Genomic DNA, 72,089 nt, shown 5'->3' with positions numbered 1-72,089 from the left:
GTGTTTGATTCATTAATTGGAGTTAAACAATAGTTGTTCTGGCAAGCTTTCAATGTCAGACTGCCACTTTTGCCTTTTGCTGTGTTCCAGAAAGGTTCTTTCATTACTTTTATAATAGTTGTCTCACATACTCTGATCAGAACTCTGTATCATTAAAATAGATGTTTAGGTTTAGGTCCTTGATATTAAATCCTCTTATCCTTTGTTCTATCCTGTCCACATCACAATATTTCTATTATATTATTTTCCTTTTATCATTACTGCATCGGTTACTACATTGCTACATAGAGTAAAATCAAAGCAAAAGTATTATAAAAAAAGTTTGTTAGTGAATCAATACTTTCGATTAAAAATGATGCTCTAATATGTACTGTTATGCTTCTATTGGAAATTATTCTATGGTAATCCACATTCTAAAAGCATCCTTAATAACATACTGTTAGTTATATATTCTATGTCTAAATATTTGCCCAATATTTGCTAAGCTTAAAGGAAAATTTTAATGTTCATATGCAGATGTGCATATAGATTAACTCCTGAAAACTATTCTCAACTTTACTTTTGCAGAGCAGAGAACTAAAGAAAGCTTATGTCAGATTCTCTTCTTAAATTTCCTGTCTTCACCAGCACAAAAATTAAGGTCTAGGAAATTGCACCAGGCTAAATGACAGAAGAATACAGTCTTTACTTTTTATGCTGAGGAATTTAATGAAGTTTTAAGCAAAGTTCAGAATGCATATAGTGTCATGAATGTAAGACAAATCATAGCTTACTAGTGAGTTGAGAGGATACACTGCCTGATGTGGTACCATCAGCAAACTGGCAAGAATATGAAGGCAAAAGGAAAGGGGAGGGAGTCAGATGGAAAGAAAGAACAGAAGGCAGGAGTAAGGCTTAATCAGTATAGAATATTTGTTAAATGAAATGAATCAGCAGTATCATTTCACAGAATAGCGTAGCAATACTTCTATCACAGCAGTGGTATTACATTCATACTGTTCTAGTTCCTGGTCTTGCCTTCTAAATCTGTCCTCTTAGAGCTTGACTTTCTGTGGCTTTGGGAGCTAAGGAAACAGAGTTGCTCCATCATATCAGTGTGTTTTACCAAATGAATGCTACAGTTAAAGTCTGGGAGTGAAATCCTGGGATTTTTGCCAATGACTTCAGCAGGGACAGGTTTTCATACCTGAAGCTATGCTGAGTCCTAACCATTGAGACCAGCACAGCCAGACTTCAAAGTGCAGAGAGCTTAGGGAGCCATCCCTTCACCTTGTGTCACTGGGCACCACTGAAAAGAACCTGGCTCCATCCTCTGTGCACCTTCCCTTTAGGTGTTTATATACACTGATGAGGTCCCCCCCTGAGCCTACTCCAGGCTGAGCAGTCCCACGTGCCTCAGCCTTTCCTCATATGTGAAGTGCTCCAGTCCTTTCATCATCCTTGTGGCCCTTTGTTGAACTCTCTCCAGTATGTCCATGTCTCCCTTGTACTGAGGAGCCCAGAACTGGACACAGTGCTCCAGGTGTGGCCTCACCAGTGCTGAGCAGAGGGGAAGGATCATCTCCCTTAACCTGCTGGCCATACTCCTCCTAATGCAACCCAGGACACCATTAGCCTCCTTTGCAGCAAGGGCACATTTTTGACCCATGTTAAACCTCGTGTCGACCAGGACCCCAGGTCCTTTTCTGTCAAGATGCTTTCCAGCTGGGTTGTCCCCAGCATGTATTGGTGCATGGGGTTGTTCCTCCCCAGCTGCAGGACTTCACACTTCCCCTTGTTGAACTTCATGAGTTTCCTGTCAGACCATTTCTCTAGTCTGTTAAGATCCCACTGGATGGCAGCTTGACCCTCTGGCGTATCCATCTCTGTGTGGATGATGACATTTCCAAGATCCTGAAACTTCAACAGTAAATAGAAATGTGTATCAATACATTAAAGTGGAAAAATATCAACATCAGATGTTATATAGATAAAATATTTTTTAAATTATCTGACATACATAATACATACTTGGTCAACTCCACATCAAAGTAATCAAAATTACGCAAAATCTCTCTCTGGTGTCCAAAGAAAAGCTGTATGTTCTTCAAAGTTGTTTTGTTCTCTGTGTGTAACCCTTCAGACATTATTCACTTGCTTCTTCATGACTGAGAGAAGAAGTTGACGTTAATGAAGTCCTTTATTTTATAGCAAGGTGGCTTTCCTTGATATTACTGTTCACATATGCTCAAAAATTTCAGTAACAGAAACCAGCAAAGTCAACATTCACTGTTTGCTGTTTTTTGTCTGCCCAGATGTGTTGGCTTCTTTCTTACTTGACTTTGAAAGTTGCAGCACATTTATTTTTATCTTTGTTCAGTTACTAAAGAAGAAATCAGTTGTGGTTTTTTTTTTTTTTTTTTCATTATGAATGAAAATTTAACTACATGTTCTTAGACACCACCACAACATAAATTGCTTAACAAGTGTCTGGGCATCCCAAAATTACTTCTGCTAAAGTTAACAGGACTTTTAAAAACAGTATTCATAAGGAGGTTGCAGTATAGGATTGCAGAGACTCATTTGGTTGTAAACTCTAGCTAGCTCTCCAGCATCACAGTGGGGGAGGGTATTACAGTATGTAATCAAGGTTAATTCCAGAAGAATCCATGAAAAACTGTAGTTTATCTACCCTTCCTTGCACATCCACTGGAGGACATTACAGAGAGTTTCTGACATTTGTTATAAAAAGTTTAGATTTTTAGTGAAAAGCTATGTTTTGGGGCATGTTCTCTCTACCTGGAGAAAGAAAAGATGTTGCTTTGGCCTCTAATACAAGAAAGATTCAGAGCATGAAATATTAAATGATCTGATCCAAAGAAATAAAATACCAGGTATTGTAAAAAAAGATGCAAAAATAAAGGAGGAATTTCAAAAAAGGGCTTATGACGCTGGGATCTGAGGGAAAATTACTTTTTCATCCTAAGTGTAATGGTTGATGATATATTATCCCTGACTGTTGCTAGTCTTTGATACCTTCCAAACTTTGAAGTAAGGGAATAAAAATACTCCTGGAGTCTGAGCTGTGTATCAGAACTTGTAAAAATTCCTTCCTGTCTCATGTACAAATTAAGTGATTCCATGATCCATGAGATAAACTGAATTCAATAAAAGACACTGCACCTAATATTGCCAGCATATTAAAAGCAAGTATGAGTCTGTAAAACACTTCATAAACTTCACGAGCATCATATTTAAACAATGACGGTTTCTTGCCTATCTTACTTCATTTGAATAGCACCTATAGAGTTTCACTCTTTTAATAGTTACAGGCCTTACATACCCGATGCCATTTGTAAGATTATTATGCCTAAAAGTGTCTCCAGCTCTGATGATTATCCAGATGAATTTTAAAGAATAATTGTGTCTTCTCTAAAACTTCCACTTTGATACTTTAAACAGATTTGTTAACTTTCTAAAATACCTTCTTCTATTATTATACTAGCCTTTCTCTATCTCTGTTCAAATTTGTTTTATTTTATAAGCATGGATGATAAAAACTTGAAGTGACATTTTAAAGAACATCTTGCTAATACTATATGCACTGTAACAATAGAATTCCTCAGTCTTTACTGAAAATTATTTTTGTGATCTTAAAATGACTCCCTGCCATTCTAGACAGAATAGTCCTCCTGTGATCTGCCAGTAAATCCAGTTCCCTCTTTTGAAGTGTCAACTCCAGTTGATAAACCTTCAATTTAGAGTAAAAATTATGGATTTAGTCCCTGTGTGCATTGTTTTCTACTATGCTATTTTATCCTACTTCTTTAATTCCAGTTCACAATGTGTGACCCACCTGTTCCTATCAACACTGACAGGATTTTTCAAGTGTTGCATTATCCATACCATGGATTATTAGCACAAATATTAATCAAAATTTTTTAAAGCAGTATCACGATATTAAGCAGAACTTGTTCCGAGACTGGTTCTTGGAAGATATAATTTCTAGCCTCTCTCTATCTGGACAACTCTCTTATCAATGTATGTCATTGTAATTTTCCCTTCAGCTATCATGTTTATCATTCCTTAGTCCTTGTTTTAATTCCCACTTTCATTTCATTTCATTTCATTTCATTTCATTTCATTTCATTTCATTTCCTCTGATATTCACGTTAATTCCTTTGAATCAATGTTTTACTTAAATCTATATTATTAAACTGACTGCACTGATCCCTTCTAAAGGATATCAAAGATATATGGTAACATGACACAATCTACTTTAGCCAAAATCACATCGAATTTATCTTATTGAAACTCCACAGTCTTGGTTACTCTTCCTTTCAAAATCTGCTATAGCACACTGTATTAAGGCTAAATGAAGATTTCTTTTGGTTATCCCACTTTTCCTTTTCAGATACATCTATCACACTTTCTACTCTCTAGTGGGCAGAGCTAAAGTACTATTCATAAAAGTACAGGTTCTTCTAAAATCAGTTACTGGTCATTATCCAGGCTGTTCAGATTTCACTAAATACATGCTTATTTTTGTATCCACCATGTATGTGATCATTTCCATTTCCCATCCTTGTTGCATAATCTTACCTGAATTGCATACATAATTTCTTCCATTAAAACTGAGGCAAAGCATTAAGATCTGTGACATTAAGATCTGTATCCTCAGGATACAGCCCTACTTGTCCCCTTCATATTATCTCTGTAGTACTGTGGTTAGAAACCTTCTTATAATTTCCTTTAGTTTCTTTGAAGAATCTATCTCAGATAGATATTTTGCCATTCTCACTGTATTTTTGTACTTTCCGACCTATAGATCTATAACCTTCTAATTTCAGTAAATTCCCTGATTGCTTACCGTGTCCTCTGTTATGTGTTTAGTGGTCCAGGCACCTCCATAGTTCTTCCTTATCTACATACTTCTGCTTGAAACTCAAGCCCAGACAACTGAAATTTTATCTTCATGTGATTCCATGTCTCTTTCACATTTCAGTCCATGGGTGCCTCTTAGTTGCTTTACAGCCTCAAATGGGGTCTCCTGAAATCTGACACTTTTGTCTGTTTGTCTACCCTGCACTTGAACCTACTGTGGAAGTTTTGAATCTATCTGTGCTCGCTTATTCCAAGATTACATTCTCAAACAACTTTCCTCACTGCTCAGCCCCTGCTCTTAAATCAAGATTCACGACTTTTAAAATAAATGTAACATGGCAGTTACATTCTTTTACTTAGTAAAGAAATCTGTCTAGTATTGTTTCTAAGAATGCTCAAGCTCCTATCACGATATGACTGATTACTGCTGTAAACTTTTAGTATTTTTTTGTCAAAACTGTGCCTAGGAAATCTAAAATATCCCATAACTCAGACTACTATGTGTTTTTCTCATAGTTTCAAAGAGTTTTCTAACACATATCCAACTCTGTTTTGCAGATTATAAAAACTCTCCAATGTGTTCGGGGAGTGCTTTTGTTCTTTTTAAAATAACCTCTTATTCGAGTGATTTCTACCTAATTGTTCTCTTACATGCAAGGAATATGGATATAGAAAGTTTCAGTTTTGATACCTGATGTGAGTAAAAACGAGTCATAGGATTAGTAAAGATAGTACATGACAAAAATGTTTGATGAATAATACTCAAGCAACTCCCATATCAGCCCCTCCTATGCAATTTTATTATGCATTTTTGATGTAAGACAAAATAAAGCTGTGCAGAACAAATACTTCCTGTTTAAAAATGTGCTAAAATAATTTTCTTAATATGTAACTAGGAAAATAAAGAAAGCATGATACAGAACTAAATCCAGACTTCAAATGTGCTCTATGAGCTTTTCAAAAGACAAGAAATCACATTTGTCTCTTATCAGTTAACACCCACACCTCTGCTAGATCTCTAGGAAAATTAAACAGACAGACTTTATGAGAGGAGAAGGTCCATTAAATTCATGCTATCTCTCACAGCAGGTAGCAACTGATGTTTAGGGGGAAAGTATAAGAAGCAAAGCATGTGTGGCATGGTCTTTTCCCTGTACACTCTCCAACTCTGCCAATCGGTATTTAGGGACTTCCAAAGTCAAGCGTTCAGGCCTTCGTCGAGCATACCCTGTGTTATTTCTTCCTTACCCTTTTTCTGACATGTTTATCTTTCTGTCCTCCATAATATGACAGCACTTGAGTGGCACCATTTAATTATTTACTGTACAAATAAAAGTGTCTGCTTTTATTTGTTTTATCTCTATTGCTTGATTGTTTCCTTTGATACCTTCTAAATTCTCAGCTTGGAAGAAACAGTGACTAAACATTCTCTATTTTTCTCTATATGTCACTTGTTGCATTGCAAATCTCTGTCATAGCCCTTTTACTCACACATCTGACCTTCCACCCACTGTCTTCCATTGCTGATACTCCATTTAGTTTCCTTATATGAAACCCACTCATTTTTCTTTCCATTCTTGATAGCTTCTCTGTCTCCTGTAGGTGTTTTCTGAGATAACTGGAGCAGCATGCAGTATTCAAAATGTAAATCCATGGATTTACACAGTGGCATGATTGTGTTTTCTATTTTGCATCCTCTCTTCATTTCCAAATAATTTTTAAGATTTCACTTGCTTTTCAAATGACGATGAGTAATGACTTAAGATTTTCTGAGAAACAGTAACTGTTACTGTGAGTGGTTACTGCACTGAAAGCTGTGTATGCTTTTTCCTGTAAATCATGACAGAGTGTATACACTTCTAGAAAACAAATAGGTATACTTCGGTAATAGTGAAAATTAGTTGGTTATAAATGCCATTAGTTCTTATCATAGCTACCACTTGACTGTCTAGATCATATCACCTATGACAGAACTTCCTCATTTCTCATATCAAAAGAAAAGAGAAAGAAGCAACATTTAGCAGAACTTGTTAAACACAAAAAAGCTGCGCTGAATTTCTTATTTACAAGATATATTTTGTCTCCTACCACTAAATTTTCTGCATTAGATTAGTTTATGACACTTCATCACCAACCACCTCCTTTTAAACTCTTTTGTTTTGGACCAAGTTTTTGATCTAATTTTAAAGAAGCTACTTTTAATGTGAGGTCTTTGCTTCCTTTTGTTCTTGGTTTTGGCCTGAACATGACAAGAAAAACTTTAATATTTCCTTCATTGTCACTTAGAGGTAGAATATTCTGGTTCCTCACTTCCAAATAAACTGACAGGGAGCCACTATTTTCCTGGAATTTCATGTGAAGAGACTTTTTTTTATCCAAGTGTAAAATATGCCCATGCAATATTAAATAATTTTTTTCAATTTAATTTAAACATTCATTATCTGTATTTAAACTGATTTTATTAAAACAAAAACTATTTGATAAAATGTATCACTTTCTAAAAAGACCTTTTTATATAAATATCTGGAAGTATACAAATTTAAATGGCAAAGAAAGAAATTATCTAACATTTGTTTGGAATAGCACAATGAAATATCTGATTATTTTCCAGTTCCAAAAAAGCAGATGAAAATCAAGATCTGCTGTGACAACAGGTACACTCAGATCATGAAAAGTGTACCTTTTGCTAGGCAAATAGTGGTTTTCATATGAGAATAATATGAGAATTACTAAGCGCAAACAAGAAAAGCTAGCTTAAGTACAGATGGTGCATTTTATTATTCTGTGAAGTAAAACCGATATAACTTAAAATTTAGAAAATCATTTAAATGAAAGCAATTTCAAAATCAGAGATTTCATCTTAAATTTCAGAGTATGCTTGCATTTTACTATGAGAAAAAGATAAGTGCAAAAGCATGAGGCTATAGGCTCCAGAGTCTTATTCAATCCAACCCTTGTGTGGGAATGAGTAATGTGTAAAGCTTCAGACCACTGATAATAATTACTCTCTAAATTAAAGATGAGCTTCATCCCATCTTCTTTGATGATTAAGAAAGCCAAATTTTCAAAGCTAATTAGTTTCTCAGTTAGGGTCATTGTTGTTTATTGTTCAGGCACCCTTAAGGTAATTAGTATGCCTGACCTAAATTAAGAATATTTAGCACATTTTATTAACAATGCACAGTAACAGAAACCCCTGACCAAAACATATGCTGGGCCTCTGTCCTCTGAGGTGGCCTACCAAGGAAGCAAATTTCACATCCAAGGATGTTTCCAACATAAACATCTGGCTGCAGGTTCTTGGTTACTCGACAAGCAAATGTTGCACCATTCTGCTGCACAGGGAAAAGTGGCCTCCATGTTTTCCCAATCCTTTGCTGGTGTTATATTGCTCCATGTGTTGTAAGGAGTTGAGCACAGCCAGCCAGGAAAGTACTATGAACTACCTAAGGAAGCAGTAAGAACTGGTTTGCTCTTCTAGCTCAATAGTCTGCTGCCCTCACCAGTAGAAAGTAGCTGATATTTTAGAGAAAAAGAGTAGAAATCAGAAAATATTCACTGTTCCTTTCTGTCCTACACCCTGCCACCTTCCAACAATAAGCATTTTACAACTTTCTGAACAAAAGTGGCAACTGCTTTTAATATCCATGGTCTTAATTATTCTGGTACTTGGACTATAAGAATCAGTAAGCAGTCCTTCCCAGCTCATCTTTTCTGTATCATTACCAATTGTATAGACCTCTACTATACTACTTCTTTTTTCTGAGCTCAAGAATCCTGCTCCACTTGTCTTCATAACCACAATCTTTTCTTGTTGCTTTTTTGTACCACTTTTACTTCTACTACTCCTTTTATGAAATGGCTTAATAGAATTGCAAACTGTTTTTAATATATAAAGGTACCTGTGGTTACAGGAATATATAAAATTAAACATAAAGAGGTTTATGTTGCTTTTTCCCAAATAATTACCTCTGCTTTATTTCCCTTTGATTGACATTGGTCACTGAGCTCATGATATTCCCAGAGAACTATCCCAAATCTATTCTCAGCAAGCTAATGTCAAGGCTAGAGCCTGTCATTCCATTCTTATCACTTTAGCTAATCTTTCCATTATTATATTAATGCAAAATTTCAGTTATCAATTTATCACCTGTTCATTCAATATGGTAATATTCTTGTGTAACTTTGGGTAACCAGCCTTGGATTTGGCTATCATGAATATGTCTAATTCTCCACTGTTATTGTGTTACTATTAATCTCCTTTCACACATCTTTTATGAATATATGGACAGATTCCAGCTGTCAACATCACCTACAACAGAACTTCTATAATTCCATAATTCTTCTTTTCCCCATTTTAAACCACCTATGATCACAATAAAACCTCTCCTTCTATTGTAATTTTCACTAGGATTTTTTGGACTCTCCTGAACTGATTAGGTGAAATTTAGCAATACACTTATGGAATCCAGCATTACACCGCAGTTGATTTGTGAGATATAACCTCCATCTGCAAAAGTCAAGATAATTCTTCTCCAGTATTTCATATGTATTCATGTGCTCACTGAGCCTACACTTCAATAATCCCATATACTAAGTGGGCTCCAAGCTAACCAAATTACAAGTAACTGGGGTTTTTTAAGTTTTTTTTTCCCAAGTCCATGATGCATAATGTTGTCAAAGTTTGACTTAATACTGTTGAAGGATTTGTTTTGCAACAATGTGACTCAGCTGTGGACATTTGTAGGGTCTCTGTGCCCAAAGTAGCATGAAACAAAGGATTGCTTTTCTTCTCGCATTCTTGTTCTTTGACTCTAGCCCTAAGAATGTATTTATGCGAACTTTAAGTATAAGCATATCCATGCACACCCATGGTCAAAAGCACTGCAAAAGAAGAAAGTTAATTCAGAGCTCTAGCATTGAGAGAATCATCCGGTTGAAACAAAATGTGTCCGTCAGCTCATGGATGCACTGCAAACAGGGCAGGGATTTACTGCAGTTACACAATGTAACTCTTCCTATGGGCAGGCCAGCCCATTTTCAAATACCTCTCTGCTGCACAAATGCTTCCTGGTGATGAAGAAGGTGTGAATGACTCTTAAAAGTGCTGGGACAAAAAGGCATTTACTCACTCAGGTGGAATTTCCAACTGGACTTTTGAACAGCAGAGCAATTTTGACACTACTGACACTAAGGAAGGCTCCAGATTTTCTGGGAGAAGCTCACAGCAGCACAGGAGCACATGAGCGACCAACCATGTTGTGTCAGACCCAATGGCCTATCCAGCCCAGTGTGCTTTCTCCAGCTGTGGCCAGAAGCTGATGCCCAGGAAAAGTAAGAACAAGGCTTCCAGCTATGACCCTTCCAATGGCCTTGGGCTGAGGGTACCATGACCCCATCCAGGTGCTATTTCTACCTATATCTCTCCTGCCATTATTTGCCCAGTCTCCCCTTGAACTCCTGCAGACTTCTCGTAACCACAGAAAGAGCTTCACGTGTAGGAGGAGGAAAACGAGTGGTACAAAGCCAGGCCAGAGTTTTAAGATTGTTAATTAGGCTTTTGGAATAGTCTGGGTCAACTGACTCTAGGCACCTATTCTGACAGATGTGGGTTTGTCCCACACTGACACTAAACAAAGAATTAAAAAGCTCAAAAAATGAAGTTCTGACCACAAGGTTAGTATTCTGGGTTATTATGTTTGGAAATTATTGCAGGTCCAGACAAATCCATTCCCTTTCTATGTCCACAATTACTTGAAGGGAGCATAATGAATTAAAATAATTAGAAATTAGGCCCCGTGCTTCCCACCTACCTGCAAAACCCACTATGGCAAAGAGAAGGTTTGGGTACCACTGTGGAGGTCTGCGGGGGGCGGCGGGCTCTCGCCGTCTCCTCACATGAACACCGGAGGTGGGACATGCCAGGTGAAGCTAACTGAAGGCCAAGTATATGAAGCCCCTCCTTAAGAAAAATCAGGCTTTACCAGTTCAAACAAAAAAATGAAACATTGCAGCTATTTTTCTTCTGCTCCCACTGAGTCTGTATGATGGAGTCTGGTGCAACACTGCACATTTATGGTGCAACCATCAGCAGAGCCAGCCTGTAAGACCAACATGCCATGGGGTACTGCAGCACACAGCTGTGAATGTTATCACAGGTTATCACAGGTTATCACAGGTTAACACAGTGCCTTGTGCCCAAGGAACTCCCAATCTACCTCTTGCTTTCCCAGCACACCGGGCCCAGGGTGCACTTGTTTGTAACCAATCCATAGGGAACACACCTCGACGGATTGCCCACATGACTAGAGCGGGGCACAGCTGTGGTTTCAGCCATTCCAGCTTTTCTTATGTCCACACGAATGTTCAAGTGTCTCACTGCAACTGCCTGATGGTTACGCCTTGCCACCTACAATATGGGTGATCTCAAGAGTGAATGTCATGTACTTTCAGACGCAACAAGGTCACTGATCCCCCTTATTAGTTTGAAATAGTGAGAAACTGAAAGGGTTTTTTTAGAATTTTTGGTTCTCAGTTGTACACTTGAATGTAAACAAATACTGAAATGTATCTACCAATCCACTTGATCTCCTCTTTGATGTGCTTTATGATTGGCAGATAAAAAAAGTTACAAACCAGTAGTAATTGTTTCTGAAGAGAAGCGTAAAATAAAAATCCTTGTGTCTACAAGCTTGCAATAGAAATGCCATTCCCTGATCAGGCTCAAAGGTCTTAAATTGCAGGGCGTTTCCTTGGAAAGGCCACCTCCGTTGTGTGCGACCACATTTCTGCTTTTATTATTATTTCTGCTTTTATCCATCTGAAGCCACTCTGAAACCGAGGAGACACCGGTGAGCACATGCGGCCTGAAACAACACACAACCACCCTCCCAAGAAAAGAAATCCGGCCGAAAAGCCCAAGTTTTCGCGTCCGGTAGCCACCCGCCCTCCTCCATCCGGAGGGCGGCCGGGGGCTGACACCGCCCCGCCGGGACGGGACCGCTGTGCGCGGGCCCTGCGCGCTTTGCGGTGCCTTGCGCACCGCAGAGCGGGGGACGGCGGGGCGGGGAGGGGAGGGGGACCTGCACGTCGGGCGCGGAGCGGGGGGCGCGGGGAAGGGCTGAGCCTCGCCGGGCGCAGCTCCGCGCCGCTCCGCCCCGCTCCGCGGACAGTCGGCGCCGGGGCGGGGCGGGGCGGGGCCAGCCAGCGCATCACCGCGGAGGTGGGCGGGCGGGGCGGGGTGTCCCAGCGTCGTGCCCGGGACGGGTATTACCCAAAAGGAGGGGGGGGAGCAAAAAAAAAAAAAAGGAATTAAAGTCGCCGCTCCTGCGCGTGGTCCCACCCTCCCCACCGGCCGGCTCCTCGGGCAGACGGGAGGGGACAGAGGGAGACGGGCTAGCGCGCAGGGAGACGCGGCACCTCCGCAGGCACCGCCACCGCGCACTCGCTCGCTCGCCACGGCCGCACCGACGGCGGCGGCTCCCCGCGCACCCCAGCGCACCCCGCGCACCATGGCCCCCGCAGCCCCCCGCCTCGTCCTCGGCCTCCTGGTGAGTGAGTGAGTGGGGGAAAGGGGGGGGCTGGTGGGCGCCGGGGGGAGCGGAGCGGGCCGTCGGCGGTGCGCGGCCGCGCAGCCCTCTGGCGCAGCTGACCGTGTCGCTGCGCTTTTTCCCCGCGCTGTTACTCGCTTTCCGAGGAGAAACTTTTGAGGGGTTGATCTGTGGTTCTTTATTTCCAGTAAATTTTCCTTCGGCGAGGTCCTTGCGAGGGGCGCGCCCCGGTGAGGGCGCAGGAGCGGCCGGTAGCCCGCGCCCCACGCAGGGGAGCGCGGTGGCTGCGCGGCCCCGGGGCGCATCCTTGGGCGCAGCTCGGGGTGCCGCAGCCCGGTGTGGGGGGAGTTGTTCGTCGAAAGGAGAGAACCAGTGGGTTGTTGGATTTGCTTTCGGGCTGGTGATCGGTGACTTTTGGAGTGTGCCCTGAGGTTACGCGGTGGTCACATGCGCCGGTCGTTAATGCTCTTTCTGGTAATTCATAGGAAAAATTGAACCGCAGTTCATTTCATTTAAATCTCCCCCTTCTGCCCCCTCCCCTCCCCCGACGGTTGTCCCTTTTCCACGGGAAGGGTTGTGCGTGTGGTGTGGAGCGGGTTAAGCTGCTCTGGAAGAGTTATCCGTGCGTTGAACAATTTCAGGGATTTCCTTTAGCTTCAATTTACTGTATTTGTACATAATTACTTCTACAGAAAGGCTGTTGTCGGGGAGTGAGGGGGAGTTCCCCCCCCCCCCCCTTTTTTTTTTTTTTTTTTTTTTTGTGGATGGGTGAAAGTGATTTGGTTTTTGTTTCTTACCCCGTTTCTTCCCTATTATCATTGCGCTCACAAAAAGAGGGTAGATGATCATTTGAGCCTGAAAGAAAAATACTGGGCAGTGTTGAAGCACTGAATTTATTATTTTTATATTAATTATATATGTACATTTTAATGAAGGTGTTACTATTCCAGACACTATGCATGCCTGCTTTTGCTAGGATATTAATAAGAAAACCCAAATAAACCCAAGCGAGTTTACTCATACATCTAATTAAAAAAAAAAGTAAAAGGAATTTCCCTCTCAAGTAGAAAAATACCAACAGTCAAGCCCAAAAAACTCCTGAAGTGTCTTCTTTCTATAAAGTGAAAGGACATCACAGCTTATTTTTACCTGGTGTTTCCTTATATCTTGATATCCACGAATAACTACCGTTTGCATTTGTCTTAACTCCTCAATAGTTCTTCGTGCTGACATCAGACTAGCTTAGCATTACTATTTCAAAATTAGATGTCATTGATTCTTAAAATATCTTAGAATAATGTAATAAGATGGTGTGATTTTAATAACTTAAAAATTAATATATCTATCAGGAGAGAGAGTTTTATTAAGTATCTGTTAATAAGGAAAGTGCCTACTAATACTTAAGCAAGCATGTTTAAATTGTTTTCTATATACATATTTTTGTATGTGTGTGTATATTTAAGGACCAGTATGAAGAACTTTTATGATGCAGACACAGCATTTAAATAGCTTTAATGCAATGATTGCGTTCCACATTTCAACTTTAGTTTTTTTAGCTGATCATAGGTTTTCTCAGGGTTCCTAATGTCGTAAAGATTTTAAAGTATTTTTATTTAAATATTTTCTTAATAAGAATCACAAATAATTTTCAGAATTTCCATTAACTATTTGATTCCTTATACCTTTAATTCTAAAGGTATGTGCAAAGTAAAAATTACTTTCCTTTTTAATAGACTTTCATCCTGAAAGAGTGAATGTACTTAAAAGGGTGAATACATTTATTTACATTTCTCTATTTCTTTGTTTAATTTGCTGTGTGATTTTTGGATTACGATTTTAAACATAGAAACTAGGCAAAATATATAATCTGAGGTTGGGAGTAAATTGTTCTGTGCTGAGGAAAATCTTTGTACCTCCATATGATTCTTTTTATAAAAATGTCTGATTATCATTTGAATTTTGAGGAGGACCTCATTTTGTAACTGGTTATATGGGAGTGGACTGCTGTGATACACAACGTTTTATTTATGTCATATCTAATTGCTGAAGCTAGATTTAATTTGTTTGTTGAGAATGTGCTTTGAAGATGCAAAGTGATATGTAAGTGCAAGTGTCGTCATGTGGTTTTAATAAGACACTTGTCCCTTTAATGTTAAGCATTACTGCAGTTCTACTGAACTGAGTGTTCATGGATTGAACCTTAATATTTGGAGACTTTGGATCTAAATTGGCCAAGAATGCTATTGGAGGGAGTGCATGGCGAAGCTGTATTTTATCTTTCCACTACTAAAGTAATGGTGTAGGTGAAATCTTCTAGTCAAAGGGAACTCTTGCTGTTAATGTCAGTGCTGCTGTGCTTTTAGAAGAAAACCCACAAGCCATGGACAGAGCCAGAAGCAGTAGTCAGATCCTGTTTCCAGTTTGAAACTTCACATGCGTAGTACCTGAATTTTTAGCTTGAGTGCTTTCTGTGCTGTTTCACTGGCTTGTCTTTAAAAACAAACAAACCAAAGGCAGCTTTAGTGTCTGTAGTTACTATTCAAAATACCATGTAATTATTTTTTTTCCCCCTGATTTCTTAATTTGTTTTCTAGGTACTGAGTTTGTGCTGTGAAGCTTGCAAGAAAGTAATTTTTCATGTTCCTTCTGAACTAGAGGCTGACACCTTAGTTGGCAGAGGTGAGAAACTGCGAGATGCCTGTCTTAACAATACAATACTGCACCTTTGCTGGAGATGCTGTTAACAGTGACGGAGACTTTTTTTTTTTTTTTAATGGCATGAATGGATGACTGGACAGCCAGTTAAACAGCTGTATCAGCCTTTTTATGAAGGATACGCCCTATGTTTGTAACAGATTTGAACACTGGCTCTGTGCATCCATTTGACTTTTGCGTAAACAGTTTTTGTCAGGTTACAGTATTTATTTTAAAACTAGAATGGCAGAGTTTAATATTTTCAAAATTTGGAGTCTAGGCCCTAGTATTTAAATAAGTGGCTTGATATTCCAAAGTGCATCTGTAACTCCCAGAGTCATATGAAGACAGGAAAACATTTGGATAATAGAAGAGAAAAAAAAGGTGATAAAACACAAGTGAGCACTGAAGCTGCTACTCTATGAAACACGGATGTAACTGCTCAGCAGTGCCAGGGCATTCAGTGCACGCAAGGGGATGCGTTGCAAAGGTGTCCTGCACGCACATTCGGAGGGTGCTCCTGTCTGACCCGATGGTCTGTATTGGTTTATGACAGTGTGCAGGTGACTGAGAGGAGTAGGGGAGACCAGAAAACACCCCATGCCTTTTTTTTCAGACCAGTCTTTGAAAGTCAGCTTTTAAAGGTGTGGCATAGGAGCTGCTACGGGGTTCTGTGCTGCCTGAGACTGAATTTTGAGGATTCAGAGGTTCCCTGTGTGAGTCCTAGGATAACAGAGGAATATGCTTCAAATCAGCAATCCTAATCCATGTTCCTACAGAAGGAACAAATAAAGTGGATTGGTAGTTAATCACAATACAAGTGCTCAGAAAACCAGCTTTAAAAATGGAAGTTCATTGTCCTTACTCTTAAATTTTAAAATGAAAAGTTGCTACAGCTCTGAGTATTTAGCATGTTCTCAGAGACTTCAGCATTTCTCTGTGTCAATAAAGTTGGTTTATGTAAAAGCAAAACTTCATGTTATTACAGTGCAATGAAAGAAGTTGCATGACATTGAATTTAAACTTTTTTTCCAAACATTTAACAAAACCTTTATAGCTTGAATGGCATTACTTAAACATTTATTGAGAAAGCATAATATATTTTGCATTGAGAAAGCATAATATATTTTGCATTGATACAAGGACCATACCTGGACAATAAAATGAGTCACGATTTTCCTGGTCATTGTAAGGTTTTTTTGTATTTCTGATTTATGCAACATGTACGAGAGGCTGTAAAGAAAAAGATCCCACAAAGCTATGGCAAACTGAGCATAACGTTGACTTACATAACCATCAAAACCACAATCTCCAGTCTGATATTTTTGGAAATGCAGTGCTGAAATATGTGGCAGTATGAGACACCTTTAAGTGAGGCAGTGATACTCTCTTCAATACTAAATTTTCATTGTACAGATTGACAAGGGAGAGGAGTCAGTGCTGCAGTGCTATACAAAATCTAGGAAATCTTTAATAAGCAGTTAAAAGAAGGACTTAAAAGGGGAAGGAAGAAAGCACTCATATTTAGAATTGTGCTTCCCATCTGTTCTTGCATTGTTGCAAGAAAAATGAAATTTGGTTTATCATCTGCAGATATGATATGTATATAAAATTCCGAATCTACTCTGCTCTGGGAGTTTTGCAATCAGCTTTCATAGAGCAAGGCCCCATCCAGTATTGAAAAGTTTTGATTTTGAGAACATGACACTGATACTTCTTGTATTCTGCAAGGGTCATTTGTCTAGAGTTTAGAGCTCTGTCCTTTGTCTTGTTCAGGGTGCCAAATTGTACTTCCGTAGTGCTGTGGTCCTATTGCAGTTCATTATGGGTATCCTGATTTTTGCTTTTTCTCCAGCTGTAGTGCTGAGTTACTTGCTGATGAACCAAGTTTAGTGAAGTGCATTACAGTTATTTTATCCACAGGTTGTAAATGCAGTAAAAAATACCTGAGAAGTATGCTGAACTTACCTGGTACTTCCTATAAACTGCATGGGATTCTATCATGTACATATTAAAAAATTTCCAATCGTTTGTTCTAGAGCTAGTCTTTATCTCTCCTATCTGTCTGCCTCATAATTTAAAGGCCTTTGTCCTCCCAGGACTATTAAATGACATAGTACTAGTCAGTGCTTTCCTCCTGAGGGCAAAACTTCCAAGATGTAACATCTCTATTGGGCATTTGCATTAATTAATCATTTTCACTGATTTTGTGAGGCATGGACCATAAGGCAAATGTAATAGCTACTGATCTAATAATGAGTGTGTCTGCAATGTTTTTTGCATTTAAAGGTGTTTGTTCATCTCTGATGCTTCAATAATTTTACCAGTGCAACAGTGTCTTGTTGAAAAAAAATCCGTGAAGCACCAGTGTCCTTTAGGAAACGCTTATGAACACAAGAGTGAAAATTCATGTAAACTTGGTCAAATCTGACTGCATAAATAGGTTCTAGAATCTGTATTTATGATCGCTAAATACTGAATGACCAAATTTTTGAAGACTCCACATGTCCATAAATAATATTCATACTTAGGCAATGTTGGGGTTTTTTTGTTTTTGTTTTGTTTTGTTTTTTTTTGTGAGGGATGTTATTGTTTCACTGTTTGAGTTATTGTCTGAATATTTTTTCCTACAGTTGATTTGAAAGAATGCCTTCAGTCCGCAGAGTTTATCAGTTCCAGTGATGGGAACTTCAAAATTCTAGAGGATGGTTCTGTGTACACAACGTCTGCTGTTTCTTTGTCTTCTGAGAAAAAGACTTTTACTATATTACTTAAAGACATTCAAGAAGAAGTACAAAAGAAAATACATGTTAGCTTGGTGGAAAATGAAAAGAAGGTGAGCTTCTAAATTCAAGATACCTCACTTATTGAAAATACTGTTTCATGGAGTACAGTTCAGCTGGGTAACTGTAGTTGAATCTGGAATTCAAATAATCAGGCAAAGCACTCTGGTGTAGAGGGTATTTTTATTTAGCAGTTGTTGACTACTGTGTTGCTTAAATCAGCAGACTTAGTTTCTGAAATGAGAGTTGCTAGCAAGGAGCTTAATCAGAACTACAAAGAACCTTAAAAGCCATGTTTGAAGAATTAAAGCAGATTTTATTTGTGCAAAGTATTACAATGAATCAAAAACTCTTGGAATACTATGACAGGTATAATCAGAAATGAAGACCTTGGAAAAACAAATAGTTGGTAGGAAAACTGGAGCAGAAGGAAAAAAGATGGAAATGCAGGACAGTAGTTAAGCAAAAATATACACTGTTAGGAATATATGGATATAGTCTTACCTGTCTTTTTATCTTCTAGACCCAGACACAGAAGACCAGGCATGCTAGAGATACAGTTCTTAAGCGAACCAAAAGAAGATGGGGCCCTATTCCATCTGTAATGTTAGAGAACTCACTGGGACCATTTCCACTACAAATACAGCAGGTATATTTTAGACGAATCCTAATTTTATGACCCAAGCTATTTTTTTATGTGACTTTTATGATAAGAGACGAACAAAAGTGAGATTTCTTATATTGCCTCCTGATGCCGTTCCTGCTATTATTTCTCTGTCTTGTTCTGTCCTGTTCATTGTGTAACTTGTGAAATAACTGGTGATCATAATTATTGGAATGAACTGGAAACATGCAAAAGTTTTGAAAAAGAGACAGGCATGTTATCGGGAGAGAGCTCTTCGGCCTGGAAGACAGTGGAGTGTGTAATTAAAAAATAACAAACTGACCCCCACAAAACATTGCCTAGAAAAAGGATTTGTTGACACAAAGTGGGGGAAACCTTACCTGTTTGTCTACATCCTTTCCAGAGCTTGAGGTGTATACCTGTAGCATTGAAGACTGAGTAGGGCCTATATTATTAGGAAAAGTACTTACTGTAAGAAAACAAGTAGGCGTGAAAGAGAAATGCAAGAACTAAAGTTATCATAGATCCATCTAGCCTTTGTTAGATTACAGAGTGGCTGGTAGCAGATGTGTAGAGACAAGTGTAATAACAGAGTCTGTGCAGAGCAATCATTCTTCTACTAATCTTACCTTCCTAACTTCTGGCGTTCAGTAGGTAAGGAAAGTATTTGAGGAGGAGCGTGTTTATAAATAGATAACTGCTAATGTTACCTTCTTGGTGCTTGTGATGAGATGAAAGAGGCTATGTGAATTGGCATATCTGTGGACTATACTCTAGGTGGTCCTCTTTCTCTCCTCTCTTTCTCTCCCTCTCCCCGCTCCTCTCTTTCTCTCCCTTTCCTCCCTCCTCTCTTTCTCGGCCTCTCCCCCCCCACTTTGCTTTTTCTCCTCTAGTTTCAAACCACATTCTTAATGAGAGCACTAAACCAAAAATCTCTTGAACAGGGACAGAAATAATAAACCATCTGTATCTGAATGTGCCTTGTATTCAGTATTCTAGAGAGATTAGATCTCAAAATAAATGACAGTGTGCATACAAAACATTTTTTTTGTTCAATAGTTGTAAACACTTCTGAGGTTGAATTAACTACCCCTTCTCATGTACACACATTATAAAGGCAGTTACATGGCAAGCTGTTCTCCTATGAAGTTTAAGCTGCTGAAGAAGTAGAAGTAAATCAAGGTTTTTTTCTTTTTTTGAAGAGTTCCTGCTTGTGCTAAATATGATCATGAAAAGGGGGAAAATGTATTAGAATGATGCTGCTGTTTTTCCTTGGGCTTAAAACTGTGTTCTTTATAGGTCCAGTCAGACACAGCTCAGAACTACACTATTTATTATTCTGCAAGTGGACCAGGAATTGATCAAGATCCAAAGGGTTTGTTTTACATAGAAAGAGAAACTGGAAATATCTTTGCTACTCGTGCAGTAGACCGTGAACAATATCCAAGCTTTCAGGTACAGGCCTATATTGTGCAAATATAATTACATCTTTTTTTTTTCTGTCATGCATGCATTTGAAAGCTGGGTTACAGGGGAAACTGGGAGCAGACAAGATCTGGAATCAGCTATCTGTTCTAATATCTTTGGTGTTGTAGAGATGAAATCAGTGACATGTAAAGAAATAGTTGGTCATCTAGGTCTTGAGAGTAGTTTTGCTTTTCATTGCTTAGACTCTGATTACAGCATAAATGTAGCAAGCTATTGAATTTGCATCACTTCTGGGAAGTCTTTGAAGTTACTTCAGAGTTTTTCAGGGAAGGTTGAAAAGGTCTGCATAAAAACAAAATCATGAGAAACTCTAGGTGGCCTTGGTTTTGTGACCCTCTCTTTCTCAAGCTGTTCAGTTTTGTTATTTTGTTAACAAGGTGCACTGCTCTCTCTACTGGCTGAGAAGTGTAAGACGGCATTTAGTAGAAACAAACAGCTTCTAAATATTTAGGTAATTTGCAGTACCTATTACTGCATTTTATTAGATCATGTTGTAATGGGCAAATAGTTTTGCTGTTCTTGATTTTGTTCTACATAGCAATATTTACCTCTAAATTTTTGGTAAGGCTGTTATTGCCTCATAGACACCAGGAAGAAATGTGTTCAAGAGACTTGGAAAAAGTGTTTTGACAGAGTTGGGGGGAAAAAACAGGGATTCAAATACTTGTAGTGTGAGGAATTGAAAGGGAAAAGCTTGGAAAACATTTAAAGGTTTTGTGTTGCTGTCATCATAAGACATCAGTCACTTCCCCTTCCATGTGGCTGAAGAGCCTGGTCTTGAGAAGGGTATGCTTGGCACATTGTATGTCATTTTATTGACTCCTCCATTCAACTGGAAGTGAAATAATGCTTCATGTTACTTAAGCATGAAGTGAATTACTGAATTTGTCTTACAGATCATTTGCTTTGCAACCACTCCAGATGGTTATTCACCAGAGGTACCACTTGTGCATACAATCAGGATAGAGGATGATAATGATAATGCTCCATATTTTACACAGGACCTGTTTGAATTTTCTGTCCCTGAAAATTCCAAACCTGGTAAGAATTGTTTTAAATAAGTGAACACAGTTACCACTACTCAGCCTGGTTAGGTACCAGTATGACTAGGTGTAATCCTACCTTTTAATCAGTTTCAGTGGGATTTCCTAAGGAGTATTTCTTTATAGCAAAGGCTGAATTTGCAAAGACAAGCTCAAGATTTCTTAATGATTAGAAATCCCAAATTGCCATCTCAATCATGGTGAAAAGCATTGTTTAAAAAGTTTTAAAAACTGAGATGATGCAGTGTTCCTAAAACCATGTAAGAATTTCAGAACATTATCCTTTTCATTTTATCCATAATCGCCAGTTCCATAAAATGTTTTGATTTTAACATATTATTTTCCTGAACAACTAAATTAGTGGTATTCTAAGGTGTAAAATGCCTTTGACTAAGCTTACAGTGTTTGTCCAAGCTGATGAACAGATGTAGGACTTTTTTTTGGGGGGGGGCAGGGGAGAAAGTCTTGCTTCTGCCCATACCTGTAAAAGGCAAGGATTTGCCCATTAGTAAGAGGATAAAAACAGGGAGAAAGGTGGACCCCAGAGAATAAGGAATGCAAAAGCTGTGGTTTGCCATTCCTTGCTCCATCTCCTAGGCTAGGGGTAGAGTGGAGAAAGTCTAACTTGTTTCACAAAAAAGGAAGCTGTCTTCCCTTTCATCCCAATCTACTAGCTGCATTTCATTCTCTGAGCTGCTCTACTTCTTACTGGGTGAGTTACTCATTTAAAGAGAAGTTCCAAAACTTGTAGGAGCTGTAGGAATGAAGTACAGCAGTGCTCCTTGTGAAGCAGTACTGCAGTTTGGACCATGCCAGAAAGCACCAAACCTCTCCCTCTATCCTCCCGACAACTCCTCTTCAGCTATGTTTGGGATGCTCGCTGTCAAAAGCACTGCTTGAAGTTTAAACTTTTAGTATTTCTTTTGAGTGTTCTTTAACAGCTGCAATAATTACAACTTTTTCTAAGAAGGAAAAAAAATAGTCAGAGGATTAAAATAGACAATTTTACACTTAACTGTATTTTTACTATTTATTGTGTTTTTAATATTATTTTTGTTTAGAGCTGAATGACAAACTAGCTATTTTCATGTACCTAAAATAGAAGTACCTAGTCAAATAATTTTTGATTATTTACATCTTTTTTCTGGAACTAAAAATTGCTGTATTGTGTTCATAGGTGTAATTGTTGGAAAAATGACTGCAGAGGACAGAGATGAGCCTTATACTCTGCATACTACATTGAAATACCGCATTGTGGCACAAAATCCACCAGTAACCCCAGCATTTTCTTTACATGGTGACACGGGTGTCATTTCTGTATTATTACCGCAGCTGGACAGAGAGGTGATCTTTCCTGAAGCATCTTTAGCTGTCATCTAGTGCACACACATAGCTGCTTAACTCTGAATTGCTGACATGGGAATCACCAGATAAATAATTTCTGTTACCCTCTTTTTTGTTTCCCTCTCTAAGAAGCTTCTGAAGCTTTCCAGAGACCTGTAATTGGTCCAAAGAGTTTCTGTATAGATCTACCGTGTTCTAGCCAATCTTGGCAGGGGACCTCCTGCTGCTCTTCTGTGCGACCTATGGATAGAAAAATTCTTGGATTTTTATTCTTTACCTCTTCATGAATCCCATGAATCACTGTTTCCTCCTAATCAAACTCCATTTGAGATGCTTCTTGCTTCTTTACAGGGAAGATGAACCAACTTTTCTGGAAGTAGTCAAGTCATCCTATACTGAACAGAAATAACTCCAATATCTGAAACCTAAACAGTAATATAACATTTCCTAAAATTAAAGCACAAACCATTTATCCTTACCAGCTAGCTTTCAAGTACAGATGATACAGGACGTTTTAGTTTTTATTTTATTTGGGGTTTTTGTTTGGATAAGATGTCATATGAGAGATTGTTTACACTAGAAAAAACTGACAGGCATGTGTAATTCAAAGTAGTATTTCTAGCATAAGACAGTAATTCTAGGAAAAAACACTGCTATGGGCATGTTTTTTTTGAGGATAAAGAGAGTCATGTTCTGGCATACTTATGTTGCTTCATGGCTGAAAATCCACATTAGCAGTGTGTTGCAAAATTGTGCATGTGCAGGTACACTGCTCAACTTTTTTAACAAGAGAAAAATGCAGCAACTGTGAGCATTACCATGACTACTAAGGAAACAATCACAGTGACTGACTACTGAGGGGAGGAAAGCTTGAAAAATGAGCCCACTGTCTGTCTTTTAAAGATAAACTTATGAAGTGGAACAGAAGATTTCTTTCCTCCACCTGAAAAACCTAATGCTACTTCCAGGCATTTGAAACTGGAGTTACTGTCTTGATTTACAAACTTCCTTGTTTTGTGCTCATTTGTGTCATGTCGTCCTGTCCCCCCCACTCCCCAATTCCCTCTTCCCTGGGTTGTTCAGGTATTAATAAGGCTAAAAAAAGCCTTATGCTCTTGTGACTCAAGTCAGGGATTTAAGTGGGCTGCTTATCAGTGATCACCTTGGAACCGATAAGGGATCTGACTCCTTGCATGCCAGAGACACTGCCAAATGGCAGGCGTTGCCTTGTCGTGCATAGCCCAAACAAAGGCTGATTGCAGCACCATTTCTGGCCATCCTCACTGAAATAAGAGACATGCACTGAAATACTTCACCAGCTGGAAACCTAAGGGAATGCTTTGCCGCTCCAAAGGGCAGACATAGCAGATGAAAGTGCATCATTTGTATCTTCCAAAACTTCAGGTACTGGGAAATAATGCTGACACTGTGAAAAACTGTATTACAGGATACAGGATATCGTGTACACATTACTAACAGATGCTGAACTTAGCGCTGCTTAACCTCTGAAAAATATCTTACTTGTTTTCCCTTTGAAACTATAAAAGCCCCAGAGCTAATTGCCTCAGTTTGTAGAGGAGCACTGAATTTAGAGTAGAGTTGGGGAACGGGAGTAAAATATTTAGCTTCTACTCTTGTGTGTAACTGTGTTTAAAAAAATGAATATGTCCAACTTCTGTATGCTTTTATTCATCTTTTCAGCTGGTACCCAGTTACACTTTGTTAGTTGAAGCGAGAGATATGGCTGGTCAGCCTTTTGGTTTGTGCACTACAGGAACAGCTGTCATTAGAATCGAAGATACAAATGACAATGCACCATCCTTTAAACAGACACAAGTAAGTCTTCATAAATGAAATATCTGTAAAAAGGTAAAAACCCCCAAAACTATCCCCTTTCTATTTTCCTGGTGGGCAGTACCTCAAATATGAAGTCTAGTGCCATGAAACAGTTAATGCCAATATAGACATTTGAGAATGCCCTGTTGGTTGTTGTGCTGTTTGGTAATTAGACCTATTGGTATATTAGTTGTTTTGAGTCATTTGTCATTTCTCCATTGGGAGAAAGCTGGCATGACTCATTCATTCACTTCTGCTGCAATGCATAGTCCTAGAAATCCCATAATTTAACCATTTTCAGGGAGGGGACAGATTCACTCCTGAGCAGCATCATGACCTTATTACCGTTTGATGAACTTTTAGCTATTTCTGTGTTGCAAATGAAAATGTTAGTGTCAGTGAAGTAGATGCAAGGTTTTTCACCAAGATTTTCTATGCTTTTCCAACTTTTTTTCTTCTACAGAAGTAGTATTTAAACTACTTCTTGTTCACCAATAGCTATAACTCAGCCTTAAGTCTTTGCGTATTGCAGCCATCAGGACAGAGAGTATGTCACAATAACCGTGTATACAGCTCAAACACCACAGGACATTTTGTAATGCAAAATTTATGAAAATTCATTATCCAATAATTCATATACCCATGTTTTATCCTTTCTACTCACTACTGTAGAATGCCATCAGTAATATTAATTCAGAATCACTCTTATCTGTGCTTCTTGAGCTTGTACAGAGTAACACAGCTCTTTAAAAAGATAAAAAAAAATGAAAAATCCTTTCATCCTTTGCCATCCAAGTAGAGACATATTTCACACTTCTAGTGGTTTGTTTATATATATTTTTTTAATTTACTCCAATGCCTTTTCTAATACTTAGCTTGATCATGTTGTATGCAAATTAATATCTGTAGCTGATATAACTGAGGGGAACTGTGCTAATTTACCTTTCCTGGAAGAAGAATTCCAGACTTATTTATGTCAGTGATAGTTTGAGTGTATGAAGGAGCTGAGATTACAGCGGTCCTGGCAGAAAACATTTACTGTTTCACTTAGGGTGTAAGGGAGGAATGGAGAAAATATGCTAATGCATGAAACCAAAATAAACCATTACAGTAGCTTAGTAAATTGACCCCTTGGGTTTAAGTAGTCTTATTTAATACAGTGTTCTTCAGTCCTGCATCGTGCATTCTCTGATTTAAATTGATTTTTTTTTTGATATTCCAAGTATGAAACACGAGTGGAGGAAAACAGAGTGAATGTAGAAATACTGAGAGTCTCTGTTGTTGATCTTGATGAACCTGGATCACCTGGCTCGGGAGCAGTGTATGAAATTATAAGAGGAAATGATGATCGGTCCTTTGAAATTACAACAGACAAAAACACGAATGAAGGAATATTGTGTGTTGTTAAAGTAAGTAAAAATGGAACTGCTAGAGGAAAATTTGGGTGTCTTCAGGTGTTGCTTTTAAACCCAATAATCTAGAACTCATTTTTATTCAAAGAATATCTGTAACTCTCAGGCAAATCATGCTTTCTTCCTGATCTGAACTCTCTTCTAGAGTAGATTGCATAATGCACTGCAAATGAGGCTCATGTGTGATATATAACTTACAAAACTCACCTTCCAGACTGCTCCTCGTTTTTTTGTGTGCAGAATTCAAGGAATTCTCTTTGATTTGTCATTCCAGAAGAGCTTGGTGCTTTTGCCTGGTTCCACAGTTGGAGTTGTTTAGATTTAGGGATGTAGCTGGGGAATTCTTCATGGATGGGTTTTTAACAGAAATGGGAGTGTACAAAAGAGGGTAGGGATGAACACCTCCTCCAGTCTTGTTCTCTCTGGGAGGTGATTAAACTTACTAACTCAGCATAAAACTCTCCAGGTTTTATTTTGCAGGATGATGATTTCTGGTTTGTTTTTCTGGGGTGTAAGGGAGTCTGAATACACATAAGACTCTGTTAGTTTAGTTACTTGTTATACCCCATACTTTACAGATGTGAGGTAAAAGTGCCAGTGTACCTGTACTCCAGCATGTCCCTTTGCCTCTTCATGCCTCTTTTTCATTATGTTAAAACTGCAATAACAGGTTCTAAGGAACAGAGAAGATTAAGATTAATATTAAAATTTGAAGATGTAAATTATAAGGCTAGAGATGCCAGGTAAATTTTTTTTTTTTAATCTATTATGTTTTTGGTTGCAGGTAATCATTACAGCTTTTTCTAAAGCTATGTCCCTGGTATATGAACCCAGTTGAAATTTTTTATATTTAGTGTAATACTGTGGTAGACTGGAGAGTATTATGACTCTAGGATATAAATAGCTCTATTTTAATATGATGACCTTGGAGAAGTTGTCTGAAGAATAAATGGTAGATACTTACTGATCAACCCCACAAGTTCAGCTATATTTGCAATGGATGAAGTCCTACTAGGAAATAAATACAGGTGCTAGCAAGAAGCATGATTGACCTGTGTTGGAAAGGAAATACACATAACCTAAAATATTGGCCAACTAGATACGGGAGGAGAAAATCCCCCACCACATTTAATGCCTATCTCAGTTCCATTAGTAACTGACTATCAGAGTATTTATCTAAAATTTTACAGTTGGTGCTTACATTATTAGGGCTAGTTCCTCAGGTTCTTTTCTTTGACTAACTTAGAACTTAACTTTCTTTTTTTAAATTGTGTCCTTTTACTATGTCTCAAGCTGGATGTTCCAGAAGGATAGCTGTCGTCTTTTGTAAATAAATGTGGTACAGTTTTATCTATTTAATAGTTGGGCAGTGAAAACAATACCAAGTTTTGTATTGGTTTGAAGGAAAAAAAACAACAGCCCATCTTTGTTACAGGGACTGGACTATGAAAGTGCCAAGCAAAGGATCCTTGTGATTGCAGTCAACAACGAGGCACCCTACATGCTGGCACCACATTCACAACAACTTTCCCAGAGCACCAGCTCTGTTATGGTGCATGTCCTGGATGTGGACGAGGGACCAGTGTTTAAACCCTGTCAGTTACGCCTAGATGTTAAAGAGTGTGAGGAGATTGGGACGACTATTGGGAGATACATAGCAGAAGATCCAGAAACTGGAAATAGTGAAGGCATAAGGTATGAAACAATGTTACTTACTAGTTTATTTGGAGCACAGCGTGGATGGCACATGGGAAGGGGGAGATGGTTGTTGATGCTGTGTGTATGTGTGTGTGTGCGCGCACACGTGAGTGTATAAGAATACATGTATCTATATACGTATGTATATGTATTTATGTACACATGTATGTGTATACTTGAGATCTTTAACTAAACAAACAAATTATTCTTAACAGCTACCGGATACCACCTGGACAATGTAATTGGATCAGCATAGATGAAGACTCAGGTGAAGTCAGAACCATTAAAGTCTTGGACCGAGATGTAGCAGAAATGAGACAAGGTCAATGCGATATCTCAGTCCTCGCAATAGACAGAAGTAAGTACTAAATGTTGTCAGTATTCTTTGTGGTTTATAACAGATGTTTATGTGCAAATTTAGTGGGGGGACAGCTACACTGGTTCAGACCAGAGGCTCACCTAGTCCATTGTCTTGTCTTTGGGATAGCTCTATCAAATGCTTAGAGAATACTATATAGCAGGGAAAGCATTTAAGAAATAGGTGCAATTTCTCAATGTTTTCAAAAGTTACCTGCTCCCATTTAAGATCCTTTGTTAAGTTTAAATTGGGAGATTCTACTGTGTATTGCATTCCTTTTATTTCCTGACTATTTTTTGAAAGTGATAGCACCTGGCAGCAGTGATATTTACAACAGGGAAATTAGAGAGAGAAAACTTTTTGTAGAAAAAGTTGTTGATCTTGCAACTCTTATTGTTTCCTCCTCTGTTTGACTTCTTGGTGTCTTGCTTTTAGACATTCTTAATTTAAAAGGAGTTCTAAGAATAACTGTACTCATTGTTGTATGCTGTTGCACTCTTACTCATTCTCAGACATATGGGTTCACACCCTGTATTGCTCAGGTGATGAGCTCTTACAAACTGTTCTTGGAAAGGTTGTACACTCAGATTCTCATTCTAAACCAGGTTTTGGTTCTGATTTAAAGTGAATAATCATCTATTCTTTCTGACTAATTTGAGTATATGCATTTATTGTAGGAAAAGACACAGTTTTGCCTTGACATCATCTAATCAAGAAAATTAAATACACTTTCCACTTCCCAATTGCTAAATGTAGCAAACGGATTATCAAAGGAAAATGTTAGGCTTATAGGTCACACTTTTAATTCTAAAATACATATCTTACATTAGAAAGGAAAAATGGACTGCCTTTATAAATCCAATGGCAGGATTTAGTTTGAGCCCTTATGTGCTTAAACATCAGTGGGAGTAAAGAGCAGACCTTTGGAAGTTGCTTTACAGCTAAAAATTCTAACTCTGTCCAAAGCGTGCATATTAAAATTAAATGTAAATAATATTTAATTTGTTTAGAACTTCTGTTGCATATAAATTAGACATGATATATGCATCTGCAATCAGGTGTCTCTAGAGAAAGTTTTAAAAAGTAAACTTGGTGTAATTTCACTAGAATGTGTATACAAACATTGACCATTCCTATGTTGGAAAAAATGTAATCAGGAGGGAGAGCTCATTCACTTCTTGCATGTAGACTTTGGTGACATAGTATGTGTCACTGCTGAATCCTGCTACCGCATGGTGACTCAGAGGGAAGAGGACAGAAAGAAGCCCACTGTTTCTGAAAATGTTCGTGTTCACAGGGAAGTGAGGGAAGGGAAAGTGTAATTTATTTTCTCCTTCCAGAAGTAAAAAGGCTGGAGACCTTTATTTTCTGCTTTTGACTCTCACTTTGACTTACCATCCTTTACCCCTGATTTATGGACTCTTTCTCCTGTCATCCTCCTTTTAGAACAGTGTCTGTCACCACACAGATACACAAGCTCAACAAAATACATTGTCTGCATGTGCAGAATATGGAGCTTTGGGAGCTGTTGATCCACTCTACAACCAGCTGAGCAAAGAGAAGCAGCCAAGAGAGAGCTGTGAGAAGTCCCTCTCTCTTTTTGGCTAAATCTGCAGCTGCTTTCCACCTTACTTCTAAACTTGGATATTACAGTTGATGATAGATTGTGAAAGTTTGGAGTAGAAATAAGTATGTGAATGTTAGAAGTAAGTGCTAAAAGTGGTTATGTTTTATCTCATAGATGGCAAAACAGGCACTGGAACAATTCAGGTTTTCATCCAGCCTGGGAACAAGAATTACCCACGAATCACTAAAACTGAGTACATAATTTGCAGAGACAGAAAACCGATCTGCCTTACTGCACAGGATAGTGATGAGTCTCCTTACAGCACACCCTTCGTATATCACATAACTGACCGTAACTTGGCTTCCATGTGGAAGATAACTCGACACAACGGTATGTGAAGACTTCTTCCTCCTCCTCACTTAGCTGTAGGATGCTGGAGGAGGCTTTGCTACATCTCCCTTGGCTGGACTGTAAGAATAGATTGAATGAATGTATGTTTGGAATTAGCATAGTCAGTGGGGCTAACAAGGTAGCCCTGATGTTCTCTAACAGTTCCTCAGTTTCATTTGCTGTACAGGAGATCAAGAATATACCAGAAATAAAAGGGAATAGCTAAAGTATTCTTAATCTTAACTGTCCTGAGTTTGAAGCAGTTTGCAGAAGTTAAGAAGGTGGCATCACAAAGGCAAGGAGAAGGATATTATATTCTACCTCTCAAAGCATAAACAAGAATCTGTCGCAGCATCCTTGGGTCAGCAATCAGCTGCTGTCTGAAATTATGATGCAAAAATATCAGGTGGGAGAACAAAAACTGATGTGATGCCTTGCATCAACACCTCTGGAAAAGGAAGTATGCATTCATAACTCATAAGGAATTTAAGAATGAAATGGCTAATACCCCAAAGAAAAATATGACTTTTCTTAGGCTGCTATTATGGTGGAGAACTAGAAAACCGAAACTTGACCTGAAATTGATTAGAGGCTGACTAAAAAAATCCTGGCAGTTGTTTTTCTTAGTACTACTGTCAGCCAGCATGTTTTCGGTAAAGCTGAGCTGGGTGAAAGGAAACATTACCATGTCCCTTAATATATTTATGTTAATTTTTATAATTTTGATAGAAGTAGGTAAACAATTTATTATGAAAGGAATTACTGTTTCCAAAAATTTGCTGATATAAAAAATTATAGCTGATGATGGCTTCCTGATGGGTGCCATATGATAAGACAGCACATGCATTTGCTACTATGTTGTCATGAATTAGCCTGAAAAGGGTCTGATTCTGAAGTGTTCTGTCAAACATTCAGTAATGAAAGGCAAAAGCCAGCAAAGTCTGAGAACAAAAACATCTAAGAGTTTCAAAGCTTATATTAGGCAAATTGAAAAAACATTTTAGGTGGTACATGTAGTTTCATATACCTCATCATAAAGCAACCATTATGTACAACATAGACACTGATGTACATACTTTTTACAAATGGTTTCTTTCGCTCTTTAAAACATGTGGTCACTAATCATTGCCACTAAGCAGGGCAGAAGACTAAATAGATTTTACTTCCCACTGGATATAGCCATAGAGCTAAATTGAGGAAGAGGTATAAATTAAGTTTATGATTAATTATTCCAATCACACCACCAGAAGTGCTTCTAATAGATTTCAATTCAAGCCCAAATAGTGTCATTTACTATAATGAGCTGTATCAACTTCACAGTTTCAAATTGTATGTTGTCAGAAGGCTGTATAGGGTTTGCTTCTTCAATTTTAACTTTTAAAAGGTGCTGAAAGTTTAAATCCTTCCAAGATGTAGTTTTGTGTCAACACATTTAAGCTAGCTTTAAACTAGCTAGTGTGGATCTGGTAGCAATATAGGTGTAACAGAAGGGGATATTGTCATTATCGTCTCATTTGTGACAACAAAGTTTCAGGTATTGTTAACACTAGATCTGGTTTTGTCTTTTTTTACAGATAATTCTGTGTATCTTTCACCAAAGGATGATATTCCATTTGGAATATACAATATTCCTGTAAGTGTCACTGATAATGGAGGAAAGGTGGGAGAGAACCACATAACAGTTAACCTCTGTGATTGCGTTACTCCAACCGAATGCAATGGCAAGACCCGTTTACTTTCTGGCGGAAATGTTACTCTTGGTGTGTGGGCCATCCTTGCGATGATCTTAGGATCACTATTATTGCTGTGTAAGTACACTTGTGGGTTTTTTTTTAATGTGAAGTGCAAACCACTTAATTTTAAAATTAGCTGTGAGAACCTGATTCAAACTTGATTCAAACATTTCTTTTATTTAGTCAGTTGTGTAGCCCTCATTACTGATTTAATTTACCTGCTCTATTTGTATCGGAATCACAGACTTCTTGCTCTCATCTTATCCTCTAGTTACTGTGTGTGGATTTTTGTTTATTCTTTTAATTACATTTTATATAAGATGTGTGTGTTTTCATGTTAGCAAGGCCAAAACACCTGCAGTCAGCACTTGAACCAAAAGAGGATGGGATTTGTAGTGCTTACCAGATCTTGTCCTGAGGCGAGTATAGCAAAGTTTGTTTGTGAGTTTAGTGCTGGGTTTGGGATGCACATTTCTGTTTGTAGAAAACCAATTTCCTAGAGCTTCTTGTGACCTTTGTTGTGTCATGGATTAAAACACGGAGTATCTGAAACATTGGATTTTACAAGAGCCAGCATAACCTTGAAGGACAGGTTGAGTACTTCCACAACAGACCAAACCCTTGAATACATGTGGTGTTACTGGAGTTGCCCAAAGACTAACAGATTCTTAGCAGGTTAATATTGCTGTTAACCAGTGAGGTGGTGACAGTGATATGTAATAGCAAAGCCAGGTCATTTTTTTTTTACCAGAATCAGACATAGTCTGACTAATAACATCTTTAAAAATCACCAGTGGACATGCTACATTAACAAGTGCTTCAGAGTGTGGTTTTTTTCATTTCTTTTCCATTTTTTCTGGTAATGATCAACCTGTCTGTCTTGTCCCTGTTTGATCTCATCCAGCTGTTCTTACTCAGGTAGATAGAACACTGGGACCTGCACATGTTTTGAAGGTTAGATAGATCCATGTTTTATCTAAACAGGGCAGGTACCCAAATTTGTGATATAGCCCAGAGGTGGAACTTACAGATGTGGGGATGCTCAGTAGGGGGACTGTGTGAAATGTCTGATAGGCTTTTGTCACTATCCCTTGACTGCATCCCTCCCAGAGAGGCCCATTATTTTATTGTGGCTAGGTTTTACCCTGTGTATCCTCTGCTGAGTGCTGTCATGGATGTCTTGTTTCCATCTGTCAGCATCAGGAGGCAACCTGCCAGAACTACTGATGCAGACCTTGCTGACAACTGATAGCTGCAGAAAATAAATGAACTTGAAAGTGACTCTTGGCCAATTTCCACGGAAGTTTATGTGTTCAGAGATCAGATTGCTCAGTGGGCAGTTAGGTAGAACTGTTCTGTTTCTCGTGGGCTTCTTTATTTTTAAGCTATCAACTTGAAAAGAGAAGGAAAAAGTAGTTCTCTGAATGAAATGTTGAGTACTTTGTTTAGGAAAGGTATTAGTTGCTCATGATTCTTTTATACAAAGTAATTTCTGGCTGAGTCTCTGTGACAACACAAAGTAGTAGTATAGGAGGAGAGAACACAAAGTAGTAGTATAGGAGGAATAAGCTGAATATAAGGAATTAAGTAAGGTTGTTCTGTAACATAATGCTTGAAGTCCTCCAGGGTTCTGCTCAGCTTTTTTGTGAAACATAAGTTTCTGGTATTGGGACCTTTAGCTTGCCTGTTAATTCCTTATGATATAATTTGACATCTGCATGTTCATACATGAAAAAGTCTTAAGTACAACCTTGTTGTAGGCATAAAACATGATTTTTCCCTTGGATTTGGTCTAAATTTTTTATTACTGTGAAATTTGCAGTCACAGTGTTTTCATAAAGTTTGCTTGCATTTCTTTTGGGGAAACCAAGATGTGTTTTAGAAGAATGAAATAATTCAACAGTATAGTAAAAACTCCATGTACTGTTTGAAAAAATGTATATATGTACAGTTTTGAGTATGGGCATTTTGGAAATAAATTTTTTTTTTAAACCATACTTGATGCTTAGGCATTTAAAAAGGATAATACAACAAAATTCATTATAGAACAGAAGTAGATACCATTATGAGGTAGAGTTCATAGTATCTTTCTCATTTATTTCCTTTCCTTAGTAATTCTGATCACAATTTGTGGCTGCTGTGGCTCTGGGGTAATGCACAGGCATGTGACTGATGATTGTGCCAATCACAATTTAATAATTTCAAATACAGAAGCTCCAGGAGAAGAAGTGATGGTAAGTTATCTGTCTACTTCAATGTAGAAACATATAATTAAGATATCCATGGCATTTCAGTTTGAGAACAGGACCTCCTGCAAGTAAGTGATTTAGTAAATAAACAATAAGCAATAAATGCAGGGAACATTAGATAAGAAATAAGCAATAAAGGCAGGGATCATTAGATGTGCTTTGCTGTTTAACAAGAATTTGAAAATTCTTACTTTAGGCAGAGTTGATAGTACCACATATGTTTAAACATACCCTGTAGTTGTTAGTCTGGCTTCTTATCATTCTTCCAGAATTTAATAGTTTGATTGGAACTTTCAGGTGAACATTTTAATCACTTCGATCATTTTCAATGATGAGATTAGATGGAAATTTACTATTTTGTCTATGTTGAATGTGTGTTTATGGCAAAATATTATTGCTTTTCTTTGGAGAAGGATTTTAAATTTAGCAGATTGTAACTGTAAATTACAGGTGGAATTTCTGCCCTTCCCCTGAAAAATGACCCCAAATACAGATGATTTTTGAGTCAATGGGAAAAATATAATTGAACTGTCCATGTTCATGACATACGTTCTTGCTTTTGGCATCTAAACTTATTTTAAGATTCAGTCTACCATGAACGTAGTCCAGCCCAGGACTGCGCATACACAAGGACTTAGTTCCTCAGACTCTTCCCCTTCTCCTCTGTCCCCCATACCCTGGCTTTGCCCTCCCTGAGAAAAGATTAGTTTAAAAACTATTGAGTTTACTTCACATTGAAAACTAGGAAATCCTAATGGTGACGTGTGTCAAATTTCTCATTGGCTATGAAACATAATGTAATGTCGTTACAAACTGTAATGTAGTTTTTAATTTGTAATCCCATACTAGTTTTTCCATATTTCACTCAGTATACAGACAATGTGTGAAGAAACAGAATGAAATTTATGCATATGACTGTATATCTGGCTTAATGGGTTACAGGTTGTTGACTTTGAAAACCAAACATTATTTTTACATGATAATTTAAGAAACTAGCATATGGATTACAGTACAGCTTTAATTGGAGTAAAGATTCAGTTTTTAAATCTCATATCATATTTAAATGTTAGTTAATTTTTCTCCCTTGTCATAGTATCCTTTCCAAAGACCACTTACTGATTTTTATACAATAAGTACTAAGAATAGCTTTTTGTTCAAAATATCACAGTGCAAAGCTGGAGACTTTCCAGTTTGCAGTACTGACAATTGCTGATTGCTCTTTCATCCTTTGAATTTAAAAAAAGAAAAAAAGAAGAAAAAAAAAAGGAAAAAAAGTAAAGGTATCCACACTACTGTATCTTTTTTTTAGGATCACAATATAATTCCTCTACAAAATACAAATGATCAAGGAGGATACGGAATAAAAACAGGAGATCAACAAACATTTGAAATGGTAAAAGGAAGAGGACATACCTTGGAATCAGTGAAGGGAGGTGGACATCAGACTCTGGGATCAGTTAAAGAAGGAGGAGGACAGCCTATGATGGATACATGTAGATACTCCTACTCAGAATGGCATAATTTCACACATCCTCGTTTAGGTGAAGTAAGTATTCTGAAACTGGTTTTTTGGGGTTTTTTGAGTGTAGGTTATGGTCAATATATACAGACTTTTCAAGGAAAACTTGTATTTGTGCTAGAAAGGTGGCTGTCTGGTTTTGGTTTTGTTTTGTTTTTCCTCTCCATTGCTCCCCTGCACCTCCTTTGGAATATTGCCCTTTGAAAAAGTCATCCTTTACCTATTTTAGACATAAATATAAATGACTCTCTTTTCTCGGCTTAAACTATAGGCAGTATGCTATTTTTCATTTAGAATATTTATTCATTCTGAATAATTACTCAAGCTTTTGTGAGTTTTTCTGAGACTGTCTGCTTTTATTCTAACAGCTTGCATTGTACTAATTTAAACACAATACTTACCTTAGCAGTGCTGCAGGAATGAATGTACAGCATTAGAAATGTAGTTACTTCATGCTTTGGAGATCAAAAACTCTCACTACTTGCCTAACTAGTTATGTGTAAATCAGTCTTTTAATTTCAAGTGGATTTTAGTTGCTTGACAGGTTATTTAAACAGGTTCTTCCTCTTTTATTGTTACATATATGATTAGTCAGAAATTATTTCTTTATTAAATACTTATATTTTGTAGTCTTAATGATATAGACCAATCATGTGCATTTTTTGTATGTAGGAATCCATTAGAGGACACACTCTGATTAAAAATTAATCAATGAAAGGTAAATCAAAAGAAATTATTTTTATGCAATATGTTTAGGATAACAATTTAAGAAAATAATAAGGTGTGTTCTCTTCCTATGCAGAAGGTGCACCTATGCAGACAGGATGAAGAACAGAAGCATTCTGAAGATTATCTCCTTTCATATAACTATGAAGGAAAAGGATCCTTGGCTGGCTCTGTAGGCTGCTGCAGTGATCAGCATGAAGAAGAAGCACTTGACTTCTTAGATCAGCTGGAACCCAAGTTTAGGACATTAGCAGAAACATGCGTAAAAAGATAAATGTGCCTTTCACAGTGTTGAAAAAAACTGTAAATAAGTGGCTGTCATACTTCTGCAAGATTAGGTATTTTGGAATTGAGGGGGGGAGAGGTTTATCAAAGTTAATATAGACTGGTGAGATTGTAAGTAACTCTTACTTCAAAATTACAACTTTTTTTTAATCTCTGCTAGACACGTTCCATCAAAAATAAGGAATTCAAAATATTTTTTCTTTAGACTATGTTAATATAGTTAATGCTAGTTTCTACTTAGATTACATTTCCTATTCTTTGTGATTACTTAAAATGCAAAACTTAGTATTGTCCTTTTAATTAATTATTCAGCTTCAAAATGTTACTGTATTTGGCTTTGGAGAAGGAAAGCTTTTTAATTCACTGTTTCTTTGTTTTCTTTGAATTCTGTAGAAATAAACCAAAAAACATTACTGGTGGATATCAAATACCTTGTTAATTTTTAACTTATGAACTGAGATACAAAACACCTTTTCTTTTTTCACATAAAAATACTGATGAATACATTAGAAAACTTTATATTTTGATTGAAAATTAAATATATATATATATTGTATATATGTAAAATAATATTCAAAAATATATTTTTCTCCTAATGGGTTACCACCCATCAAACTTGCTATCCTAAGGGATTTATGGCATCACCACATAGGGTATCAGCATTGTATGCGGGTATGTATTTTTCATTTAAGGAAATAACAGATTTAAAAAAAAAAATCAGGAAATAGGGGTAACTATCGTACTTCAAATGAATGCAAGAGAAAACTCATGTTTACTTGACATGTTTGTACCTCCGTTTCTTGTGAGTTTTGACATAGTATCATTGCAGAAATGATGAACATTGCCAAGAGTTTTGTCCAGTGTAGCTGTCACTACATTTTTTACTTGACTTGTTATGGACTTCATTAAAGTGTTTCTTTCTGTAAGTAGAACTTGACAGAAGATACAGCTCAAATGGATTGAGCATATACTACATTAATAATGTGTTTTAAAGATAGATTTTTTTTTTGAGGTGCAAAATTACACTTGGATAAACTGTTTGGGGTGTATTATGTGGTGGTTGTAGAGGTAAGCATTTACACAGATCTCTGTCAGAAATCACCTGAATCCCGTTTGTTATTTTACTAGATTAATTATACATATACATTATATATATATACCCACAAAAGTCTGAAATACCTTTGGCAGATGACAGTAGTGAGACCTGAATGCTGCCATAAGCTATTTCTGGAATTCAGCCTCTGCTTCCCAGGTTTTATATGTTCTTAATATTTGCACTCCTGGTTAAGTAATCTGTCCTCTGCACTCTGGAAATTCTCTTGTGCTGTAAAAGAACATCTTCCTGCCTATGAGAAAAAGAAGCTTGTGCAATTACTTACTTCTGTTGCTATAATTCTGCTTTTAGGATTTGCTCTGTAAACATATGCCTTAGGGGGATATTTTAAAAAATTTACTATAGCTAATGATCTGTAAAAGGAATTATCAGTAAAAACAAAGAATCACATTGCTCCAAATTTCAGTACACAGCTGTTGCTCATTTCCAGTGATTGCAGTTCATTCCACACAAATTATGGTCAGTAAAAACCCATAACAGTACAAAAAATTACCAAAGTTATAAATAGTACTTCTGTAACCTTCTGTTTCACAGTGTAAATGGGCTTCAGAATATTTCTGGTAAGAACTAGCTGTGGTTAATAACTTCATAGACCAATGTTAAATGTATTGTTAAATAATGAATTCATCCTGAAGTAGCGACACTGCCAGTGGTAAGAGTGACAGCCACCAGCAGCAAAATACTAGATGAGAACCAAGGTTTTACAAACTTACTTTATTTAAAAAATGCATGCTAACACTACTGTTCTGAACACTACTCTTCTTTATCACTAATATAAATGAGTTCTGCTGTACATAGATAGGCTGATCTGTGGCTGATGTAAGTCAGGAAAGCTCTGCTGATGGCAGTGGAGCTATGCTGAATTTATGCCAGGTGAAGACCTGTCACCTAGCGATTTCCTTGCTTCTTTGTGTCTTGCATCTTCAGTTATTGGCTATATGCTTTTTAAAGTAACATTAATGTCTTCCCCCCGCATGCCCCTCTCTTAATGTTTGGTGGTTTGTTTGATTTTTTTTTAAATTTTTTTTGTTTTTGTTTTTTGTGTTTTTTTTTTTTTTTTAAATTATATAAAAATCCTGTAGTTCAGAAGGACCTAGGATAAATAACAGAATGCACTCTTGAAAATTACTTGGGGGAGGTGTAGAGAAATCTCTGGAAATATAATTTCTTTCCTCATGGAATATAAGAGTAGTACTGTTCTAAAAGCATAGGCCAAATTTATATGAGCTTTAATTGAATTGGTGTTGGCTATTTTTAGTAGATGGTTGCCAACTTTTCACTTTGGAGTTAAAATGGTAACCTACTGAAATCAAAATAATGTTTTCTAGTCTAATTTACCTTTAAAATGTTTTCAATTTTTTCTTTTACATTTCAACAAACATAGATAATTAGTTACTTGCATTTTTTGTCAGTTTTTAAACAAAGCAAAAATTTGGAATCACTTCTACTTGTTTGTCTCTCTTAAAAATTAAAAGTTATGAACTGAACCAGCTATTTCTATAAAACCAAGAGTAGAAAGGTAATTGAGATGCTTTAAATGAACTGTAAAACGTTATTTTCGTTGTATCTTCTAATCATGTGAATGAAAACTTTATATAAAGCATTTACAAATCCTAAATACCAAATAATATTTGTGTAAAGCTTACAAATGAAATATTTCAGAATGTATAATTCACTGATTATGTCTTGAATCACCTTAAAAATTGTGAAGATTTGTTCTCTTCAACTGGGTAATTTGCAAACTATCTAGTTGTGTCAACATTATACATATTAGGTATATTTTGTACAACAGTGAGTAATAAATTTTTTTCAAAATAAAAGGAACTTCTACAATAACAGTTCATTTCTTGTATGTGAATTAGTTTATGAAAATAAGCATGCCTATTTCTGAAGGGGATTGGATTTTTAAATTTTAATTAAAGTGTTTTTGCAATGTTATACTGCTGTAATGCTAGTACTTCTTGTCCTTGCAGCATGAGCAGTGGTGAGATCTAGCTGCCGTTTTATAGCACAAGCTGGCCATTTTCTGTGGGGCTTTCTTAGTGCTACTAAAATGATCACAGAACACTTGATGAAGTTAAGATCTTAAAAGTACAAAGCATTATTCTGTCATCTCACTGACAAATTGCAAAAAATACACTGTCTATTTTCAAAATCTCTTAAGGAAAACCAATGGCAGGAGATAACCTAAACTTTCCATGTTTGTAGTCATAAAGCTGCAGGATATATATTCCACTGGTCCCTTGATATATCAGTTTTTGTTATCTGGCTTCAAGGGAAGAGGTAAATTCACAGAATGACTGAGGTTGGAAAGAGGCGGATGTCTGGAGGTCATCTGGTCCAACCTCCCTATTCAAGCAGGACCACCTACAGCTGGTTGTCACGGACTAGATAGCTTCTGAATACCTCTGAGGATGGAGACTCTACAACCTCTCTGGGAAACCTGTTCAAGTGCTCAGTCACCTTTGCAGTAAAAATGTGTTTCCTGGTCTTCAGATGCTGCCTCTTGTGTTTCAGTTTGTGCTCATTGCCTCTGGTCCTGTTACTGGGCACCACTGAAAAGACCCTAGCTCTGTCCTCTATGCAACCTCCCTTCAGGTATATGTTAATTAGATTCCCTGTGAACCTTCTCTTCAGGCTAAACAGTCCCAGCTCTCTCAGCCTTTCCTCATAGGAGAGATGCTCCAGTCCCTTCATCATCTTTATGGCCCTTTGTTGGACTATGTCTCTGCTGGATCCATGTCTCTCTTGTACTGAGGAGCCTAGCACTGGGAACAGTACTGCAGGTATGGCCTCACCAGTGCTGAGCAGAGGGGAAGGATCAGCTCCCTTGACTTGCCGACAACACTCTGAACACATCCAGGATGCCATTAGCTGCCCTTGCAGCAAAGGCACATTACTGGCTCAGGTTCAACCTGGTGTCCACTAGGATCCTGAGGGCCTTCTCTGCCAAGCTACTTTCCAGTTGGGTTGCCCTCAGCACATATTGGTGCATGGGGTTGTTCTTCCCCAGGTGCAGGACTTTGCATTTCCCTTGTGGAACTTCATGAGGTTCCTTTTGGCCCATTTCTCCAGCCAGTTGAGGTCTCTCTGGATGCCAGCACAATCTCTGGCATATCAGTTACTTATCCCAGATTTGTGCTATCAGCAGACTTGCTAAGGGTACACTCTACCCCATCATCCAGATCACTAATGAAGATGTTAAACAGGACTGGACCCAATATTGACCCCTGGGGTATACTACTAGTTACTAGCTTCCAACCAGACTTTGCACTGTTGATCACCACCCTCTGGGCCTGACCTTTCAGTCAGTTTTCGATCCACCTCACTGCTCATCCAGCCTGTACATCAACAGCTCATCTGAGGATCTTAATGGTGACAGTGTGAAAGGTCTTACTGAAGCCCAGGTAGACAATGTCCACTGCTTTCTCCTCACCTACCAGGCCAGTTATTTAACTGTAGAAGTCTATCAAATTTGCCAAACATGATTTTCTTGTTTATGTACCTGAAAAATGGTTTCCAGGATTAGCTGATCCATCACCTTCCCAGGGGTTGAGGTGAAGGTGAGTGGCCTGTAGTTCCCTGGGTCCTCCTTGCCCTTCTTGAAGATAGGAATGACATTTTCTTTCCTCCAGTCCTTGAGCACTTCTCCCAGTTGCTGTGATCGATCGAAGATTGTTGAGAGTGGCCTCGCAATGACATCTGCCAGCTCCTTCAGTACTTGTGGTGTATCCCATCAGGGCCCATGGACTTACATATATCCGGTTTGCTTAAGTATTTCCTGACCTGATCATCTTCTACCAAGGGCACATCTTCCTTACTCCAGCCTTTCTCTCTGTTCTCTGGGACTGGGGATTCCTGAAGGCCGGTCTTGCTAGTAAAGACAAAGGCAAAGGTGGCATTCAGTACCTCAACCTCTTCCTTCTCCTGTGTAACCAGGTCCCTCATCTTGTTGAGCAATGGGTCCATGTTTTCCCTAGTATTCTTTTTGTCATCTATGTGCTTGTAGAAACCCTTTTTGTTGTGTTTGATATTTCTGACAAGATTAATTTCTGTCTGGGCTTTAGCTTTCCTAACTGCATCCCTGGATGCTCAGACAATGTTTCTGTATTCCTTCTGCATTACCTGTACTTGCTTTCACCTTCTGTATGCTTTTTTTGTTTGATTTTTTCTAGGAGCAACTTGTTCATCCACACAGGCCTCCTGGCATTTTTGTCTGACTTCATATTCATTGGGATGGAACTCTCTTGAGCTTGGAGGATGTGATCTTTGAATGTGATCCATCTTCCTTGGACACTTCTCCCTTCAGGTCCTTATCCCATGGGACTCCACCAAGCAGATATTTGAAGAGGCCAAAGTCTGCTCTCCTGAATTCCGGCATTGTGATCTTGCTTTTTGCCCTGCTCCATTCACTCAGGATCATGAACTCCACTGTTTATTAGTCACTGCAGCCAAGGCTGCCTTTGACCTTCACATCACTGATAAGACCCTCCTTGTTGGTGACTATAAAGTCCAGCAGAGCATCTCCCTTGCTCCTCAATCACTTGGGTCAGGAAGTTGTCATTGATGCTCTCCAGGAACCTCCTGGATTGCTTATGCCCTTCTCTGTTGACCCTCCAGCAGATATCAGGCTGGTTAAAGTGCTCCATGAGGACCAGGGCCCATAAATGGATGGCTGCTTCTAGCTGTACATAGAAGGCCTCATCCACTTGTTCTTCCTGGTCAGGGACCCATAGCAGACACTCACTACCTTGTTTCCCATATTGGTCTGTTCTTTAACCCTTACCCATAAGCTCTCAGTTGGCAAGCAGCAAACTTCTCTAAACAACAGGTTGGGTTGGCAGATGGGTGTGTACATCCCTTGTGGCAGGGAGCTGCCCACTGCTGTCACTCGCTGCTTCCTCCTGGTGCTTCTTCAGGGCACAGGGTTAGTTGGCCCAGATGCTTCTCTTGACAGCACACCTGATTCCTCTTCATCTTTGAGGGCAGTGACCCTGCCTCAATATTCATCTGCCGTCAGTATTCAGGCAACTGATGTGTTTCAGCTATACTTCATACAAAGGGTTCCACTCCTTCCAGTCCTGTACTATCTGATGCTGTGGGTCCTGTAAGGGGGGGAGGAGTGTGGACACACAGGCAGCTTGGAGGGGGTCAATATGCTAGATTAGAAGTTGCCCAGGTAATACTGATGATCAGCAAATCAAAGTAAGGAGGTCTACAGAAGTGATACATTGTTTTGCTCAGTTTTCAAACATCTGGAGTCTTGTTTTTGCTGGAACACATTGAAAGCTCTGTATGCAGTGCTTTCCATCAGCAAATACCTTGAAGAAATCTGCAGTCCCAAAGTACTAGTTTCATATGTTTTGGAGAACCAACATTATTTATGTTCAAGCAACTCCCAAAGCAATTTGTTCTGTTCTCTGAGCCCAGCTTCCTCATACTATTTTAGGACTTGTCCTCTTTAGCTCTAGCCTCCAGATCCCACCCCTTTCTTTCTTTGTTCTCAGCCCTGGCTCCAGGACATCTCTGTGTAAATGCTGGTATCATCTCTTACCTCCCAAAAGGTCTATTTTTTTTTTTTTTTTTTTCATATGTCAAACATCTTTGTTGCAATTTACCTTCTTTCCAGTTCAGCTCCTATGTCATCTGCATCTGAGTGGGCTGTCTGCACACCAGAAGAGGCAGTACAGGGTACGTGAGGAATAAGCAAATAACTTAGCATAAGCACCTAAAAATGTAGACATCTACAAATGAGGTAATCATCCTGCAGCAAATTTACAGTTAGCAGAGATTTAGACAATGGAATTCTGGATCATGATTCATTTAATCTGAAGATAAATATCTCTATTTGGTGAAATTAATCTCACCTGTGTATCTAATTTCAGTTATGAGGCCTATGGTTACAATGACAACAGAAAGGAAGGCCTTGGTCAACCTCAAAGATTTTTAGATAAAACACACTTCATAAAGGTCATTCTTTACATATGAGCCAACAGACACTAATGAGTTATCTGCAAAGAGCAAATCAGACTCATGATTTCATCAAGTGTGACAGGCATGATACCAGCACACATACACCTGACAGTAGAGTAACTCCTGGGAAACAGTCAAACTTATTTAAAAAACTAGAGACACTGAAACTTTTGAACAGGTAGGTTTTGTGTGTGTATGTGATGTTTTTTATTTTATTTTTTTTTACCTTCTAAGAAAGCATTATATTTTTGAGCTAAAGGTAAATATGCTGTTGAGAAAAAAATCAGCCTCCACCTGATTTCAAGCAACTTATATTCAATGCAAATGATCTTCATCTGTTGAAATCATTATGAGTGACTGAAAGTAGTCTTGGGCAAACAAGGAAGTATTATGCAACATTTTAAATACAGGTAGCTTTGCTGGATTAACCTATAATTAAGACATCCCATAACTACAACCAAACCACTACAAACTTATCACATAAATGTTTAAACAGATCAAATAGGCCCATAAAGACCCATCTCTTTCCTCCCACTTTAAGGAGGCTATAATTTGACCAGATCAAAGAGTATATGATGAGGTTTTATGCTCCACCTGTGCTCTAGAACACAAAAGCAGCTGGCACCTTTTCCTTGCCACCCTAACACATGGTTTTAAGATCACCTTATAACTTAGGTGTTGTTTTGTACACAGCTCAAGCAGTCACTACATCAGTAACAAAACTAAAGGGAAGAAGCTAAATATGTAACACTAACAAATACAAATAAGCAAATACAGGAAGCCTTTAGATAATAATAAAAGGATACATGATATTCTCATGCTGCTGCTGAATTCTGTAGTAACACAAAAGAGCCTTCACTGCTGATCAATGGCTGCATATGTTACTGAAAGTAAAATTTTAGTTATTTCCTTGTAACTTGAATTAACCAGGTGATAGCTAGAACTCCAGAATCATAGTGCTTTTAACAGCCAGCAAGCATTCACACAACATATGAAAATTCAAAGATCATACCGTTATGTAAGGTAACACTATAGACAGTTATAACATCTGTGGTGTTAACTTTATTAGTTTTTATCTAGCTTACAGAACTGTATGGGAGAAAAAAAAAGTTTGATAAAATATTAAGCCTAGTGTGCAATATAGATTCAGGACAAAAACTGCAAAACTTTTTACTAACTAGTGATGTTTTATATAATGATGTTGTTTCCTAGGATAGCTCTCTCGTTTGTGTACTGGAGACATTATAGCATGGATCACACTGATTTGTAACGTGATTATCAGGAAAAAAGAAAGCCTGGTTCACTTTTACCAGAAAAAGTGTGACAGGGAGTTGTTAGAAATAGTTGTGTCATTTTTGTTCACTGTAAGGCTTATTTATCATTGAATGAAGTCAGGTGTAAACACTGACAGATGAAAGTCTATCAATCTCCCTCACCATTATTATTAAAATTATTTCATTTTACCAAAGTCTGTTCTGATTTTTGTTAGATGTTTGCATTGACACCCCCTTTTGGTACTTCATTTTTGTTTATCAGAGTAAGATATATATACAACATGTGAAAGATTTCTGAGCCACTGCTTTTTGTGGAATATGCATTTCTTTCCAAGTACCCTAAAGTGTGCTTAAAAAAAATGAGTTCTGCTCTCAGAAATCCTTTTATAGTATTCACTCATTTGAATAGGAAGTGTGTGAGAGGATAGGCCAACTGAAACTCTTACGTATGACCTGTCAGCAGGAATGAGTTTCTGGCAGCAATATCTGCCTCATTTCTTGCATCCTTCCCTGTAGCAAGCGTGCACATCTCTACGCCATTCTCAGCTGTGTGCCCTGGCGAGGCAGCCCTTGTTGCTGAGCCATGGATAGGCGTCATAGGAAGTGCCAAGCCCAGGACAACGTGCCAGGCCTGCTCTGCTCTGTGTTGTGTTTCTGGAAATGGGTTTTCAGGGAAGAGCAGGGCCCAGCCAGCAATGCAACATATGACTGCCAGAAATGCAGCACTATAAATTTTCTGGAATTTTGTACAGTTACAAAAGGCTGGAACTCACTCCTGATTATCATTTGACCCTAACATTTTCTATGACAGTTTGCTGAAGTAAACTGCAGTGCCACCCTTCTGACAAAGACAAATTTTGGAACTAATTTTCTAGACTTTTACATATGCTTTCTATCTTTTTTGGGGAGATATACATGCACACAATAATATATATGTGAAAGAAGATGAAAATATGTAGATGGGGTGAAGAATCTGTTTGATATGATTTTAACAAGGAGGATGAAGCTTGCAAGCTGTGGGACAGTTAAGCAGCTCCAAAGCAGTTGTTTCTGCTTGAACGATAAGAAACAGTTTAATCAGTCAAAGCAGGGTAGGTGCTGTAATAAAATAAATTACAGTTTGATCAGTTGTTACTGCAGCTGAAAAGCACGGTTTGATTTAAGCAGGAGATAGCCTGTGTAATCAGTTGATCCTGGAAGCAGTGGTTCTGTTTTCGAAGGCAGACTTGTAGCAAGGTGCCGGACAGTGTCTATCAGTTTCACACACATTTGTGTGCATGAAGATCTGTGAGTGCAGAGACCGACAGACACGACTGACAGAATATTCCTTTCCCTGCCATTTGTGCATGAAGGTATTAGTGCTGCTCTGTTACTGTTAACAAGAACCACAACTATGACAGAAAGTTGGTTTCATTAATGATAGGACACGAGTAGGGTAGAAACAGAAACTGCAAAAGGCAGTCAACAAGAACGGGAACAGAATGTTATTTAGCTGTTGCTGTAATGATAGAGAATAAATGTACTATGATGCATGTAAATTCAGATACAACTGGAAGAATTAATTGACTCTTTTTGACATTAGAATAACAGACCGATAGCCAGCACATCCATCCCAGGCTATATAGAGTATATATTTCCTCCCTGTGGCCTGCACTGTGGTGGACATTGCAACAAAAAATAGGCAAATCGTTCAATATTTATGCCTTAGTAAGCCTCTACATACAATCTGTTTTAGAGAGGATGACTTAGAGAGAACATTGATCAGTAAGTATCATCAGAACAGACCTAAACCATGAAACTGTGGTTTACTCTTTTACTGAAAGTAAACTGAAACATTTTTGCACAAGTGAAGCGTGGAATAAGTTAATTCTGCAAGACAAGTCTGAAGTGGAATAAAAACTGAGTTGGAAATTCTTTGTTGTCTGCATAGATCTGTTTGGTTACAAGGCAGCAATCACTCCCTTTTTAAATGTCGTTTAAAATCCAGCAGCTGGGTCATTGGAAGGTAGTGCTGGAAACTGCTACCACAAGGTGGGTTTTCTGGAATCTCCCTGCACACTCCATGAAAGGATGACCTGAACCCCAAATACTAATCCAGCAAGGGCTGTAGGAGTCTTAGGTTACTTTTACATTAGCAAACAATCTGACACACCAACACTGGATCAGTAGGTTAAGGAACTCTGTGCCAAGGCCTCTGCTTATACACCAAAGATGGTTAGGGCAATTTCAGGTGACCTCAGTTACAATTTAGCCTGGTTCCCTAACCTGAATGTCCCCTTCCTGTGATTAGAGGTTATTCAAAGGGCTGTTCGCTGCCTGAAGCTTTATGCCTACATTAGGGCTGATGAGTGTGTTTGATGAACACACAGAGCAGAATTTTTGATGAGTTTCCTCCTAAACATATCCAGTCTGCTACTACCAAAACTTGTCTGAGAATTGCACTGGCATGCATTAAGTGGCAATGACTGGGACATTCACTTCAAAATGCTCTAGAGCAAAATGTCAACATAAACACTGCTCTGATGATTGGAGCAGTGTTACCCAATGCAGGGATTATATGACCCAGCAGCTTGTCAAAGGAAGGTGAGATCTGGGATTTGCTATAAACCTCTCTTCTGTCTGACACAGTAAGAAGCCATCCTTAAATTAATATTGCATAAGGTTCTTCATGGACTTCTTATCAAATTTCACTAAATTTAGAGATACATGGGGATATAATATTTTTCTAGTTACCTTCAGCAACAGTACCATATTTATCTGTGGTGCTCCACATGGAAAGACAGGTTCATTGCGATAAAAGCAAAAAGGAGACAGGCTTAATATTGTAAAAACATCAAGTGACAAATTTGTTGATATCATTTAAAGTCAAGGTCATATGCACCCTAGGCTGTGAAACTCAAATGCATGAGAAAAACAGCATTTGTTTGTCTGGATCAACTAGTAAGTCTATAGCTGTGCAGGAACTGGTGAACATCTTGCTGGTGAAGCTCAGAAAACTTTTGATGACATAGTAGGTGCAGAATCTGGGACAACTGATAGCATCATACTAAGAATTAAAAGAATATTAAAAGTAGTTAAGATCAAGGCAGAAGGCACATATCAAAACTAGTTAGCTTTAATGTAGATAATGGCTGTGTGAATATGAGCTGTTCAAAACAATTTTCAAGCCAAGTTTCAAAAAAAAAAAAAAGTTGACGTATTTCACCAACCACATCTTTGAGCTTATATAAAAAATCATTACAATTTTAATGCACCGAGAAAGTAATTATTCACACTTCCAGAAGGAATACCATCTTCATCTCCTGACATTCTAAAATGAACATTTTCCATTTCTCAAAATGGTATTTCTGATTTGTTTGTCTTTGAGATTTGCATCAAATTCTCCTTTCCCTCTCAGGCAAACACCGAAAAGAGGCTATGGGGAGAAATGAGCAGAGACAACATGTATTCCAGCAACCCCTTCAAAATGCTAAAATTCCAAGTTGCTCAATGGATTTAGACTAGATTTTAGGAAGCACTTATTTACAGAATGGGTTGATAAGTGTTCGACTGGGCTGCCCAGGGAGGTGGTGGATTCCCCATCCCTGGAGGTGTTTAAGAGTCATGTTGACATAGCGCTGAGGGATATGGTGTAGTTGGGAACTGTCAGTCCTAGGTTAATGGTTGGACTAGACGATCTTCAAGGTCTTTTCCAACCTAGATGATTCTGTGATTCTGAATAAAATTTCTGAAGAGAAGAGGAGAAAAGAGAGAACAGAAAGAGGAGAGAAATATATTTTAAAGTATTGCTTCTACCTGTGTATCTATTATCAGATATACAAATATCCATTTTACATCAACTTGCCTCTTATTCTTTTGATCTTTTGGTCATATAACCTGTTTTAAAATGCAAGCTGAAATTCATATATCTGTTCATGAGGTTTGTTACTTGATGTGATTTGACACTGTTACTGAGTATTGTTCTGCTGCTACAAGGCAGTGTCCTCTTACTGTCCAAACATGTCTTGCCAACATGATTTAATTGGCTCTCAACACAATTACTATGATAATAGAAATTCTCAAAGAACAATGATTGCAAAATTTCCCGCAACAATGACTCAGCCATGGACAAGATGAAACATAAATGCAGTAGAAGAAGAGAGATGTTGAGCAACTAAAGCTTACTCCCGACACATGAGACAGTCAGTAAAGTTAATTTTGCCAGAAGACATAAGACTTTCTAGTTTACTTGCCTGGAAAGTAACATTAAAATACAATGCCCTGCAAGACAACTGGGCCAATACAATTGTCAGGAAATCATATTTGAAAGGAATATTAAACTATAAGGAAGATATAACCTATTACAGAACACCAAATTACAAATATGATCAGTGAACGCCCAAAAGCAGGAGTTCAGAAGCTGTGGGGTGGATCTTAATTTTAGCTTACTTAGGTAGACGTCATCAACATAATCTCTATTTCTTGGTTGTGAATGTTCTTTGTTCTTCCATTCTATCTTCTTTTTCATTGTCTTGTTTTTGGCTCTCACCTTGAAGAGCGATACACACAAGAACACATGGCCCATGGGATCAGCATAGACATAGCTGAATATAAATTCCCCTGAAGCACATGCAGTGTGGACACTGCTCCTTAACATCTATTGGTTTGCTCTACAGATCTGTTCTTAGTTGTCTACATTGTGCTATGTAGCTGGAACTGCTATATTGCTTTTTTTTCACTGCTGTTTGTATTGAGCACATTCCCAAATGTTTTATGACATTATATGTAAAATAATAATATTGTAGTATAGTAGCTATCAGAAGAAATGCAGACTAGAAGCAAAAGAAACAGTGGCAAAAATGCCTCTTAAAGATAGGTAGTAACCCTTGAGGTTTACAGGAGAAGTGAACCAGGATGGAGAGCAAAGACTTCTCTGCTAAGATACAAGTTCTGGGAAGAACAAGTTGGCAGTACTTCTTTAAGTTTTGTGCCCTTTCAGACTTGCAGCATTCATCTCTTGGGCTGATTTCCAGTTGATCTGTATCAGTAAGAACAGCAGGATAAAGCACCAGGAGCTACTTCGCTGGGTGCAGAGCACATATCCTGTCACAGACCAGGCAGGTGTCAGTTCTGCTCTTGGTTGTGGGTGAAGACCTTTTTGCAGGGACAAAACAACATAGGCTGTTTTGCCCTAAAATTGCTGGAACGTCACCTGCTTCATGGATTTAATGGTAAGTGATGTTCAGTTTCACAGTGGCCAGTCACCTTTTCACAGACATGTTAAACAGCAAAACCACATGTGGCTGAGCAGTCTGAGCACATAAAAAATGTGTCTTGGGAGCAGATTTTTTACTGGGGTATGAACATTTAAACCTTCTGAAAGGAAGTAATGGAAACACTTTGCAGAGACACAAAAAATATTTACACTGTGGAAAGGGATAGAGATTTTAGCTAAAGCCAAAGGCAGCTTGGTACTGGATGTCATTTCAGCCCAGTGCACTGAATGTCTCTATATAAAACAGAATTAGTGTTGTAAATAGGAGTGCTACTACTGTAATGCGGAATGTACACATACTAAATAGATCTTATTGAGAGAGTTGCACTCTGCAAGACGTTATCAGGTGCTCTTGAAATCCCCTAATTGATACCCTCAGTATTGAAGTTCTCATTTCATTCTCAGGGATAAGTCAACTGGTAGCTTTTCTTCCCAGACAGAGAACTTACATGGAGAGAAACTCTGGGACTTGCACTGGAGAAACACTGTCATAGTCATCCTAGTATAATCAGTCAGTAGTACCTCTGGGCAGGTTGTTCTCCTTGGATGGTTTGGGATTTTGGAGTTCATTTCTGATAATAATTTAAGTCGCTCTTACACCCTGCTCCTTATTTTTAAACCCATTTGCTTAGCTAGCAACAAATACTGATTTAGTTATATACTCCTTCAGCTACCTAAGTTGCTCACCTTTAGCTAAATATGTGGCTGACAACACAGTGCTTTAAGTACTTAAGACAACTTAAGACAACAAAGTACTTTAAGACAGACAGGACATCTTTTTCCAATTTTTCATCCTAATATAGTGTAACTTTTCTACAATCTATTCAATAACTTTTTTTTGTTTTGTTTTTTGTGTTTTTTTTGGGGGGGATTTTTTGGTTTTTTTTGTGTTTTTTTTGTTTGTTTTGTTTGTTTGTTTGTTTTTTTCTGGCTGAGACAAGCTCTTTTGCCAAGGTATTAGTTTAAACTATTCCAGTTGCATGACAAACATTAAGAAAGGAACTGACACTACTGAAGTAAAGGTTGGAACTAAAAAAGTATAATGGTGCTACATGCTAGAAGAACAGTGTTTATGCTCTTTATATTGCAGTAGATGTTTTTCTTTACCTCAATCCTTTATTCCTATAAGAAGGCCGGTACCAGCCTTGTAGTCAAAGACTTCAGTGTTTTAAGTTCCTCCAGTTAACGGTAAGACTCAGAGGTTCACAGTGCCTAATCTATACAAGCAGATAGCAAATGAGAAGAGACTACACTGCAGAGTGTATATTTTAAAGAAGTTGTACTGGTTTTGGCTGGGGTAGAGTTAGTTTTCTTCATAGTAGCTTGCATGGTGCTATGGTTAGTATTTGTAATGCAAACAGTGTTGATAACTTAGGAGTGTTTCGGTTATTGCTGAACAGAGCTTACACAGCATCAAGGCATTTTCCATTTTCTCCTTCTCACACTGCCCCACCAGCGATGAGATTGGAGTACACAAGAAGTTGGGAGAGGACACAGCTGGGACAGCTGACCCCAGGTGACCAAGGGATATCCTATACCCTATAATGCTGTTCTCATCAGTAAAATTTGGGGGAAGAAGGAGGAAGAAGGGACATTCAGAGTGATGGCATTCATCTTCCCAAGTAACCATTACAAATGACGAAGCCCTACTTTCCTGGAAATGGTTAAACACTTGCCTGCCGATGGAAAGTGGTAAACGAATTCCTTATTTTATTTTGCTTGTATGCGCAGCTTTTGCTTTTCCTATTTCTATTAAACTGTCCTTATCTCAACCCATGAGTTTTTGCACTTTTACCCTTCCAATTCTCCCCCATCCCGCTGCAGGGGAGTGAATAAGTGGCTGTGTTAGCTGCCCACCAGGGTTAAACCATGACAGAAGTGAACCAAAGAAACGTTTGTTTGAAAGGTGAAGGACAGCATTATCAGATGTTGTTAGATGCCTAACACATTTGGCCACTTCTTCAGTCAACAGATGTAACAGCACCACAGTATTTCACCTGACTTTTATCATCTGATGCTATTTTTTATGCTGTTTCTCTTGTGTAGTCATAGGACTATAAATATATGCATTCATCTTACAATGGAAAACAAGACTTTTATTCTCAAAATGATAATTATAGTTTTTGTAAAACACTTACTTATTCACAAACTTCATGTTTCTTAATTTATTTCATGTTACTGTAAAGGGATGGAATTTTTCTGTATTTCCGTTGAACTCAGCTGTACTTCTCCTCTTTTCCTAATATTCATATATGATAACTGAGTGTCTTTACTGCATTGATTTTCATAATTATACAAGTTTCAACAAGCAATTAATATTTTAATTATAATATTCTCACAAACCTATTACAAGCTGTTTTTCTCCAAGCTCACTTCTCAACTGGTTACCTAAGAAATCTTTACAGGTGAGAGTTGGATCAAATCACAAATTTGCTTTAAAGGAAAAAAAAAACCGCAAATCTAGCTGCATGTAATTACAGAGATAAAAAAGACTCATACCAATTCATGCTTAACAACGATGTAGTATTTCCAGAACTGAATTCCACTGGATCTAGCCCTTCAAGTTTTCCCAAGGAAATCCCTGCAGAAAACCATTAGAATTCCATATTTAATGTATTTGTGTTTGTAGAAGCGTTAAAAAGGGCATCTAGCTACAGGCTGTATGTATTCTTGTCTTAACTTAAAATCACAGCATAAAGACGCTAAATCAATTTTACAGCTCAATGTACTCCACAGCAGTAAGTACAGAGAGCTTGGAAGTTTTCTTTCTCCTGTTCCACAACTTCCTACTCCTACAGTTCCCGCTCCCCAGCTGTCAACCCCCTGGGAAGAAGTTTAGCTGAGATTTTTAATTGTTTCTTGAAGACCCTGATAGCAGCTATTTCAGTTTGTCTGAAAGAATAACCTGAACCTTGGCCTGGGAAACTTGGATCCTCCTGCAGAAAGTGCATGTCCTGCAGCTCCATCCTGTGCTTCTTGTCACTAGAGATCCATTCTGAATGTATCCACTGATCTTAAATATTGCAGTAGGCCACATGAAGACAGGCTATCTCTTATGCAAATAGTTTAAAGCATTTAATGTTGTACAGAAAGAAGAAATCACTGCAGTTACATTAAAGAGGATGCCAGAGACAACAGTTAAAGCTATCATGTTTCAGACTATAAGACCAACACTAGCTGAAAACAAGCAATTTCATTGTTAATAATCAGAAGTTTTATGCTTCTTCAATTAAAATGTTTGCTGTCAATTTTAGAAACATGATACAGGACTACATTAACTACAAGTCGAACATAAAACGTGACTCAGTTGACGTTTTGACTTCCATTCTGCCTATCAGGCCAAAGCAGAGGATCTCCCTGGCACAAAGGAATCCTCAGTTGAACAGAGGAGCAAGTCTCCTGCACAGGAGTTGGCGTACAGAGTAATTGGGACAAACAGAGAAGATAAACTAATGTTGAATCTTACACCTAATCTTTCACCAGTTCAGTCATAGTGAGTTGTGGAAGAAACTTGTGGGACTCAGTTTCTACCCGGGGAAATTCTTAGTTGTCTTCCTTGAGAAACACAGGAAAAAAAAAAAAAAAAAAAAAAAAAGAAGGAGAGCAGGTACAAGAATGAGTACCTAGATGACCATTTCCATGAAATGATGTGATAAAATAGGTTCAGCACTCTCCATGACTCAATCAATGAAAGGAGATGAGGAAGATATTGCATGTGCATTCACAAAGAAAAGAACCTACGAAGGTTCTTACTAGTTCTGTATTTAAACTTTCTGTATTTAAGCTTTCTGAGTAATCATAGAAAAATATCTTCCCAGTTTATCTCCTTTCATATTTCATAATTTGACTTTAATATTGTTTCATTTCAGGGTTTTTTCTTATGAACAAAACATACATTAGAAATAGCATGCAGCTATGAAGATAACATATTCATCCCTTGAATTCTAGGACAGCATTTAGGACACAAAGATAACAGGTTATAGTTTATACACCACTTACAGACAGATAATCTATGATCCACAAAAGGCAAAGAATAATTGTAACAAGCAGAATTATACATATCTAGTGAAAGAGTACATCAAATTAAGCTTCAGTTGTAAAAATAGTAATTAGCACCGTTTCACACCAAAAATACAACCCAAAAGTACAATAGAAGCTTGTGACCTTATCAAAAATGAAATTTATTTTACCTACATGGAATGAAAATAAGAAATCATCTTGAACTACCTCTGAAATTGCAATGATTTTAGATAGACTCGGATGGTGATCTGAAGTTATATTTAACTAAGCAGTGAAGCACAGCATTTGTGCAGTCCGGCACAGCCAGCCAGGGGTTTACTGGGTTAATATGCGCTGGCAGGAACTGGCCTCAGGATGGCAGCATACGATGGCAGTAAAGCGAGAGTTTCAATTACCTGTTCCAACCCAAAACTGCATCCTGGACTACTGCAAAAAAGCGAAACACAGACTAAACACTGCAGTAACTTTTAAACTGGAAAAATCTTCCACAAATCATTTTAGGATGAAATAGAACTAAAAGGCACCACTATCTCATATCCAGATAAAGTGATTTAGCCATTTTTGTTCTTAGACTATTCCAGTCTGTAAGCATTAGAGTTTTCACATTTTCATTTACTGCATGTTTGTCTACTATATACTGCTTAATCATCGATAGATGAAAAAGGAACACAAAGTCAAGTGGTCAGGATTAAGTTTGGACAGAAAGAAAGCCAAAAAACTAAAAGGAAGGTTAAAAATGCAGCAGAGAAGGGCACCTTGATCAGCTTTCAAACTCATCCCTTCTCTATCACAGCTCCCAATCCCACCTTCAATCAAGTAGCAAAATTACAGCCTATTTTCCTTCCTGTGGTTCATTTTGCTTTTTCTTTTGAAACCTGACATTTTTGAAATAGTGCCAGAGACAGCTCTATGTGGAAAGCAAAGGTTTCTGCTAGAACCAATCTCTGCCTTCAAGCATGCTCTGCTCTGCTAAATCATAATCTTAAGCTTGTGCAGGTGGAGCAGGTCCCAGAATGCAGCAAGCACGTCTTGAGTTGAAGGAATTACTGTTTAAAGAAATCCCAGAAAATGTAGGGTGGTGGTAAATTAAAAGAAAGTCACTAGAGACGATAACTCCTTATAATTCTGAGAAGAAATACCTATATGATCTCAAGAAGAGGGTCTTCACTAGAAAAGTGCTCTCCATAGACATGAGTACTGTACAGGAAAAGCTCAGGGTTGCACTTTTCAGATGGCTGAGTTCAGCGACACCCTACCCCTCAGAAGCATTTGCAAGACAGGAGATACAACATTAGTTTATCTCTGCTTGGCCCGGTTACCGTGTACAGCAACTCCTTTGCATTTTGCAGCCTGTGCTGCCATCATGCGGCATGTTAGGTGTTCATTCATTGAAAATGAAAAGGAAAAAAAAATCATCTGGTTTCCACCATTTTTTTCTTCCCCTTCCATTTGCTGCTGGCCCGGCACTGCTTGTTAGGAGAGAGACTGAAGAATTGAAATCCCTGTAGCACCTTGGAGTTTTCTTCAGATTCTTTCCTGGTTTTGTCCTTTGCTTACAAAAGAAGCAGAAAATCCAGCCTGTCTTGCCAGTCAATGCTCGCCAACTGGTAAGTCACAGAAGCTGCTGAGCCTTTGATATTGTGGGTCATTCCCAGCTTCACTGGAAAGTTTTACATACTAGTGACCAGAAGCTAATGAAAAGAAAGTTTAAGTCTTCTACTAATTGTGTCTTTTTCACCTATGATGAAGGAAACTTCCATAGAGTTTCATTTCTACCTCAGTTTACATAAATAATGTGTCCTTTTCACTGTGATCATAGGAGAAATTGGAAAAAAGTCCTCTCTTGACCCTCCCCAAATCACAAAAGAGAATTGCCTACAGTGTTTTGTCTTGCGCCTCAGTAGCAAAATGAGAGGACTTCATATTTGTACAAAAATAGCCACCTAACAAAACTACTTCTAGAGGATTTTAGCAATTCATTCCAACTGTGACCACCTAAACTAATGCCTCTCCAGTATCTGTTTTCTATTCTAACATGTTCCATGCATATGGCTATGTACAAAATTTAATGCAAAACCTACTAAATGCAGTGAGAAGACCAGATAAATTACAGTAAGCTTTGGATCATATCTCCAGCGGTCAGGCAGTTTTTTTTCTGGTTACTCAACAGGAGTTGCTAAAATTAATTTCTTAAGTGGAAAAAAGAAAACCCAAGCTGTACATGGTACATGGGCCGTGGTCAAAATGCTAAAAGTCATACAAGCAGCTTTTGCTTTTCTACTAAAGCAATAACTAAATAGCCAAGCACTGTTCATTAAAACCCCCAAAATTTCTAAGCAGCAATGAGAAGCCGACTACGGAACAAAACTGTTTGTTTTGTACAGTTTTGTCAATATCATGACATAGGGTTCCACTTTACATCTAGAGCCTGCAGAGTCTTCTAAGTGCTCAGTGAACTGGCTCTTCTGGGAGTCTGGTTAGAAGTCTGTAATATTTTCACTCACACATTTCCCTTTCACCTAACATTGATAAAAGAACATTTCTTTTTCATGGAAGGGAAAAAACCCAAACCAAATCAAACCAAAAATCCTACTGTCCCTGGGGAAACACTTAAAGGAAGTGTTGTGTTGATATTTTTCTTTTTTTCTTCTTGGATGTCCATTATTAGGTAAGTGACACTTGGCTCCAGCCAACTTATCCCTCCAGGCAAACTTTGTTTTTGCTGTCAACAAGACTACAGAATGATACCAGCTGCTATTTAACCTAAAATCACTTTCATGTCAGGTTTCAATTAAAATTAATTTTATCAGCTAAGGGTTAACTCCAGTAAAGAACTAAGACTTCTTTAAAAGTAAGAATTACATACTGGGCTTCTATTTGCCTTATTTACAGAATAGGTCTAGGAACCTAAGACAAGCATGTATGCTCCCTGCATAAGTGCCTACCTTCTTCAAAAACCTAGTTGTTGCATGAAGAACTAGCACAGAATTCTCACCTGGGGAAAAGCCATGCCCTCATCAGTTCAGTCCGTGTCTCCCACTGACAAGTGCTCTACAGAATGGTTTCTTGGCTCATGCTTTCTTTCCACTGAAACTGATCTGCCATGAACGTAAAGGAGCTGCATGCCTAACCATGAACCCAGAACAAAAAGGAGAGAAAAAATTCCTGTACAGCATTTTTGTTGGCTTGGTCTAGATTGCATTTTTGGACCCCCTTATGGGGTATTTTGTTTACATACCCAATGTTTGGGATGGTTGCTGGAACCATCCATGGATGGATGTATGGTATGGGAACCTCACAACACCTTTTCTGGTGTTTAAGGCAAGCTCCAGTCCCTTTGACACACCAGTCTTCCCCTTCCTTTTCCATGATGATCTGATTTCCATGCTAAGGAAACTTTGACCCATGGCACATGTTGAGAGCTGCAGAGTACTTTGAACAAATCCTGATCTGGGTAAGTAGCAGATCAAGACCTTGATTGATCCCTAGTTCTGAATGCTAGGAACCAAAAAATTAAGCACTGCAATGTCTCACCTGTAAATGCCTGCACTGGATTTAGTCTTCCATCAGACCGAACAAATCCATAAGATTAAGCTATGTGTGAGGTAAAGGGGGTTGGACTGCAACTCTTACTACCTGACTCTTGTAGGGACTTTTGTTTTAATTTAGGTCTAGATCTACTTAAAGTTTTATGTCCATTGAAATAAAATTTCTGTTTGTAGCTGTCAAGAAATATGTGAACAAAAGCAAAAATATGTTTCTAGAAGATGCCTTTATTGTCTTAATGTTAAGGTCTTACGAGAAGTTCTCACATATTTCTTCATGGAACTTAGCAAGAAGAAAATCTGGCCCCAGAAGTTATTTTCTGCTTGTTACAAAGGTACAGCTAAGCTGAAGTGACTATTTCTGTTGTCCACTGGAACTGGTAAATTAGCTCTTAAAAAGGTCTTTCTTGACTTCATATATTATGTCTAGACAAATTTTCTCATCTTTCCAGTAGATGCTAAATGTAGTAAAAATCATGTTAACAGCTTGAGTGTAAAACTGCAGTTGCCCTATCAATTGTAAATACTTAGTTACAATCATCATTTCAAAGTGTGTTTAATTTTCTTCTGCACGAAAAATATACTATCTGCATAACAAAATCAATGTGAAATGAAAGGAGTAAACAACAGCTTGCAAAATAAATATCATGAAGAAATTCCCCACCAAAGCTTCAGTAATTACTATATGGAGTAGGCTGCCCTTAATACAACAATTAATTAATTTTTCCAAATGAATTATGCAAGCCAATATTTTTTCTTCATTAATGTTTTGTTGGAGTCATTAAGTTCCATTAATGAATAACAAAGAAGCAATTGGAATTTTATTCTAGCTGATGTGTGCTAATGTGCTTAACTTGAACTAAATGTGTTTCCAGTATGTAATCAAATTTGAATCAATCAAATCAATTTACCACTGAAAGTCCTTTTGGAGCTGCAGCTGTTTTGTATGGATGTCTCTTCTCAGAGAAAAATGCAGACAAAACCCAAAAGACTACATGGCTCTGGAACATATAACATTGTAATTAGGAACCAATCTGTCTAATTTTTTGTTAGGATGATACTGTCCCCACTTCAAGCTCCAATATAAGTCAAAGTGGCTAAATTATTTCTGAGGGATAAATCATCTAATGAATTTAGATTTCATAAAGCTTTGAAAGCTTTATGAATTCTAGCTTATTTCTTACTTTTAAAAAAATTTTTCACAAATTAACATAGAGTGAACAAATCACATGATGAAATAATTGGAATTTATGTAGCCTATATATTTTTGCCTACATGGTATTGTTTTCAGGGATGACCAATTCATTTAAAAATTGATCAACAATGAGCAGTGCATATTATTATTATTGGCAATTTTCATGAATGCCTTTCTTTATGGAGTTCTAAGGAAGGATATTATAATTACCTGATAAGAAGATGCAGAGAAGATGCTTGCAGACTTTTATTGGAGGTGCACAGTGATAAAACAAGATGCAATGAACACAAATTGGAAAACAGGAAATTCTGAGTTTATTATTATTATTGTTGTTGTTGTTGTTGTTGTCATCATACAAAACCCCCCCAATTCATGAGGGTGGTCAAACATGAGGGTGTGCAGAGAGGCTGGGAATCTTAAAGATGTTTAAGGTGTGACTGGACACCACCATAAGCAACATGACCTGATTTGACCGGCTTTGAGTAGGGGTTGGAATAGATGGCCTTCAGAAATCCCTTCCAACCTAATTATTCTGTGATTATAAAATTTGTTTAAACTAATATGTATTCACCAGTAATCTAATACAAACGAGGTGAAACCGATAATATTGATACTGCAGACCTGTCTTTGTTAAAAATAAGCTATTTTGTCAACTCTACAGACTAGAATTTGGCAAAAGCATAGAAATATCTGAACTTTCATCATTACCTCTTCTGAGGTACCTTAGACTTAGAGTACCATAGGGACACCTATAAATAATGAGAAATATGAGATTTTTAGACACTTATGAAAAAAGGTGAAAAATCTTCTCAGAAGCAGCCATACTACATTTTTGACTTATGGACATCCTCATAATAACCACTGAGGGGAAAAAAAAAATCACAAACTTCTTTTACATGTTCCTGTGACCAAGATTCCTAATAGGACTCTATGTGAGGTTTTCAGTCACACCTCCAAAACTTAGTTTTAAAGAAAATATATGTTCCTCTCAAACATAATTTCAATAAGCTTGTCACAGTCATACTGGTTCTGTAAAAAGATTCCCAGTATACTTTGTTAGAGGATTCACTGTATTGTAAGTATGTTTACTTGCAAAACATAAAAAACCACTCAAGCATACTTGATAAATAATTGAGTAGAAAATTGCATGTGTGCTTTTTCTTTTAAAAAAGCTCTTCTCTAAATAAAACCATTTCTGCTTCTTCCTGTCCTGATTAGTAAGAAATATTAGAATAAATCTCAAAGGAATGTTAATCCCAAATATCATCAAATACCATGTGACAGTAAAATATTACACTGTTAATGCTGTATAGTATTCCTTCACCTGTTATGCTGGACTGTTCTGGAGAGCTGAGACAAAGGTCTTTGCAGACATCTCTTAAAATTGCTTGTGAAGAGACCCCACATAATCCTTTGGAATATGCATGAAGATAGAATTCCTGTTTCAGAATGGCCGCAGTGCTTCACACACTGTTACTGTTTGCAGGCTTTTACAGAGACTATCGGTGAGAACTAAACATAGCCAGACGCTTAGCTCCCCATAAAAATCCCAGGCATAATCAGGTTAGAAGGAAAGACTAGAGTACACAGGAAAAATGAAAGTAATAGCATGTGCTTTCTCAATTCCTTTCTATGCCTGAATGTATTGGTGTTCTCTTTTTCACTATCTAATACTATTTATTTATGGCACTCAGAAGGATAAAGTATCAAATTTCTTTCCCCTGGTGCTGTGAGCAGAACCTAAACAACTGATTGTATCTATGTCTTGAAAGGGAGAAAACGATTATATACAGCAGTGTTTTACAGATTAACTGCATACTGGCAAATGAGAAAAGAAAAAAACAACTGAGAACAGAAATAGGTGCACTGAAGAACACTATAAACAACATCTCTTGTTTCTGAATTTGCCTAATGTTCTAAAACTATGTTTTAGCATTACGTGCTAATAAAAGTTAATATGAAGAAACGGTTTATATTTTAAGATCCCTTATGTGATTTTATCTTAAACCAAGCTGTATGTTAATAAGCTTTTTCCAGTTACTTCACATAGGTTGGACTAATCAAGTAATATTATTGCATTTACTGTTGCATAAATGTGACTATAAATGCCAGATATTATCCTCTATTATCCATAGGTAATAGTTATATCAGAGTTTAAAGTTAGTTCTAATGCTAAAGCAGTGACAAGGAAAATTAGGTTTTCTATTAAAATATCCTTTGGCATATGTTTGTGGATGATTAATAGACAGTGATCATAATGAACTGAATCAGTGTTATAATCTGAAACTTGAATTTCTGTTGGAAATAGAGGCTGACCAACCAAGGCCCATCAACTTCAGTGCACTTTCAAGACTGCCTAGACTGCCCAGGGTCTGGCAAACCTGCCAGTGCAAAACTAGAGAAAAGCCTCCATCCCTCTTGATGATCCATCTCCTGGAATACATTCAAGCATTTACAAAAGCTTTGGGGAGCCTCGGATAAAATACATTGCACAAAGAGAGTATAAAGAACAATCTCACCACATGCAAAGTTAGTTGAAGTTCAAAGAAAAACATTTCTCCCCCAGCTCAGTCCTGTATGCTAGCATATAGCACCTAAGTGTAGTTTCCATGTTCAAACAGGATTCCTTTCTTGCCCTTAGGTGGGAAAGTAGCCCCTTGAGAAATAAAGCCGTTTGAATTGCCTTCATCTGACAACAGGACCTCCATTACTGAACCTGTAGGCAGGGTCCCCTTCAATGTCTACAGTTTGCCCACTGTTATCCAGCCCTAGAGTAAACTGAATATATTTCTTCTTCTTTTTTGTTTGTGTCAAGGACCTTCTGTGGACATTTCTTTCACTCATGATCATCAGATAGCACCTTTTTTGTTAAACTGCATGATTGTATTTCTCTAATCCTAGTGAAAGAATAATTAGTATTATGTAAAGATGTTGTGTTTGAAACTGTGAACAGAGACCTTCAGATCATTATTACACTCTAAAGAAATAGTAGTAACTCATGTGTTGCTCTACTGTTGCTGCAAGAGTGGCAAGAGTAGATCAAATGTGTAAGACAGTGAGTATAATTCCTAGCTTTATCCATTTCCTATCTCTACCTGAGGCAAATGTGCATCAAATCTGACAAGTGATCACTTGCTATTCAAACTGCAAGAAGAGCTTTACTCAAAAAGCTCACCAGCAGTCCTGGCTGACCAGGGATGTCCCGACAGATTGGAAACTGGCCAATGTGACGCCCATCTATAAGAAGGGTCGGAAGGATGATCCAGGAAATTACAGGCCTGTCAGCTTGACGTCGGTGCCCGGGAAGCTGATGGAGCAGCTCATCCAGAGTACCATCATACAACACATGCGGGACAACCAGATGATCAGGCCCAGTCAGCATGGGTTTATGAAAGGCAGGTCCTGCTTGACAAACCTGATCTCCTTCTAAGACAGGGCGACCTGCTTATTGGATGAGGGAAAGGCTGTGGATGTAGTTTACCTTGACTTCAGTAAGGCCTTTGACACCGTTTCCCACAGCATTCTCCTGGCAAAACTGGCTGCTCGAGGCTTGGATGATCGCATGCTTTTCTGGGTAAAAAACTGGCTGGATGGCCGGGCCCAAAGAGTGGTGGTGAATGGAGTTAAATCCAGTTGGTGGCCGGTCACGAGTGGTGTCCCCCAGGGCTCGGTTTTGTGGCCACTCCTGTTTAACATCTTTATTGATGATCTAGACAAGGGGATCGAGTGCACCCTCAGTAAATTTGCAGATGACACCAAGTTGGGAGGGAGTGTTGATCGGCTCGAGGGTAGGGAGGCTCTGCAGAGAGATCTGGACAGGCTGGAGCGATGGGCTAAGGCCAACTGTATGATCTGCAATAAGGCCAAATGCCGGGTGCTGCACTTGGGCCACAACAACCCCCAGCAGCGCTACAGGCTTGGGGAGGAGTGGCTGGAGAGCTGCCAGTCAGAGAGGGACCTGGGGGTGTTGATTGACAGCCGGCTGAACATGAGCCAGCAGTGTGCCCAGGTGGCCAAGAAGGCCAATGGCATCCTGGCTTCTATCAGAAATAGAGTGGCCAGCAGGGACAGGGAAGTGATCTTACCCCGGTACTCGGCACTGGTGAGACCGCACCTCGATTACTGTGTTCAGTTTTGGGCCCCTCACTACTAAAAGGACATTGAATTACTCGAGTGTGTCCGGAGAAGGGCAATGAAGCTGGTGAAGGGTCTGGAGCACATGTCGTACGAGGAATGGCTGAGGGAACTGGGGTTGTTTAGTCTGGAGAAGAGGAGGCTGAGGTGAGACCCCATCGCCCTCTACAACTACCTGAAAGGAGGTTGCAGAGAGATGGGGATGAGTCCCTTTAACCAAGTAACAAGCGATAGGACAAGAGGTAATGGCCTCAAGTTGCACCAGGGAAGGTTTAGACTGGATATTAGGAAGTATTTCTTTACAGAACGGTTTGTTAGGCGTTGGAATGGGCTGCCCAGGGCAGTGGTGGAGTCCCCATCCCTGGAGGTGTTTAAGAGTCGGGTTGACATGGCACTTGGGGATATGGTGTAGTTGGGATCTGTCAGTGCTAGGTTAACAGTTGGACTAGATGATCTTCAAGGTCCTTTCCAACCTAGATTCTGTGATTCTGTGAAAACTCCTTACAGAATTTACTGATAGCTAGAAAATCTCCCATAACTTGAGAGTAACTGTACCAGAAAAAAAGCAATAAATGAATAGAATTTAAATCTATACACAGATTTGCATTGTGACTATGATGGGAAAGAAGACTATTTGTATGCTTGTGAAAGCAATGCTCAGGGGTAGACAACAAAAGAAACCAGGTTTCTTACTTGCTTCCCAAACCAACAGTCCACGAAGCAGTGTGAATAAGAAACAGTTCATCTGAATCTCAGCAAGTCAATGCAGGTCGAGGTAAGAGCTGAGTCATCAGGAAAATGTCTAAGAGTAATAAGAAAAATATAATTTGAAGTCAAAGTAGTTACTGTCCTTCATGGGGTGTGTGTGTGGGGGAATCCAAGACAAATGAAATATAGGAAGAGTCGAGGGAGTACAAGTAAACAAAAAAAGTTTCCTTTTATCATTGCATCAATACCAATTACTTTGGGAACCTCCTTCTAGAGAGGTTGCAAAAACACAAGGGGATCACACAATAAGGTCTCAGTCTTTCCAAAGCAATGCTGGCTGTTCCCCCTAGATATGAAGTCTCAGTTTGCAGCCAGTTTGGACATCACTTCTTACATGAGGGACAAGTTTGTACAAGAGCCAGGTCATATCAGGAGCTGAAGGATCTGTTTCAAAAATGACTAAGAGAATGCTTTCCTAAAATGAGGAAAATACAACTAAGATTTGTTAATTGGATATTTCCACTTATCACTTACTTAAATACTGAAGAGTGAGTAGAGCAAGGAAGCACATTAGAATGACTAAGTATTCTGACAATTAGAAGCATCAGAAAAATGAAGAAAGCAATGGTAATTTTGCAGAAGAAAAATAATTTCTCCCACTAAATTCAAGTCACCAGTTCACTGTGTGTAAAGGAACTGTATCATCTTTATAGTACCAGGCCAGATTGTTTATATTCACCTGAATAATCTCTGCATTAGCCAGATAAGACACAAACAAACAATTAGACACTGACAACATGCAAAAAGTTGGCTACAAATATGTGATCTCCTGGATAGTAAGGATGCCTAGGCCTTTTGGGATTCTGATTTGACACCAGCTTGTACCCTGGGAGCCATTCACTCTTCTGACAGTGGCCTAGATTTGGAAATTAGTCTTCTATTCAGTAGAGACAGAGAGTTCCAGAGGACAACTCAGGGCTGGATTTCAACTGTGATGCTCTGTGTAAGCCTCTCTCTTCATGGAGAACATAAGAGCTCAGGTTAACTTCAGACACCTGTAGTTTCCCTACGTGAATACTGCTACCTTTTCTTGTGACCTACCCTGTGCTATGCAAAAGCACATCAAGGAAAGAAGACCTAGGAAAGAATGAGAGCAGAAACACAGCATGTAACAGTTTGGAGCCGTGTCCTTCATTTTACTCCTGTATTTTAAAGCAGCAGTTGATCTAAACCCTCAAGGAGCTTGTGAATGCAATGGACTGATTCTTCATGACCATGGGAGAAACGAAAAGAATTCCTTATTTGAATTTTCTTCACTGTCTTGCCAGGATGTACTTTGAATTGTTCTTGGAATAAGCAGCTTTATGTAACTTTAAAGCTGTCCCTGCTTTGACTGAAGGTCCCTTCCAACCTAATTTTTCTGTGATTCCAATAAAAGTGTTAGTTTCATATTTCAGGATACTTGTCTCTCTTATCAGTGAATCCTGTAGCACACTCACTTTCAGTTTCCATTCCCATTAAAAAAATGGCCACCTGGACTTCTCCCCATCTGCTCAATTTGAAAATATACCTTTACTAACATTACATTTAAGAAGATTGGCTTAATTAAAGAACAAGATACTGGATGGAAACAAGTGCTGATCAGCAGGAATTCTGGTCTTCTGCACTGCATTTACTGACTAGAGTCAGCATACGGACTCAAGCTGTTATGAGTCACTGAACCTGTTTTGGTGGTGACAAGTGTTTCAACTGCTGCAAAACCACTGTGGTACTCCCGTTTACTACTAGGACTTTATTTGAACTCTTTGCTTTTCATAGAGCAAAGTAAACCACAGTGAAGCATAATCCTGTTTTTCAGTTTTTAGCTCGCTGGGAATGTAGAAATCTGTTGAGTCACTCAAAAACTCTGCATTTTGCTGCATTACTGAAAAGGCGTATCACTTGGAGCACACCAGCACACATTCATCTCTCTGTTATTCACCTGATGCAGAATACATAGGATTCTCTGTGCTTCCATGTTTTGCAGCCCCTGTCCCACTGCTGCTGGGAGAGTTAAATAACAGCAATAACAGCACTAGAAAATAACCATGTCTTGTCTCAAAAAGCAGATAAAATATGTGATTTTTTTTTACGGCTAGTCTCTTTCTTCCACCTTCTCAGACACAGGAGAACAAAACCCTTGGTCATATCCTACTTTTCAATAGAATTTTACAGTTTTCTTACAGTACCTCATCTGGATTGGACTAATGTGTTACTTGAAGAAATTCTTCCTGAAAAAGTAGAATTTCTGGAGTACTTCTTTACTGGTATCCACTGTAAGAGCATTTATAGATTTAAAAAACAAACCCAGAGAATGTTCATTATATTGATGGACTTTAGAAAGTTATTGTGTTCTTATGTAGTCTTACAGTGCAAAAAACCATTTAATCTTGTCTCTGTGTACCTCAAGGGTTGCAAAGTGCTTTTAGGAAAAAACGGCTGAGCCAGTAGTTTGTTTTATAAAGTTTTCAGGAGTCAAGGCATTGCTTTTTTTGACATCTAGTGAGTTTGAAGGGACCACCCTCTGGATGTACACAACTTCTGAAAAATCTCCTCAGGGTTGAAGACAATTCTAGAAGGGGCAACTGGAAGCATACATTGTATTAAAAGCACTTCTCAAGTTCTCTTTGAAGTTAAAAACTACATCACAAAGTGAACAAAATATTTGCAAGCACACCCTAAAAAGGTTCAGATCCCCTTGTGCCAGAGACATTTCTTATGAACACCATCACAGTGACTTTCATGGGAGGAGGAAGGAGGGAAGAACCAAAAAAAGTTGCTATTCACATCCACTGGAGTGTAAAGAACTTTTTCAGGGAACAGATGTTTATGTTTTGGGATTCAAGGGGTCTGAGTTTTTTGTACTATGCATTGTGACATACTGGAAAGGTTGATAAGATAGAACAATAAAAGAATATCACAAAAGTAGTTGTTAGATCCTTGATCCAGGTACAGCTTACATATTTTTTATTGAACAAGTGAAATGTCACCATTCCTTTAGGAACGTACACAATAGTCCTCAGGGTACTGCTCAGGACATGAATTATTCTCTCCTCTGCCTTATGGGTGAGTTGAATGCTCTGTCCATATTTTACTATGCACAGAATAGACACCGTCTAAAAAGTTTTGCTGGAAGGCATAGGCTGCAGAAACTCCATGCAGGACAGGTTTCAGTTACCTGGCTCTTCTGTATTTCCTATTTTCCAATGTGGTGAATCAAAATGACAGATTTCACTCTCTCCATACATTCAGGTTAGATCCTTAAGATGATGCACATTATGAACCTGCCCTCTCAGCAGCAGCAAAGGTAGTCATGATTGAAATCTTATCCCACATTAGACGCCTTTCCTGGGCTTTGTAACCTTTGCGAGGTGATGGCAAACATGCAATTGTCCTTCATGCTGGGCACTCTAAGCACAACACTTGTATGGGCCAAGCATTATGTAGGCTCCTAGGAAACCTTCCTGGGTAAAAGATACATTCCACAAGCTATAATGTGCTTATAAGGCTCTACAGTGGATGGAGGTTTTGAGGTCCTGCCCTGTGAACACAGCCTGGAGTAGCTACTAGAAAGGGTTAGATCCTATCAGGTTGCAAATACATAATCATATAGCTTTTGTTGCATCAGGCGAGTTTAAACATTGATTCCACCCATCAAGCTGCAGTAGAGGAGAAAACCCAGACTTTCCCCTATCTTTGTAAGGGCATAGCAAGCTGCCTAAACCAAAATAACCAAACCAAACCACCCCCAGCCCCTGGGCATTATCATTATACAGTACCTAGATCACAAAAGAAAAATCTTCAAAGCTATCTCAACACACTGCAGGGACATTTCTTCAGGAATTAAACTGTATATATCTATCAGAATAAACGTGGACTTTCAGAGGAGAGTATTATTTGGGATGCAGTGCCACAATGGCTAACCTTTGTCCAGAGCTAAGTTTCTGTTCTGGTCTCCATGCAGTACAGTCAAGGTTTCTGGAGTACATGGTCTTCTAAAGATGCTCTGAGTTGTTTGGAATGTGGTGAAAATTAAAAAAAGTTTACTGTTTAGTTTGGCAGATTGCTTAGGTATGAGCAGAAGAAAGATATAGTCATGGCACAGATTGCGGGAGAGATTTAGGAATACTGCCAAAATATTTTTGGTAGACTAAAAAAAAAGTAAGGACATAATGTAAACTAAGCAGTGTTATTATAGTGATTTGCAAATATAATAGAACAAACTTTAAAATATCAAAACACTTCAGCCAATCAAGAAAGTGTGTGGAGTTTTTTTGGGTTTGGTTTTGTGGTTTTTTTTAATAGGTGAAATATTTCCTGCTGCACTTGTACCTTGGCTGACTATTTCTGCATCAGACTACCATGGCTGTTACAGTCATTCCCAAGAACTAACCCTGTTATGCCACAGACAGGCCAAGAGCAGCACTAAACTGTTTGGTATTGCAGAAAACCTGTACCAGAGGTCATTTGATGCCCAATAAGGAGAGGCCTCCTCTTAAAAGAGCACAGTCAGTCTCTCTCCTGGTTCAGGAATTGCTCAGAATAAGCTCACAGGTTTTGTTTTGCAAGGTCTATGCAGTAATCTAACATATTTAACGCATATTGAATTTGATGGCCTGCCTGAACTGCAGGGTTGTTCCCCTTGCGGCCTTAGTTAATTTACTGAAGATGAGGACTTCTTGGGAAAAGTTCTCATTTTACTCATATAAACACATACTTAAGAAAAGAAAACCAAACTCAACAAATATTTTTATCATGGTAGCACTTAACTCAGTAGAATAGAACCTTGAAATCCTTTCAGCTCATTGTCATGAAACCAGATAGCTCTTAAACCCATTCTTCTGACAATTCTTACACCTCTTCCTTGAGATACATGAACATAGAACAGAAACTTAGATAATAAACTGATAAATTAATGGAAAGTCTTATTTATTCGTCTTAGTAAAGTGTTAGTAAACTATTGACCACATCGCTATTGATGACTGATTCATAGAGTAATAGGTGAACAATACAAGCATTGTGTATTATCTTTATTCATGTGCTTCTCTTTTTCCATTATTCTCATTTCCCTTGCTTTCCACTGGAGAATACAAGGTACACATTTTTTTTGCAAATGAATTCCCCTCATACATTCCCTGAACTTTGCCTAATCACTTCTAAAAAATGAGAATGCAGTTTAAAATTCAGACTTCTTTAGAAGTATACTCTTTTATGGGCAGCTAAATATTAATTCTATATTTAATTTAAAGGTAGGCATTCATATTAGGAGTCTATTACAATTCAGATGAAAGTACAAGCATAGAATCATATATAAGAGGAATAACAGTTTTGATCTGTCATGACCCCAGAAAACAGGGATTAAAGTTCTATAGGAAGAATACTCAATGATGTCTGCATTTTACAGGTATCAAACACACACAGGAGAAGCACTATTATGCCATGCAATTTAACATGATTGAAATGCCTCTTCAGGAAAAGCACAGACTTCACTTACCCTCCAGAAACAATGAGACTGCTGGTAGAAATATTTAAAGGAATTCATAGGAAAAATAACTGCATGATACCTAACCTGCTATTAAAACTGAAAGCTGAAGCTCACAGAAGTGGATGCGATTCATTGTGCTACGTCATTAATCTTTATGAGCAAAATGATCACAAAATTCTATGGGGAGGGGAAAGCAATTACTTAATGATGTATAAAAATCTTCCCATAGATATTTCAGAAAGCACTGTGCATAAAGCTGTCTGCATAAAGCCCTTGGCTGGTACAAACAGCCCAGTCAGTGGCATACTTTTAAACTGTATGAGAGTTATTTTTTTATTTTTAACTCTGTCCCAGTCACTGTTTAACATTCCATATTCACGTACTATCTACATTGTTAAATTGCCCGCAACTCCAGAGCAGTCAGGCAGTACTCAAATTAAGCCACAGAGTAATTAGTTTTCAATCACTGAATATTCACAGCTCAATTAAATTATTTACAGAGATGTAGACAATTCTGAGCAAAGACAAACATTTCTATTGACACTCCCCCAAATTGTAAAATAAATATATCCTGATGTGAAGATAAAACAGAACTTAGATGTCTCTTCTATAATGAACCTTTTCCTGCCTCTCCTATTTCACTTTAGAGGTCAGTTGTCTGTCAGTTTGGATATGCATACTCATACGTTTACAGTAAAAGGGGGTTTTGTTTTAGGGTGGTGAGGCAAAAGGGTAAATCACCAAAAAAACCCCAACATCTGCTTTTAAAGAGTATTTGTTTGTTTGTTTTTGCAATCTCCCATACTTGTTAGACAATTTTGGTAGCAAAAATAAAAAGCACACCTCACATTTATAATAGGAAGAACTGACCAGTGTCACTGAATTCAATCTACTGAACAAGTCAGAAAACAACATTATTGCTCTACTGGACAGAAATCCTGTTACTTGATTGTATTGCCCAAACTCAAGGGAAAATTGGAAAAAAAAATTTTTTTTTTTACAAAAAAATGATACTAAGGTCAATGCATGCATGTTTTTCTCTGCTTTGTGGCTGCTGAAAACTGCAAGGACACAGGTAAGAGAGGTGTTCAGAAGTACTGAAAGAAGAAATTTGTCTGAGAACAGCAAAAATATTCATTTCAGACAAATAAGTGTAGGCAAGAGAAGAATCAGCCTTATTCCAGTTCAAGTCCACCAGCTTTAATGAAGCTAGCTCCAAATTAAGTGGGAAGTCCGTCATGTTTTGGTTTTTGTTTATTTGTTTTATGGGCACATCATCAGAGATCTGTTCCCTCTAGAGAATGGCAATTAAGTCCCAGTTCTTCAGAGTTACCTGGCAGGTATGAGCAATATCTGTAAATTTGATGCTCTGCAAAGGGTTACAGGGCAGAGATACCCAGGTTAGCAGAGACTTGAGCCCATTAGTCCACAAGGTACTGAGTGTATATGAAGAGCAGTGACACTTCTCCGGCTGAATTGTCTAGACCAGTAAGGTAGGATTTATGTCCCACTGACCACTGAGTACCTGGTGTTATGCAGCAGCCCAAGGGAAACATTCCTTGTTGTACAAGTAATTAATACAGGAATAGTTTTAAAACTACAACATCATGCAGCTACTGACACTGAGCAGTTATGAAAGAGGAGACAAAACCACACAAAACAAAGCAACATTCAGGAAGTTTTCTAGAGCTCTGGACTATCTAAGTGGATTCTCTTGGGAAAGCAAGGAATGCTATTACATACCAGAGAATTTGCCTTTGACAACACTCAAGTTGCCGCAAATAAATAATAAGCATAATGGCATAATCAATCTGGGTGGAGACTTTGATAGATTGAAATGAGGATATCCCCACACACATAGATCTAATCACAATAGCTGTGCAAGTGGAAAGTTGTGTTTAATCTATGTCAATCCAATTAACAGATGCATAGAGTGAAACCAGCTTTTAGTCTGCATCTTACCCAGCCATGCCATTAGGAGATAGATCAGTCAGATCAACCCAAAATCTGCCTTTGGTATTCATTATGCTTAAATCAAGTGATAGCATGGGACCCCAATACAGCTTTTGATAGATTACATTCCAAAAACACAGCAGCAACAATGATGAAGTCTATCATAGGTTAATATCAGTAGCTGAAAAGATAAGTAAGGTAGTCCACAGTCTGTCTTTCTCCCCCTTTTCCTATATGACAACAATCTCAGGTTTAAAAAATGACATGTTATTCTTTTGCTGCTGTACCCTTCTCCTGACAGAGGGAGTATGTAGCACAGAAAAGACTTCCCCACTGCCCCACAGTGGCATCAAGTTGACAAAGTGCTCTCTGTCCATTTCTGCTCTTTTCAGCCACTGAGATGGAAAGTGCATAGAACAAATGCTGGCAAATCATTACTTTCTGAAAATATCTAGGTCTCCTAAGACTGCTTTATTTTAGCGTCAGGTGATGAGCTTAACAGTTCTGCATGTGGGAACTGGATGAGCGGTAGGAAGCCCTCTCTATTCTTTGGTCATGTGTTAAACAAAAAAACCCCTTCTTTTAGAAACACAGATTGTCAGTATTTGAGAGACTGGAATTCAGCAGTTCTATTTCTTGATAAGAAACAAAATACTTCAGAAAATAGTGTGGTTTTGGACAGATAAGTACATCAAGTCAGATCTCAATTAGAACAATTAGATGGAGATAACACTACAGACAAAATGCTACTAAACAGGAGCCTAATTCTGCAGACATTATTCACATTTGAACATAAAATATGTTGCTTTACACAGCTTAACATTTAGACTTAAAAAGGCTGGTTACTGCTGAAGAAGAGCTAAGAAAGTTAATGGGAGTCTTGTGTTGATGAGTAAGGAAGAAATATATGAGCACTCATTCGGTGTTAAAAAACAAATGGTAACCAGAAGTAGAGAAAACAAATGCCCAGGTAACAGCATACATATATGCCTGTACGCGCATAATAAAGAAATAAGACAGTAATGAGGTTACCATCATTATCGTTACCAAGTTTTTGATAATAGGTTATTATAGACTAAAGTTTATTGTAAAATCTTTTGTTCTGAATACATATCAGAGCTTTTCATAAATTAAGAGACAGAACAAATACAGTCATCACTCTGCTCAACACAAACTGCAAATAGTCCCTGAAGTCAGAATCCCTTTAATAGACAGAAAGTACAGGTAGAGTT

The 72,089-nt window shown here is 38.2% G+C and overlaps 1 protein-coding gene across 1 annotated transcript; it reads left to right on the top strand.

Moving 5' to 3' along the window:
- The first annotated feature begins 18,479 nt into the window (after nucleotides 1-18,479).
- Nucleotides 18,480-36,226, top strand: LOC141954188 (desmocollin-1-like). The gene is made up of 13 exons (XM_074893472.1): nucleotides 18,480-18,539; nucleotides 19,815-19,970; nucleotides 20,900-21,044; nucleotides 22,224-22,390; nucleotides 24,092-24,226; nucleotides 25,450-25,635; nucleotides 27,074-27,333; nucleotides 27,552-27,694; nucleotides 29,436-29,651; nucleotides 31,226-31,459; nucleotides 33,497-33,618; nucleotides 34,943-35,179; nucleotides 35,955-36,226. The coding sequence occupies exons 1-13, from the start codon at nucleotides 18,495-18,497 to the stop codon at nucleotides 36,150-36,152; spliced, it is 2,244 nt and encodes a 747-aa protein (XP_074749573.1). The 5' UTR covers nucleotides 18,480-18,494; the 3' UTR covers nucleotides 36,153-36,226.
- Nucleotides 36,227-72,089: the final 35,863 nt, after the last annotated feature.

This window comes from Strix uralensis, chromosome 1 (genome assembly GCF_047716275.1).
Source record: "Strix uralensis isolate ZFMK-TIS-50842 chromosome 1, bStrUra1, whole genome shotgun sequence".
Lineage (NCBI taxonomy): Eukaryota > Metazoa > Chordata > Aves > Strigiformes > Strigidae > Strix > Strix uralensis.
This window is presented reverse-complemented; position numbering and strand designations above follow the sequence as displayed.

Coding starts and splice junctions, on each gene's coding strand:
- LOC141954188 (XM_074893472.1), top strand. CDS start 18,495: ATGTTAGAGAACTCACTGGGACCATTTCCACTACAAATACAGCAG. Junction 24,227..25,449: donor CATCCTTTAAACAGACACAA/GTAAGTCTTCAT, acceptor TGATATTCCAAG/TATGAAACACGAGTGGAGGA. Junction 33,619..34,942: donor CTCCAGGAGAAGAAGTGATG/GTAAGTTATCTG, acceptor TCTTTTTTTTAG/GATCACAATATAATTCCTCT.